The sequence below is a fragment of the Mirounga leonina genome, unplaced genomic scaffold, assembly GCF_011800145.1.
Source record: "Mirounga leonina isolate KUSES-001 unplaced genomic scaffold, KU_Mleo_1.0 Mir_115, whole genome shotgun sequence".
In the NCBI taxonomy this organism is placed as follows: Eukaryota; Metazoa; Chordata; class Mammalia; order Carnivora; family Phocidae; genus Mirounga; species Mirounga leonina.
The window spans coordinates 63,474,821-63,546,909 of NW_023270268.1; the positions used below are offsets into that span (position 1 = coordinate 63,474,821).

At 41.2% G+C, this 72,089-nt stretch overlaps 2 protein-coding genes and 1 pseudogene across 7 annotated transcripts in view; 2 read left to right on the top strand and 1 right to left on the bottom strand.

The window, feature by feature from the left end:
- Nucleotides 1-3,696, bottom strand: part of PLD1 (phospholipase D1) — a 191,977-nt gene extending 188,281 nt beyond the window's left edge. The window contains exon 1 of one of the 3 annotated variants that reach the window (XM_034998945.1): nt 2,796-3,139. In XM_034998945.1, the coding sequence (XP_034854836.1) occupies nt 2,796-2,863 (68 nt within the window). In that variant the 5' untranslated portion in view covers nt 2,864-3,139. Of the gene's footprint in view, nt 1-2,795; nt 3,140-3,602 lie in introns of those variants that run through there. The other 2 variants (XM_034998928.1, XM_034998938.1) reach the window with 2 other exon arrangements.
- An 11,078-nt stretch (nt 3,697-14,774) lies between these two features.
- Nucleotides 14,775-15,168, top strand: LOC118000285 (annotated as a pseudogene).
- Nucleotides 15,169-26,013: 10,845 nt separating this feature from the next.
- TMEM212 (transmembrane protein 212) lies at nt 26,014-54,819 on the top strand. Of its 4 annotated transcripts, XM_034998964.1 has the most exons (5): nt 34,539-34,733; nt 42,984-43,043; nt 44,015-44,338; nt 53,606-53,669; nt 54,654-54,734. In XM_034998964.1, exons 1-4 carry the CDS (start codon nt 34,575-34,577, stop codon nt 53,621-53,623), a joined length of 561 nt encoding a protein of 186 aa, XP_034854855.1. In that variant the 5' UTR covers nt 34,539-34,574; the 3' UTR covers nt 53,624-53,669; nt 54,654-54,734. The 4 variants fall into 4 exon arrangements, 2 of the variants coding, with proteins under 2 accessions (XP_034854855.1, XP_034854848.1); XM_034998957.1 differs by lacking the exon at nt 53,606-53,669 and having other exon boundaries at nt 54,654-54,819; XR_004678054.1 differs by lacking the exons at nt 34,539-34,733; nt 42,984-43,043; nt 44,015-44,338; nt 53,606-53,669; nt 54,654-54,734 and adding exons at nt 26,014-26,331; nt 27,508-27,629; nt 30,669-30,988.
- Nucleotides 54,820-72,089: the final 17,270 nt, after the last annotated feature.

Consider the following 72,089-nt stretch of genomic DNA (forward strand, 5'->3'; position numbering starts at 1 on the left):
TCAGTTTATGCCCTTAGTTGCATCTCTCTCTCTCTCTCTCTCAACAAAAGGACCAACCAAATGAAGTTATTTTTATTTCCATGTTGCTCTTGGCTGATTTTCCTTCGTGCGTCAGAGGTTTTCAAAAGGTTCCCAACTTGAGATCCAAAAAGCTCAAAAAACGATTGAGTACAGAATAAACCTATTCCCTTCGTGCCGAGGGGAGCCCAGGGCCACAAGCATCACCGACAACTGGGGAAGGAATCTGGGATTCGGAGCCCTAAGCAGCAAGCCTTCCCATGGCCCACAGTTGGCCATAAGCTTCTGCTCTGTGCACCCCTGACATCCCCTGGGACTTAATTTAGCAGATGAGCTCCAGGATGGTCAAAATGATTATTAAAATACTGAAGCATTTCCCCCCTGATTGGCAAATACTCCCCTCCTCCCCCCGCAAAAAAAGAACAAAACAAAACACACACCGTGGCCTTTCCAGACCTTCCCAGGATCCCTATCCCAACCTCCTCAATCAGGAGGTAAGGCTTCGTTAGCCCAATAGAAGGTTTCCAGGACCCTGCCCTGGAAATATTGGACATAACCAAACTCCCCCTTAAGTTCCTCTCCTGAAAAATAAGGGAGTCGAACTGATTTTCTGATTGCAATTATGTCAGATTATTTCTCCCTAAGGACAAGGACAAGCTAGGAATATCACAACCTGAAAAAAGTTTATTTGTTAGGAGGATGGAATCTCAGGTTCTACTGTACTGGTGATAGAGCCATGCCCAGATGCCCAGATTCTGGGTACAGGCTGCCGGAGATGGGACTCCGGCTCTGCCATACGCTAGCTGTATGATCTCTCTGTGCTTCCAATCACATCATCTATAAAACGGAGACGATATTATTATCTATTTCCCATGTAATTAAAGGAGGATTAAATGTGTTCACGTTTGTAAAATGCATAGAAATAGTGCCAGGCACGTAGTGAGAGCTATACAAATATTGGTTAAATAAACTGATCATTTTCTTCTGTCCCTGCAATGTGTGTTTAATAAATTCAAAAATTAAGAAAATTTCACAACAGAAAGAGAAAAAAAAAAAAAACCAAACCCTGTGACACTACGAAACACTTACATAACATACACTATTGTTGAATGACCCGGCACGAAACATCTGGGATCCAGATATTACACTGCACTGTGAATTTAAGGAAACCAACACACTGGAATGCATTCCCACTGCAGCAAAAGATATGATTTGTACAACTCTTTTTCTAATCAGGAAAGTCACGGGCTTATGGGAAATTTAGGTTATAAGTTTCTCATTTTCACTCTGCAACAACATTTATCCACAGCCCAGCTGGAGAATACATTTTATTGTGTGGTGCTAAGACTTAAAGGATTGTAAACATACAACCAGGACTGGCACGGGGACAGCTGTCTCCTGAACACAATGACTCAGACCAACTGTGAGTTTAAAGAGCCACATCTCATGTGCTGAGTCCTCTAGCATCAATGTTCAGTAAACACCTGGAGTGCAGAAGAAATAGCTATACCCAACAGCTAGCTTGGGCAAAACGGCTTCTAGTTACTAAAAAGGTGCCATGATTGGAGCTCAAGCATCATTTAGATACATGCTACTGCACAGCTAAAGGAGACAAAAGTATTTCAATGTTCTGTGAGATATCAAGGGGAGGAAACTATCAACAACAATAACTCCCTCCTGGATTCCTCCCTCTCCATCACTAAACCTCACAATACTTTTATATGCAAATTTAAATAGCTCACCAGCTTATCCTTCTATAGTAATGTCGCAGATCTTTCTTGATGGAGATAAGACTGACTAAACACAAACACTGGCCGTGGCTTTTCCCCTTTCCTCTTTAAAAGTGCATTTCTGTAAAGCTATGAGAAGGAACTCAAACTCTGCTTCATGAGAAAACTAAAGCCTGCAGCACAATCATTGTCATCAAAATGTTCTGAAAACCCTGTAAGAAAGAAGAACAGTGTTCTGTGGATGGACAGTGGAGATGGAAGCACAACAATGAGAAAGTACTTAATGCGACTGAACTGTATGCTTACAAATGGTGAAAGGGGCAAATTTTATGTGATGTATTTAGCACAATAAAAATAAAACAACTTAAAAAAACTCTAGAAGAGTTAAAGGTAAATGAATTTCATAATAAATTCTAATTAAGAAACCCACACTTGGTCATCAGACAACTTCCAAGGAGCAGGGTCTCCCACTAGCCAGTTTTAAGTGAATCAACAAACCTAAATGAGCACTTATCACTGTGATTAATAAATACTCTGACATCAGGGACAAACAGGGTAAAGACACATCTTCCTCAAATCCTTAACTACTCCTGCTTTTTATATGGATTGTGAGTTATCCTGGATCCTGAAAAGACACACTAGGAGCTCGCACAATTAGTTGGAAGATCCCCAAACAACCTTTAGAGGCTGTAGACAAATTCAAGCTAAAAGCCAGTGTACAAATTCACTGGTATGTACCTTACAAAACATTTAATACTGAAAGATCTTTATTCAAACAGGCAATATGTAAATGTGGTTCCTGCGAACAGTTCAAGCTGTAGATTCTTTTCATTCTTTACGCTTTCATTACACCACCATTAATTAGCCCTTTTAACGCATCACAAATGTCTCTGGGTACCTAGTCTCCCAAAAGCCCTCAGAAGGCCCACAAGGGGTTATCGCAACTGAAATTGGCAGACCCGGCAGATAAAGTTAATGGAACTCTCTATTCTGGTAAAAGACCTAGGGCTGATCAAACACAGAAATCCTGTGGTCTTAAGCATCTACCTGCGTCTAGTACTTCCCAGAGTAAGTAAAGGAGGCAATAAGCCGAGACTTGGAGAAGCAGCAAACATAGGCGTGGCGGTAGTTCCGGCAGTTCTGAAGGGCGTCACAAGATCCTATCCAACGCTGGGAGCACCCCGCTCCTGGATCTGAGACTTAGGTCCCAAACACCTCGAGTTGGAGTGAGAAAAACAAGCCCTTTAACACACGCCTCGCTCCTGGCCCCCTTGCCCTTGCCCGACTCCAGCGTCATCACCTCGTGGGCGCACAGAGCATTTGTGTGCCCGCACGCCCAGGACCGTGCATCGGGCAGGCTGGGCTCTAAGCCTCGGAGCGCAGCATTTCCTGGTTGGTCCGAGATGCTGGTCCCCTAGCGCCGCCATCCCCGCCATCCCGCAGCGCACGCGAACCCCCGGCGCGCGGGAGGACCCGGGGGCACCAGCCCCACTGCACAGGCGAGGCCCGCGGTGCACCCTGAGGGCACGCCCCCAGTCTCCCCTGGAGCCCGCGGGGCTCTGCGCTCCAGGCAGCGCCCGCCCTGGCAAAAGCGCGCGCCGAAGTTGGCCCGCGTCGACTCTGCGAGAACCGGGCCCGAAGGCGCGCACAGGAGGCCCCCGGGCCGCCAGGGAGGCTGGTCCCGCGGGGCCGCCCGGCGCTGGCGCCCGCCGCCCACGCCTCTGCCGAGGTCCCGTCCGAGCTGGGCGGGGAGCGGCCAGCGGCGCGGGGTCGGTGGGAGGGACGGAGGGCGAGGGCCGCGGAAATCAGACGCCCGCGGGAGCCTGGCGCGCCCGGCGGCGGCGCGGCTCCTACCTGTAGGACGAAGGCGGCCGCGGGCACCTGCGCGGCGACGGCGGATTCTCGGGGCTCGGGTGCAGCTGGCACGGCTGGAGGCGCCGGAGGAGGGGAGGGGGGAGACCGCGCTGCGCCGCCGCCCGGAACTCGCCGCCCGGATTCGCCCGGCCTGGCAGGGGTGGGGCGAGGCGGTGCCGGGTCCGGGTGCGTCGCGGCGCAGGTTGGCCGCCCGCGCGGGGACAAGGAGGGCTCTGCCGGCCGGGCCTCTATCCTCGTTCCGGTTTCTTCTTCTCTCTTCTCCCAGAGTGTCGTGACTCACCCGCATCAACCTACGGAATGTTCACTAGCATAATGTTATTAGTCTCAGGAACGCTTAAGCCACCAAGTGCCCAGGCACCGTTCCAGGAGCTTTGCCGGTGTTATCCTACCTCGTCTACTGCAAAGTGTAGGGAAGCACGGGTCGAAAAGGTGAAATAACTGGCTCGAGGTGACACAGTTAAGAAGTAGGAGCCTCGATACCATCGCCTATCAGCCTTCTTCCAACTTCCTAGACTGGTGTTGCTGCTAATTTATAGGTAAGGAAACTGAGGCCCAGGAAAGTGAAGTAACCAGCGTAAGGTCACACAATTTTGAGAACACTGGAATTTGTGCCTTGATGTCTTTAAAACGCAAGCTAATTCAGAAATCTTAGCATAAAACAATAAGTCGGGAGTAAAACATGGAAAATTCTCATTCTGCCCATGGAACTGTACAAATACAGCAATTTTTATGTTTTTAGTCCACCTAGAATAAAGTCTTAAAAGAAAGAGAACCTGTTATCTTGCGGTTTGACTAGCAGGCCATTTGGAATAAAGTTTTGAATATAAGCCAGCCCAGCCTCATTACACAATATTACATTGGGCCAAGGCCGAAGTAAGCAATCCCTCCACATACCCCAAACTGTTAATAATGATGGCCACTTTAAAGCACTTAGTGGATATTGCACAGCTGAGACTGGCCGAGTTACATAATGTCTTACTGCAAACATGGAACTACATGAAATGAAAAATATAATGTTCCAGTCCAGGGAAAGGAAGGGGGGTGAAATTGCAGTCTGGAACTCTTTTTCCTGTAACTTATAGTTGCTCATCCCTCCCAAGACTACATTTTTTTTCTCTTGAGCACATCTTTTCCTAATGATAGAGGAGTCACGCAGCCGTCACTCTTTCCTTGTTGACAGAAATGATTGATGTCTTTTAAATCCTAGAATACTGACAGACTTTTACAATTAAACACATGGCCCTCTGAGCAAACGGAGTATTGCCTAAGAAGAGTTTGGCCAGTGTAAGACAGGCATGTTACTGAAAGGCTGAATACTCTTTCCTCTTCTTCTTTCTCAAGTTTTATTAGTCACAGATGATTTGGTCAAGTATTCTACACACAATTAACTGCACTCTTACAAGCTTGTCTTTAGAAATTATAATGTTTTTGACTGAGAAGCAGCAGGCTATAAAACTGCATCCCAAATTCTTAAGTGTCATCATTAAAACATTTGGCACTAACCTACAACAGGTCTTTCTATTAACTATAATTAAAAATAAAATTATTTAAGTGCCTTCCCAATAATTGAATTTCTGCTTCCCTGTGCAGAGGAATCAAATAGTAAAAGGCCGTTGTGGACTGCCAAAGAGAAGTTTTAGATATAGTATGATTCTGTATGTAATTATTTGTTTTCCTGAGCGGTTTGCTGATTGTTTGTTGTTGCTGTTATTTTTCCCAAATCTTGCCTATCTTCAGAGATGTCAAGAAAAAAATGACAACAAAATCCTATTATATATCCATCTGGATACACATTTGACATTTTTATCAGACAAATGATATTCTAAATCCTCTTTAATTTTCATCTTTTCTTCTCAGTATAGAAGTGCCCATTTTTTATAATGTCCACATTTATATTTTACAAAAATACAGAGTTTTGGAGATAACAGAAAACAAATTTTTTAAATTAAAATTACCTATAACCCCCCCCAACATATTACCCCATTGTTAACATTTTGGTGTATTCCTTTCTTGTTCATGTTCTATACATAAACAAATGTTTATTACAAAATTAACACCATGCTGTACAAGTTAAAGTCCTGCTTGTCTCATTGCTTGAATATTTATAAGTTGAGTATTTTTTACTCTAATTTTTTAAACATAATTTTTTTTAAAGATTTTATTTATTTATTTGAGACAGAGAGAATGAGAGAGAGAGAGCACATGAGAGGGGGGAGGGTCAGAGGGAGAAGCAGGCTCCCTGCCGAGCAGGGAGCCCGATGCGGGACTCGATCCAGGGACTCCAGGATCATGACCTGAGCCGAAAGCAGTCGCTTAACCAACTGAGCCACCCAGGCGCCCTAAACATAATTTTTAATGGTTTAAAAATATTCCAACCATTTTTTAATCTATTTATCTATTGATGGCTTTGAGGATGTTCCCAGACCTTTGGGCGGTTTACAAACATGCTGGAATGAACACTGTAAATACCAATCTTTATTGAGATCTCTAAATTCCTAGGAGAGAGTCCCAAAAGTGGAACTATTGGGTCAACATTTATAAATATTTCAAAGCTCTGTGAGATGTTGCAAAGATCTTCCAATATTAAGTATCATTTGCTTATATTTGAAAATGTGATGGATCAAAATCATATCTTGTTTTAATCAGAACTATTCAATAACAATAATGATGAACACTATTTTTTCATGTTTACTATTTGTACTATTGACTGAGAATGATATATTAGTGTCTGTTGCCTGATTTTTTATGTAATATTATTGCTCTTTTTGTTAATTTGCATTAATACTTTTAATAGAAACATATTATTTATATATACATACACATTACTTATAGAACACTCTATAAAATATAATGAATACTAATACACATATTATTTATAGATTGCTCTATAAAATTTGCACACCAATGTGCTCCCCCAGATTTTCCCTCATGGTATTTTTTTTATATGTACAATGCTGTCCAAATCATCTAGGTCAGTTTGGGATGCCCAGCATCGATCATCTTTTATAATAGTCTCATTTTCTCTCTTTTTTCTTTTTTTCTTTTGTGGGGGGAGGTGGGGCAGAGAGAATCTCAAGCAGGCTCCACATCCAGCACCGAGCCGGACGCAGGGCTTGATGTCACCACCCTGAGATCATGACCTGAGCTGAAATCAAGAGTCAGGCATTTAACTGACTGAGCCACCCAGGCACCCCTGATAGTTCCATTTTCTAATAGAGCACCTCTCCCCAAATGTGTATAGTCTCAGCAAGAGAGCAATTTGGGGCAGTAGTCTCCAAGGCAAAGGGCAGATCCTTCCTCTGATTCCCACCACCACTCCATTTACCCCAAAAGCCAGGTGGACCGAATCTCAAGGAATGAGGGAACAGATGATGTTTGGGGTAGGACTCACTGAGCAGAGGCAGAAGCAGCTCCAGCAGCAGCTTTGCCCTGACCAGGGCAACCCAGTGAGACACAGTTTCCTACTTCCTGATTTTTTTGTTTTTAACCTTCTGCACTTCCTTAGTATTTGCTGTTCCCAGCCTTGCCTTAAGTCTGTGAGCCCCTGGTGCTCTTCTCTTTCAGATAGCAAGAGTCTGCATCCATTGTTTGCTTCACTGACATAACCTGTATGATTTCTCTGTCTTTCAGTCCACCTGATAGTCCCCTGATTAGCAACCATTCACTCCATTTATAAACATTTAATTATTAATGCTAATTAACTAACCACAGCACATACCTACTCTGAAAACACAGAGGACGGAGGAAGATATTTTATCCTTGATCACCTGCTGACATAAATCAATTCAGCCATCATAACAGTGACAGAAAGATGAGAACAGTGTGGTTATCAAGACTTAAAATTTTTAAAAATGTCTGACCATGGCTAAAACCAAAAATCTCACGAGAGAATGAGGAACAGAGTACATATTACCAAGGTATGTGAAAGCTCTGCATCTCTAGATCTTCATTTTAGCTTTCTGTGGATCATGCATGCTCTATAATTTCTCCCAACAATGTTCAGCTTGTGGGCTGTCTAGCACATGACTGTTGCAAAAGGGGCCACCCTTGACACCTCCAGCCCCAACTGAAACACCTGAGATGAATCTTCACCGTTGCCCTCAGCCAGTCCCTTTGAAGGGTTTTCTTATCCAACAGTCATTAAATCTAATAACTTGTTTAAAATATCTCTATATTTTCAATGTTTACTTGCTGTTTAAAATTGTACTCATTTTGGGGCCCCTAAGTGGCTCAGTCGGTTAAACGTCTGACTTAGTTTCAGATCACATGATCCCAGGGTCCTGGGATTGAGCCCCATGTCGGGCTCTCTGCTCAGCAGGGAGCAAGCTTCTCCCTCTGCTCCCCGATTGTGCTCTCTCTTGTTCTTTCTCTGTTGCTCTCTCTCAAATAAATAAATAAAATCTTTAAAAATAAATAGATAAATAAATAAAATTGTGCTCATTTTCATGGATTTGTACATATGTATAAGGTAGCATGATTATGAAATAAGAAAACTTACAAAATAAAAGAGTAAATATTTATTTAGAACAGTACAAGTGTATGTCAATTGATTGCTACAATTGTACTGAAGTAACTACAGAAGCAACTGTACTCAGTTTCCCAAAAATCCATAAATTGCACAGTAAAAAAATGATCCCAAGAAAGTAATGGCTCTAGGAACCCAAGAAAAACAACCTGTTTTTTTCTTTTCTTTTTTTTTTAAACGTTTTATTTATTTATTCATGAGAGTCAGAGAGAGAGAGAGAGGCAGACGCAGAGAGAGAAGCAGGCTCCCCGCCTAGCGGGGAGCCCGATGCGGGACTCGATCCCAGGACCCCGGGATCATGACCTGAGCCAAAGGCAGACGCTTAACCATCTGAGCCACCCAGGCGCCCAACAACCTATTTTTTTCAAAGCGACTTTATCCAAACATACTCGTGTGTTTTTGACTTTTAGATTTAACATCAAATACAAGTATTTATCTGTTCATTCATCCTGAAAACCTACTATATTGCAGGTACTGTTATAGGAGCTGAGGATACTGCATGAACAGAACTGAAGCCTCTGCTTTTCTGTAGGAAGACAGACCTGAAATACAGAGGAAATGCTGGGTACAGTGAAGAACTATAAACCAGGGTAAACAAAAAAGCTTCCCCAGTGGGGCTGGGGGAGATGGACAGGGAAGGCTTCTCTGATAAGATAACATTGGAGCAGAACAAAAGGAGCAAGCCTTGCAGATGCCTGAGGACAGATCATCTAGGCAGAGGGACTAGGAGGTACAAAGGCCATGAGGTGGAAGTTGTTTGGTGTTTTCAAGGAAGGGTAAGGAGGCAAAGGTGAATAGAGTGGTGTGAGCAAGGAGAAAAGTAACAGAGAATGGAATCAGAGGGACAACAGGGAGCCAGTTCCTAAAAGGAAGAAGTCTGAATTTAATGTCAATTGATGTAGAAAGCTGCGAGCCAACGAATGACATATCTGACTTTCGTTTCAGAAGGACCACACTGACTGCTGTATGGAGAATAGACTGCATGGGGGTGAGGGTAGAAGCTTGAAGACACAGCAACTGTTCAAGCAAGGGTGGACTCGAGCGGGAGTCGTGGAGGTGTTGGAAGTGGTCAGATTCTGTATCTTGGTAGGGTTAGGAAAGAAACCCATATTCAGAAAATCAAATATTCAGGATGAGCCTTAGTTGGCAAGGATATCTGTTACTATTTCCTGGTGATAAAAAGTTCATGGGGAGATGGATTAGTGAAGGCATCGGTGGGGCCAATTAGTTGTATTAGTGTTGCACTTTTTATCTTCAGCTAGGCAAATGTTCTATTTGTTTGTGAAATGTAAGTCTGAGCTCTTGTGGTTTTGCCCTGTAGAACTTAGTTCTACCACCTTCAGACCAGTTCCTGTACCATACATATTCCCATTTCAAAATTACAGACAGATTTCTTTCCCGTCAAGTTTTTGACTCAGCCTTCACCTAAATAAACATAGAACCAATTCAGCCTTTTAGTTCCTAACTGCAGTTCTGGTTGAAATCAGATATGACACCTTTAGCTTCAAAATCATCTAGCTTCAGACTCCCTTCTTCATTCTAATTAGCATTCTTTTCATTCTTTAAGAGAAATATTTCTACAAACACTTGTTTGGCTTTATACTTTCCTAGTCCAGTTTAGATTTAGAAAGTTATGTTTGTCATACCAGCAAATGTTTTTGCTTAGAATAGAAATAGAAGGACTTGTTATAAAAGGTTTCTTTAATGCTAGTAAGAAAGGCGAAACTTCCCAGGGTGAAAGCCACTTGGAACCCTGCCTGTGTGCCTTCTAATCTTTTAGAACCTCCAGAGAATTATGGAAGTGTTTTCTTGGCAAACATTTGCTAACAGCTAAGGGGTTTGGAAAACATTTTCATCTCCCTGCAACATTTTTCATTTTCTAGGAGAAATGCAATCCTGTGGATGGACACTCACTCTAAATTATTGCTGGTATAAGTTCTCACACCTGAACAGTCTGTAGAATCGGATAGGCACTTTCGAACTCATGCCTTTGGCTAATCTGTAACGCCAGTCAGGACTCCCCTATGCCCACACCCCAGATAGGTAAAAGCAGCTCTCAAAAACCTCTTAGCTTGCAGCTTCAGCTGAGTTCAAAGTGTTCCCAGGAATCAGAACTTCCCTGTAAGGACAAAGTGGAATGAATGAATGAATGGTTTCTTTATTAGGACAATTTATTTGGCTCACGTTTTAATTTTGACTTACAGACCCTCTGCCCAAAGATGTAACTGCACTATCCTTATAACAACAAAAAAATCAGGGAGCAAATTTCACAATTATAGACCCTTAATATAAAAATACAATGAAAAAGACCCCTGCATAACATCAAAAATACTTTCCAATTCTTTACTCATCTCCTGTTCACTGCTGGGAATCTGCACAGGCCCATAGGCTCCAAAACCCTTAGGACCAGAAAAAATTAGGATACTCAGAATTTTATAAATTTGGGAAAATTCATATAGCATATATGGTATTTTACCCCCAGGAAGGCCTGGGCTAGCACCCCATAATTGAACCCTTTATAGTTCTGCAGCAAAAGATGTAATAAGCACACTGCATGGAAAAATAAAGACTGTTAATAGCCTTAAATCAATGCAGGTCAGGTTTTGCTGTCAAGTGAGTTATGAACAAAACTTGATTTTCAGAGTTTTTTGAGTTTTAGAATTGCGGATAAGGCATCAGGGGGACCTGAATTAAAGCAGAATTGAATAGACTCTACAGTCAAAGAACACTTTAAAAGCCTTTTCCTACTCTCACCAGTTCATTCAGTATCTTAAGGAACAGTATTTTCTTGCCAACTAATCAGAGGTTAGTTTTTGTAGTTTTATAGTTTTTATAGTTTTAACAATTGTATTTAGCAAGGAGATCCAAGCCCCATTTGATAGTCATTTGGGGGAAGATTTCTAAAATGAATTAGTAATGTCTACCTCCGAGTTTTTTAAAGTGGACACATATGAGCATTTTTACAGATGACACATTTTTCTCAAGCCAGTCAGTTAGGAAGGAAGCACTTGCAAAGGTGTGTTACCATTATGTTCACACCACAGTCCAACTTTCCTTCAAAAGCAGAAATTAGGGGCACCTGGGTGACTCAGTTGGTTAGGCGTCTGCCTTCGGCTCAGGTCATGATCCCAGGGTCCTGGGATGGAGCCCCGCATCAGGCTCCCTGCTCTGCGGAAGCCTGCTTCTCCCTCTCCCACTCCCCTGCCTGTGTTCCCTCTCTCACTGTGTCTCTCTCTGTCAAATAAATAAATAAAAAATCTTAAAAAAAAAAAAAAAAAGGCAGAAACTCTCACTTGCGATCAAAGCAACTCTTTTATTTCGAAGGTATAAGGTATTTTAAAATTCTGCTGTCCTATCACAGAATTGCTAGGCACTTGTTATCCTAGAATAGACAGAATGTGGAACACTAGTGTTTTTAAAAATAAGAATATGTAATTCCTTTAAATTGGACTGTTCTGCAAGGTACTCAGCCATGATGAAATTGGAGACCTTGTCCATGATACAAAATGTTTTCAACATCACTCATCATCTACCAAGAACAGTGAATAGTTTACAATAGTTTAAAGACCTGAGTTTTGGACTGTTATCTCTATCAGCGACATCTTGTAGCAATTTGTACACTTCTAGCTTCACTTCCTTTGCTGCAAGAGCTTCTTACCACTGAATGACACAGTGAATAAACTTATTTTTGAAGCTATTTCTGTATCTTTATCCCAGAATACAAATTTTACTCCAGACAAAGCAGTTCTTCCATCAGTGGTGACATTGACACAGTTTTTCCAATAAACTTTGTTTTTGTTATGGAAATCATATATGTTGGGAATATATTTTTCTCTGTCAGTACATCTTCCTATTATCCAGCAGCTCTCAGCCCCTATCAGAGCAACACACCCTGTGTATTGTGGCAACATCCTCTTTATTATCTTTAAATGGAATTAATTCATAGTTTCAAAAACCACATATAATGTATTGGCAATAAAGGAGAGGTAAGAGAAAGTAAGTTATAGTAAAATAGACTATTTCTCAATACGTAAAATTTTCAGACAAACCACACTAGAAGACATGAATAAAAGGATCAGATGTCAGTATTACCTATAGTGAATACATTTTTATTTAAGATAGATTTCCATCTAACTGTTGTCTACAGAATTGCTCCTCAAATTTTGATGTGCATACAAGTCACCTGTGGTTCTTGTTAAAATATGGATTCAGATTTCACAAGTCTAGGACAGAGCATTTCCACTAGGTTCACAAGTGATTACTGGTCCCCTCAAACCTGGACATCTTGAATAGAGAGGGTCAACACAATTTCTTTATGTTGACATTTGAATGTGACACTTACAGCTGTTGACTGATAAAGGTGTTGCCGTGAGTGACATAATTTTCCAAATAGCCTCAAATCATTTCAGGTCAGATTTTGCTGCCAAGTGAGTTACAAACAAATCAGCTCATGATTGATGAATGGACAAGAGTTCTTGGTAGATAACTCTTAGCAAAGTTCCAAAGCACAGTTTTTCCTCAATTTGTACACTGGTTACATTCTCCAAAACTGCAATGTATATGAAAAGTGTGCAAACAATATTTTGAATTTATACATAAAACCATTCAGGTTCTAGGCTATTAGCAGGTTTTTCACTTGCACACATGTCCAGTAAGACCTTTGGAAGTTGTGTGGGACAAAGGACAACTTTTCATTGTACAAAACCATTCCACACATAGCAGACTTCTAGCATCCCTGGCTTCCACCCATTACATGCCAGCAAGTGGCCCCCAATCACTGTTGATCAAAAACACCCCCCATTTCCAGAATATTCCAGTGAGGCAGGCAGTATGACCTCTGCTGATTGATTGCCACTGCTTAAGTGAAACTCAAAAATTACTTTTAGCATTTAATTAAAGTGGAATCCAACAGAATCCCAGACATTATAGAAACATTCATTCTTTCCTCCAACTGTATAGCAAGCCTCCCACACTGTGTAATTTGTTCTAATACTTGTTTCTCAAATTCTTCCACAATTTGATTTATGCATCTTCCACAATTATTTGCTGATGTTTGGTTGCCGTATTGTTTTCCTCACATTATTTTAATTATTTTTATTTCAAGAAAAACTTGAGGAAGGATGCCTGCATCTACCAAAATATTTTATTGAAACAATTTGCTTCTTGGGGCACCTGGGTGGCTCAGTTGGTTAAGCATATGACTCTTGATTTCAACTCAGGTCATGATCTCAGGGTCATGACATCAAGCCCTGCATCAGCTTCTGCCCTGGGCATGAAGCCTGCTTGGGATTCTCTCTCTCCCTCTCCCTCAGCCCCGCCCCTTGCCCCTGTTCAAACATGCGCGCTCTCTCTCTCTCAAAAATAAACAAATAAATAAATAAATAAATAACAATTTTCTTTTTATTAATAAATAACAATTTAATCTTTTCTTCCTACTCTTCTGAAAATTGTAAGACAAGTTATCTCCTTTGGGTTGTACAGTTTATTTATTTATTTTTAAAGATTTTTTTCATTCAAGACACAGAGATACAGAGAGAGAGAGAGAGAGCATGAGCAGGGGGAGAAGCAGAGGAAGGGGGAGAAGCATGCTCCCCGCTGAGCAGGGAGCCCAATGCGGGGCTTGATCCCAAGACACTGGGATCATGACCCGAGCCGAAGGCAGACGCTTAACCATTTGAGCCACCCAGGCGCCCCATGGGTTGTACAGTTTAATGTTTGCTCTCAGAAATTCTGATTTTTAGGTAATAAATAAATTATAGAGTGTATTCTTATGTTAATCCTATTCTTACATAATCACTGTAAGAAAATTTCTATAGGCTTCAATCTTATGCAAATAGGTTGGTTAATATATAATATATACAAACCAAGGAATCTTTTCTCATCACTTTGTTTACAAAGCAAGAACTTTAAGAAGTCTGTTAGGCTAACACTTAACAGAGATTGATATTTGCAATAAATGTTAAAATGCAATTTAGGTTCAATAGTTAAAAATGAGGAATATATTAACTTCTTTTTTTTCTTCGAGGTTTGTGTTTATATAATTAAGCTAGCTGTACACCAATTATAGCATGTGGATAGTAAGCAATATAAATTTTTAATTTTACACAAATTACATATGGATCACCAAAATTTTGCATATAAATACTGAAGACAACAATGAATAAGTTAAAATCTGTTCAAAGAAATAAAACGAAGCAACTAGTTATGTACAAGGGAACACGCATAAGGCTATCAACTGATTTTTCAGTAGAAAGTCTGCAGGCTAGAAAGGAGTGGCACGATATAGTCAAAGTGAGGAAAGGAAAAAAACTTACAGCCAAGAATATTCTGCCTGGCAAGGTTATTATTCAGAATTGAAGGAGAGATAAAGAGTTTCCCAGGCAAACAAAAGTTAGAGGAATTTATCACAACTAAGCCATCCTTACTGGCTTAAGTGAAAAAGAAAAAGCCTAAGTAGAAGAAAAGTATGAAAGAGAAAATTTCATTGGTAAAAGCAAACATAGTAAAGGTAGTGGTTCAATCACTTGTAAAGCCTTAAAAAAAAATGATAAAAGCAGCTATATCTATAGAATTAGTGAAGGAGGTGACGCTACTTTCCTGCTCCCACAATACCTCTCACTCTTCCTTTCCAACCAGGGCCTGGCAGAATGGCTTCCACAAAGAAGGGTGGCAGGAAGAAGGGCCATTCTACCATCAACAAAGTACTGACCAGAGAATACACCATCCACATTCACAAGCACATCCATAGAGTGAATTTCAAGAAGTGTGCCCCTTGGGCACTCAAAGACATCCAGAAATTTGCTCTGAAGGAGGTGGGAACTCCAGATATGTGCATTGAGACCAGCCTCAACAAAGCTGTCTGGGCCAAAGGAATAAGGAATGTTCCATACCACATTCATACACTTGTCCAGAAAACATAACAAGGATGAAGATTCATCAAGCAAGCTCTATACATTGGTTACCTATGTACCTGTCACCATTTTCAAAAATCTACAGGCAGTTAATGTGGATGAAAACTAATCACTGATTGTCAATAAAGGTATAAAACTGCAAAAAAAAAAAAATTAGTTACGAATACAAAATAAAAAGATGTAAAATATGACATCAAATTCATAAATTGTGGTGGAGGGAGTAAAAATGTAGTGCTTTTAGAATATGTTTGAATTTAAGTGACTTAAACTTAAAATAGACTGCTATCTATAGGATATTATATGTGAACCTCATAGGAACCACAAACTAAAAACCTATAATAGATAAACAAAAAATAGGGGCACCTGGGCGGCTCAGTCAGGTAAGCGTCTGCCTATGGCTCAGGTCATGATCCCAGGGTCCTGGGATCAAGCCCCGCATCGGGCTCCCTGCTCCTTAGGGAGCCTGCTTCTCCCTCTCCCTCTGCCTGCTTCTTCCCCTGCTTGTGCTCTCTCTCTGTCAAATAAATAAATAAAATCTTTTTTAAAAATAAGCAAAAAATAAAAGGAGTCAGAATATCATTAAAGAAAGTCATCAAATCACAAGAATAGAGAGCAAGAGAAGAAGAAATAGGGAAAAACTACAAAATTAACCAGAAACAATTAACAAAATGGTAACAAGTACATACTTTTCAATAATTACTTTAAATGTAAATGGACTAAATGCTCTTATCATATGCTCTATATCAAAGATATAGAGTGACTAAGTGGTTAAAAAAACAAGACCCATCTATATGCTCCCTACAAGAGACTCACTTCAGAACTAAAGACACATATAGACTGAAAGTGAAAGGATAGAAAAAGATTTCATGCAATGGAAACAAATTAACAAGCTGGGGTAGCAATAGTTGTATCAGATAAAATAGACTTTAAAACAAACTAGCAAGAGATCAAGAAGGGCATTACATAATGATAAAGGGATCAATCCAACAAGAAGATATAACAATTATAAATATCTATGCACCTAATATTAGGAGAACCTAAATACATAAAGCAAATATTAACATAAAAAGAGAAACTAACAGTAATACAATAATAATAGGGGACTTTAAGACCCCACTTACATCAGTGGATAGATCATCCAGATGGAAAATTAATAAAGAAAGAGTGGTTTTGAACAATACATTAGAAGCAGATGAACTTAACAGATATATACAGAACATTCCATCCAAAAACAGCAGAATATACATTCTTTTCAAGTGCACATGGAATGTTCTCCAGAATAGATCGCATGTCAGGCTACAAAAGAGTCTCAATAAATTTAAGATTGAAATCATATTAAGCATCTTTTCTGACCACAACAGTATGAAACTAGAAATCATTTAAGAGAAAAAAAAAAAAACAAGAAAAACAAACACATAGAGGCTAAACAACATGCTACTAAACAATCAATGGGTCAATGAAGAAATTAAAGAGAAAATTTCTAAAATACCTGGAGACAAATGAAAATGGATACAGATCATTCCAAAATCTTTGGTACACACAAGTGCAGTCCTAAGAGGGAGTTTACAGTGATACTGACCTACCTCAAGAAACAAGAAAAATCTTAAATAAACAATCTAGCTTTACACCTAAATTAATTCAAAAAAGAATAAAGCCCAAAGTTAGTAAAGCACTGCCTTTTTTGTCTGGCTTATTTCACTTAGAGTAATGTCCTAAAGTATCATGCACACTGTGGCATATTACAGAATTTCCTTCCTTTTTAAGACTGAATAGTATTCTATCATATATGTTATAACATATATTATATATAATATAACATATATATGTTATAATATATCACACTTTGCATTTTGGTAGGTTTTGTGTTTCTAGTAATTTGTTCATTTCATCTAGGTTATCCAATTTTTTGATGCACATTGTTTAGTACTCTCTTATAATTCTGTTTCTGCAGAATTAATAGTATTGTCCCCACTTTCAACTCTGATTTTAGTAACTTGGGTTTCCCCTCTTTTTTGTTTTCCTACTCCATCTAGCTAAAGGTTGTCAACTTTGTTGATCTTTTCAAAGAACCAACTTTGGTTTCATTGATTTTCTCTGTTGTTTTTTTATCTCTATTTCACTTATCTCTGCTCTAAAATTTAGTATTTCCTTCCTTCTGCTAGCTTTGCATTTAGTTTGTTCTTCTTTTTCTAGTTCCCTAAGTTGTAAAGTCAGGTTGTCAATTTGAGATCAGAAAGTGTCTATTTTTTTTTCTTAGCATTTACAATAGCTCAAAATGGAAACCCTGAATATACTCACACACAAACTCTAAACATTAGAAAAGCAGATTTCAAGATACATTTAGAGAAATTCTGACATTATTGCATAGGAAGAGACTCTTCAAGAAATGTTCTTGGAGTTTCTTGGTCCTCCAAAGTAGAGATAGAAAAGATGGAAAGAGGGACCCAAAATTCAAGAGTAAGAATTTTATTAGAAAGGCTCAAGCCGTGAATAAGGGGACTCATGATAAAGACTAAGTTCAAATTTAAAAGACTATTTCCTAAAGTAATAGTTGGAGCAAGAAATAGGAAGAAGAAGAAATGAAATCATTGCTGGATCAAACCGGGCAAAGAGAAAGCAAAACAATTTTATTTCTATTTAAGCCTTGTCTTTATGAAAGGGAATAACTTTCAAGCTGAAAAATAGAGAACAGCCACAAGGGTTAAAGCTAAGATAAGTGAAGAATCAGATAAGAAGAGAACTCTTAACTCCTCTAAGTTCCAGTTTCTAAACAGAGATGTTTGACATTCCAGGATACTAAAAACATTGTAGTTGCAATTGCAGAGTCTGTGCTTGATAATGAGTCAGGAAGAAGATGAAGATCACTAGGAGACTGGAAAACGAAAACTTATGTCCAAGTGTTCAGCAAGAAAAAAAAAATGTGACTCTAGGTAATATCAACTAATTATTCAGCCATAATTTATTGAACACCTAACCTATGCTAAACACTGAGCATGGTTTGGGGACTACAAGAAGAAAATAGAATCCCTAGCCTACAGGTAGCTTACATTCTAGCAGGGGACCCAGATTGGAACATGAAAAGTTACAGTGCTGCAGTAGAGATCGGTGTTAGAGTGAAGTGGGTACTGTGCAAGTCAGGGAGGGACAGCCTAACCCTACCTCGAGAGAGGCAGACAAGGCTTGGGTGCAGATAGAGAGACTGACCTTCACCAGCTGATGGGTGGAAATGCTAGGGAAGAAGAATGAGGAAAAAGTAGGGAGAACGTGGGATGGAAGTTTCCTCTGATGGGTGAAGAAGAAAGACTATCTTCAGAGTGGGGGACGTTCTGGCAACAGTCACCTTAAGCTGGGCTTCTGGGTCATATGTCAGACTAAACATCTATATATTGGAGGGCAGATGACAATGGTTTCACTTGGGGGTCAAATTCATTTGACATAAGTAGGGCTTTAAACCAGTGAAAGTTGAGTTATCTGTTCCTCTGATATTATTCAGAGCCATTGGAGAGAGCGCTGTGTCAAGTGGGGCAAAGCCTTGGCCACAGAAGGGTACAACCTCGAGGCAGTTGACTGACCACTATTGGTTGGTGGTTTCCACTGGACATCACAAGAATACCTAGGCACTGACTTGGCACCCACACGGCTCCCTTGTGCAGATGACAGATTGAAGTGGGTTTCATGATGGTGATATCTCCAAGTCTACACCTCGGCCTTCCTTGACTTCCTCTGACTTGTTCAAGAATACTCTCTGCAAGTATGTATGCAGATGTTTCTATTTTACAGTTAGTCTTGCAGCTTTTGACCTTAAGGGTCAAAATTCTCTTCACTTTTTTCTGGTTTTGTTGCACTCATATCCCCTCAAAGCTCTCCGTTACTATTGTTTAATTCTTTGAGCTGGGGGAAGGGAAAGCAACAGGGGACTGAATAAGATGTGTGCATGGGAGAGGACAAGAGAGGGGAGTGGAGATAGGAAGCCAGCTGAAAGGAAATTAACCAACCTGTTTATGGGGCGAAGTAGTGAGATTTTGAGTGGCTTTTGTTTTCTTTTTTATGCAACTATTTAAAAAAAAAACCTGTTTGCAAAAAGCCACTTAGTACTTTTATAAACAGAAAACTACTCATGAATATTATTATTTTTCCCAGGTGAGGAAGAATCACAATGAGCTAGCAAGAGTTCCCCAGAAATTAGTTTAAGCCTGATATAATATTTGGATAGAGCTATTGGGTGGATAAATCAGGGGGATGCATGGTATTTCTAATTATTTTATTACATGGAACCAAAATTGATTGAATAATCATATCCAAAAAGTGTTTATTATAATGTGTGACTATCGACCTAAGCAATGCTTCTGGTGGGTTGCCACAAGACTCCACATAGCTTCATCTAATACCTTACATGAAAATAACTAATTTGTGTTTATGAAATTTGCAGATGGAAACTGAGGGAACATATCAGAATCGAGATTCACAATGACTTCAATAGAACGGGCAAGCAGGTCAAATTACTGAGATACCACACAGTGATAAGTGTCCAGTTTGACAAAGCAGCTCTCCACGTCTGGGATGGGACACAACTGGAGAGAGAGTGGGTACAAAACCCCAAGAGTTGACCCACCTGCAGGTTCAGGATGATCTGCAAGCACTTCCCTGGCCCAAAGCTACTGTGATGTTAAGCAGCGTTAATGGAAATGCCACACCTGGAACAAGGTGAAGAATATTCCTCCATTGTCTGATTAGATGACAACCTTCATTGCTTGTATATTTGTGTCCTACTGGCCCAATTGCATTGAGTGGAGGAGGAGGAAAAGGAGAGGTGTTCCTCACCACAGAGACTTTGGGAGACATTTTCCAGTGCCAGTGGACCAATATTATGGCTGCTGGTCTTCTTGAGGTTCACACATTTGTTTGGATCCAACACTTAGATCAGCTAAGGAACAGATACTTTTATGCAATTTCCCTAACTTGTAACTTCCTCCCCATTGAGAGTATTTGTGCAAAAATATTGCACAAGGATTTTCAAAAAGTGTTAAAGCTAAGCTTGTTTCTGAAGTTCAGGCCACAGCTGAATTTAAGATTCATGGATAGAGGATATTTTCTACCCTCCTGTGCTAAAACTATGAACCTGGATTTGATCCTAGGCAGAGATGTTCTTTGCAATGACATCTCTAAGAGGAGCTTCCTGGCTAGCTTGACTGGTATTGATTGTCTGTTTGCCAAAAGTCTTTAAGTTGGCATCTAGCAGGCCTGGGTGGCTCAGTCGGTTAAGCATCTGCCTTCTGCTCAGGTCATGATCCCATGGTCCAGGGATAGAGCTCTGCATGGGCTCCCTGCTCAACAGGAAGTCTGTTTCTCCCTCTGTCTGCCCCTCCCCCTGCTCGAGCACTCTCGCACAAGCTCTCTGTCCCTCTCTCTCAAATAAATAAATAAAATCTTTTTTTAAAAAAGTTGGCATCTAGATATGCTCTCTGATTTAATTATCTCCTGAAATCTGCAGTGTATTTAGATATGAATAATTATAACCAAGTAGAAAATAAACTTCTTACAGGCAGGAAACATGTACCTTTTAGGATTTTCATTTTTTAATCTTTTCATCTTTTTAAAATTAGCTTTCTTTCTTCCTGTCTTTCTTCCTGTCTTTCTTTCTTCCTGTCTTTCTTTCTTCTTTCTTTCTTCTTTCTTTCTTTCTTTCTTTCTTTCTTTCTTTCTTTCTTTCTTTCTTTCTTTCTTTCTTTCTTCTTTCTTTTTTCCTTCTTTCTTCTTTTCCTTCTTTTCTTCTGCCTTTCTTCCCACCCTTCTTCCTTCCTATCTTTCTATAGAGTCAAGCAGTACTAAACACAAAGCAGTTGATGACTGATAGTGACAGCCCCAATCTTTGTGTAACAGAGGACCCCCCAGGCTAGCCTAAATTGTTGCAAATTCAGACAAGCCTAGGGAGGTTCCAGGGCCAGCTATATTTGTGTGAGGCTGAGGAATCCCCTGGGAAAGAAAACTCACAAGGAAGGAGAGTCAAGGCCAGAGACCCTGTCGGAGATAATGGGCTAGAACATCTGCCAAGGACATGCAGCAGCAGAGCATCACATCAGCTCTTGGATGAAGGCCCAGGGCTCAGGGCCGCCTAGAGGCAGCTGGAGGAAATGAGTGTGGGAGCCCATGTGGAAGGAAGAGCAGACTCCCAGGAGACAGGAGACGTTCTACGGCTGAATTCTATAGGAGGGAGTAAAGTCAGAGGAAAATGGTATAGCCTAGGGAAATCAGAGTGTTTTGAAATATTTTAGAAAAAAATCTGAAGGGAAAACTGATGTACGTCAAAAAGCATATTCCCTTATCATTCATCATGAGAAAATGCTGATCAAAGGTAACTCACTTGTGGGGCACCTGAGTGGCTCAGTTGGTTAAGTGGCTGCCTTCGGCTCAGGTCATGATCCCAGGGTCCTGGGATCGAGTCCCATGTCAGGCTCCCCGCTCAGCGAGGAACCTGCTTCTCCCTCTGTCTCCTGGCTTGTGCTCTCACTCTCTCTCTCTCTCTGTCAAATAAATAAATAAATAAAATATTTTAAAATAAAAAAAAAAAAAGGTAACTCACTTGTGCTATAGAAGTAGGCCCTCTGTTTACAAACACCACACTTAGATTAAGGAGAACCTATGGATTGCTCATTCCAAAGTTACTCTAATGTGGGTATTCAAAAGGAAGACTTTTGCTCGCTTAAAAGTGCACCCAAAAAAGTTGCAAATCTCTCCTCTAAGGAAATAGAGCACTAAGTTTGCCTAACTGAAATTATTATACTTTACAAAACGTAACTAAATCTATGTTGTAAATACCTCTTTTATTCAACAAAAGTACAAGTGCTCTATGAAATGTCTTTTTTATAATTACTGTCTTTAACCCAGGATTAACAAGAAAAAAGTAAGTTGATTTGGGGAAATTTTTTATTGCTATTATTATAAACACATAAAATGTGTTCTCCACAGTGTGTGTGTTGTAAGCAAACATTTCTAGACTTCAATAATGCTAGACTTGCGTTCGCTTTTTAGTAGCACCATGCAATAATATGGTCTGCCGTCATCACTCCATTTTCTCACTTGTGGACCTCAGCAAGCACATCCCCAGGCTTCAGTGCAGGCTAGCTCCAACACTGCTGGGAGGGGTAGAAACTTATGCTTTCTCATGGGCCCCAAAAGGCATATAGTTGGGTTCTATAATGTTTTCCAGGGTTGTTGTTTTTTTTTCCTTTTTCTCTATCAAGAGAGGAGAAAACATATAAATTGCATGTGGCCTAAAATGGACGTCTTGTAGAGAGCGCAACTTGCGTTAACCACGTAACCATGCTTCCCGTCCATAGAACATGTGCCCATTTCTTATTTACAGAATGTATAATTAGGAAACATAGGATAATAAAACATGAAATGAGGCAAAAGCATAGGAATTTGCCTTTTATTTTGCTTTTGGTAGAGAGATTTTTGTCTCAATCTTGGAACGAACTTAAAAACTAGAGCTTGTTAAGCTAGGCTGGAAACAATCTTAAGCAAGAGCAGGAGCTCTATTCACCTTTTTGGAATTATGCAAGTGTAACCTGTTTGGAGAATAAAAAGCAATGGAAGAAATTAGCGGATGACACTAGAAGAGCTCATAAAGGGCATTAAAAAAAAAAAACAACTTTGGTCAGTTTAGCATTAAGAAAAAGCAAAGGGTAAGCATTTTGTGATTCGTGTATGCATGTCTGTGTGTGGAAATGACAAATCTATTTTAATAGCTCTTATGTTTCTTCCCCCTACACATGCCGGTAGACTTACCAAAAATGGTCCATATAAAAGTGGGTCTGACTAAAGATGGCAGAAACTTCCTCAGCGTCTACCACATGGTGCCTCTGCCTTCCTGCCACTCACTAAAAACATGATTTCCAAAATGGATGCTTTCAAAAATTCTTCTCTCCCTTCCTTTTATAGGAAATAGACCATTTTCCTAACACATAAACGCCTCTGACCCCACATTTACAAGAACATGAATCAGGAGTCTGACCTATCCCTTTTGAAAAGTTGCCCATCTTTAATACAGGGCATAACAAATGAAGTGCAAAGATCCTAGGGGATACTACTTTACATCATCATCGAGGCTATCAGGAGCGAGGAAAGGGGAACCTCTGTGAAGAGAAAACTGGAAGAAAAAGTGGAATTCACTCTGTTTTGAAATATCCTAAGTGAATGTGGTATAAAAACCACAATGCATAGTTTTATCCTCAAAGAATGTAAAGGAAATAGAATCTTCAGAAAAGAAAGGCTGGTTTGTGCTGGGGAGAAAGCTGAAAAGAACATTTTATAAGAAAGTCACACTTCAGCCAAGTACTTAGTTTTTTCAGCCTAAGGCCTGAACTATAAAAATTGGAAGGAACCCTCTCTTTAGGACTAGACTGAAGAGTTTATATTATGGATCCTAGCAGCTAACTTTGTGTGAGCTACATCTCTCCCTCTACGCTAAGCTTAGTAATGGGATTAGGATGCTTCCACTCTGGCTTCCTTCTTCCATTTTCCTTCCTGCTAAAAATCTAGGACTGTTATAAACATCATTGCCTGATTATTGGTATTACACATAGTTATTGGTAAATAACCAAAACTGGAAAAAAAAAAACAAACATGTTTAGCAACAATGTACTAGACATTGTTTTGTTACATGCATGATGATTTTAAACTAAGTATTAGATGATTATAACATTGGACTTGTAGAACTTGAACATTTATACTGAGTTTATGTCAAATTTATCCAAGTTGAGGGGCACCTGGTTGGCTCAGTTCGTTAAGCCTCCGACTCGTGGTTTCAGTTCAGGTCATGATCTCGCTGTTGTGGGATTGAGCTCCGTGTCGGGCTCTGTGCTCAGTGCGGAGTCTGCTCCAGATTCTCTCTTCCTCCTCCTCTGCCCTTCCCCCTGCTCACATGCACTCTCTCTTTGTCTCTTTCTCTCAAAAATAAATACATAAAACCTTTAAAAAAATATTTATCCAAGTTGAAACCACTGAGTAATAATGTTAAAGATTTATCTTTAATAGCTGAATTTCATTCCCTTTAAAACTTAAAGGTGGGGCGCCTGGGTGGCTCAGTTGGTTAGGCGACTGCCTTCGGCTCAGGTCATGATCCTGGAGTCCCGGGATCGGGTCCCGCATCGGGCTCCCCGCTCGGTGGGGAGTCTGCTTCTCCCTCTGACCCTCCTCCCTCTCATGTTCTCTGTCTCTCTCTGTCTCTCTCGCAAATAAATAAAAAAATCTTAAAAAAAAAAAAAAAACTTAAAGGTGAATTGAAAATTTGCCCTCTTCCTAAACAATGAAATTCTTAAAGCAGGACCTGTTTCTCCCTATGGCATTACCTTTCAAAATGAACAACTGAACTAATCTAAGTAATGATGCATCTGTCACTAGAGGGGGTTAAAGCATTTCTGTCCTTGGCTGCCATGGGGAAAGCAAGATTCTAGAAAGCTGTCCTTCCTCCCCTTTGGGATGTGTGGGAGTATTAAACCCCAAATAGAACAGTGCTAAACTTTCCTTTTTCATATTTTGTTTTTCTATAAACAAACTTTATCTGTGGCCTTGTAGCAGACAGTCAGTTCCAGGAAACACACAGCAACAATGTCATTCCCCTTGTGTTGCACATAATATAAAAACAGAGTTTAAGTAAATATTTGAATTAGGACAATTTGAAAACTGACTTTGGAGTCCCCTTTCCCTGGCATGTATCGATCCCCTTCTCTCCAGAGCGGCTGTTTCAGCGGATTCAGTATGCCACACCTGAGCCATTTAAATGAAGCTGCTTCCGGGAAACATACCAAATACTAGCAGGGTTTCATCTTAAAGACAGCATTTGCAGAATGGAACTCAGATTAGGAGGCTCAGCTTCTGTTGTGCAGCAAAGAAATCGGGTCTAGAAATAGCATAGAGCAACACCTAGTGCTAAACGTGGATATAGCAGAAAGATTGTCAGTCGCAGCGGGCTTATTGAACTATAGGTGAAGGTTGCAGTTAGACAGCTCTTTGTTTGGGTATTTTAACCATGGAATTAGTCTGTGAAATGACAGGCGTGGACTGGCTGATCTCTCAGGTCCCGTTCCATTCTCTGATTCTCCAGTTGGGTCGTTACTGTGTACTTTTCATTCTCATTGCCCCACATGCTTTTTAGTGAACTTGTCTGTTGGATCAAGGAGGCTTGCCTAGTAGCCTAGCTGTTAACTTTAATGTCAATTAGCTTTGGGTGGATCAAGAGAAAGTAACAGAAAGGCTATGTACTGGGACAAGGAGATGGGGAAGTATCAGGAAATGCCCTTTTCTCCCCCGCCCCTTTAAAATAAATATATAAATAAATAAAAACCAGGGCAGGACATCTGCATTGTTGAAAAGAGAAAGGAAAGTGCGGGCCTTTGTATACAAAAACGATACCATCATCTGGTAAAAGTAAGCAATGTTTGTCCTAGGCTACCCAATTCCTTATATCAGAACGATGCACTTAGTCAGTTGTCCTAGCTCAGAAAAGATCACAATATCATCTGTGTGGAAATATAATAGGAGTATTAGTTTGTATAATCAGATTCTTGTGAATAAAAATTTTATTTTATTATTTTTTAATTTTTTTAAAGATTTTATTTATTTGAGAGAGAGCTCCAGAGAGAAAGAGAGAGAGAGAGAACACAAGTGGGGGGAGGGGCAGAGGGAGAAGCAGACTCCCAGCTCAGCAGGGAGCCCGATGCGGGACTTGATCCCAGGGTCCTGGGATCATGACCTGAGCCGAAGGCAGAAGCTTACCGCTTACTGGACTGAGCCACCCAGGCGTCCCTCATGAATAAAAATTTTAATATCTTTGCTATCATTTTTCTAGAGAGTAGGGGGAAATACTTGTTATCTATGAAAAGTACTCAGACGAAGCAGTAGATAAAACTTTGAATATACAGAAATACGTAAAAGCCATTCTATTAGACAGATCACCAGTGAACATGAGCTGCTTTAAAAAAGTTGGCATCATCCTTAGAGCTTTCCCCCAGAGGCGGAAGTTCTGGCTAGACTCACGCGGTTGGTCTGTGACCTTGAGTCTTCCTCTATTTAACACAGAGTCATGTGGCGGTATGTCACATGCCCATATAGCAAGGCCAGAATAATCCCAGCATGGGCACGCCTCTCCCATATATTCACATACAACGCACGTGTATTTACAGTGCGGTCTCACAGCTGAGCGAGCTAACCTGGAAGATTTCCTTTGTGTTTTGGTGTGGATTTTGATGGAGAGGGGATGGAGAGATTTAAGGTACCAAAACATTAATTGTTTCTAAGTGAAGGCCTGAGGAGCTAGCTTTGTCAGCAAAATGGTCTAGATAAACTAGTGATAAGCAGCTTCATTCATCCATCCATCCATCCATCCATTCATTCATCAATGCTTCTTAAGCATCTACTATGGGCCAGGTATTGTTTGGGGCTCTGGAATGTAGCAGTGAACAAAACAAAGTCCTTACTTCATGGAGCTTTCATTCTAGTTGGGAAGACACACAGTAAACAGATGAGCCAAGAGCGATGAAGAATCAAGTCAGGTGGTAATGAGTAAGCTCAATTGAGGGAGGGGGAAAGAGATTGATGAGAAACGTCTGTGATGAGGGGATTTTGAGCAGAGACCTGGATGAATTGAGGGAGTGAATCAACTGTTGTACCTTTTTTAGCTCACCTTGCTTTCCTGCATTATAAATATACAGAAAACTGAGGTTCCTAATATTTTAACCATTGCTTGGAAAATAGAGTAAGGACTTTGTTTCCTGGCCAATCAGAAGTTGATTTAGAGGGGTGCCTGGGTGGCTCAGTCAGTTAAGCATCTGACTCTTGATTTCGGCTCAGATCATGATCTCAGGGTCGTGAGATCAAGCCCCAGTGGGGCTTCCGCACCAGGTGTGGAGCCTACTTAAGATTCTCTCTCCCTCTCCCCCTGCCCCTACCCCCTCCTGTGCTTTCTCTCTCTCAAAAAAAACAAACAAACAAAAAAAAAAACCTGATTTAGAGACGTTAACCCTACTGGTCACTCTCAACCTGTGGATGGGGATTGGTCTTTGAGTTCTGTGCATGCCCAGATCCTCACTGAATTCTCACCTCTCCATCCACCTACACTAGTCACTCCATGACTTCAGATGTTAGCAGTTCCCTCCCAGTTTTGCATCCCTTTTCAAGGAGCTAGAAAAGAGTGATTTAGCTCTATGCTCCTTCAGTCCTTGCCCTTCCAGGCCTCTGCTGTGTTGGCTGACAAGTTCTAATTATCTTATGACACAGTCACCAGAGCTGGGCTGAGATCACCAATTTGTGACTCAAAGGCTGTTGACTAAGCAGCTGGTGGACACCGGCTCCCAGCTGGTGGATGCTGGCCTTCTGGCTGCCTATTTGTGTGCCAGGAGGGCAGAGGGAGGCCTCCGTGGAGGAACTCTACATGAAATCTCTCCCGCAGGAATCCGGTTGGCCAAGAGACCATGTACAGCGCCGGCTTAGTTTCCATTGCTTCTACCAGCCAGCGGTGGATCCAGATGGTGGTTCCCAGTCCTCCAGGAGATAACACTTTCACTGATAAAGGTTTCTGGGGGACAGGCATTTTGGCCACGCAGGCACTTTAGCTCCTTGGGGATTTATTTCAAGGCATGGAATCTGAGATATGGAAGGAATCTGAGAAATTATCTAGTCTAACCTCCACATGTCGCTGAGAAGGACACCAAGATTACGAGAGGTTTTGATTTACTCGAGGTCACACAGCCAGAGTCTCTTCCTACTGCATTACACTGCTCCTCATCTTACTTATTTGTTTTAGCCTATGCCCCCTCGGCCAGCCATACAGGAACAATGCATGCAACAACCAGCATAGTCCATCTCCACACGAAGGTCAAGAGCACACACATGGAGCACTGAGAAATGGAAAACTAGACCAGCAATGCTCTAGATAGAAAGTCCAGAGTTTTCCTTCAATACATAGGAATGAAACTTTGGTTGTGGTTCTCCCATTTGTCCTAATTTTATAAAAAGAAAGGGCGAGGAATATCTCTCTGTCTCTGTCTCTCTCTGTCTCTGTCTCTGTAACTGGGAGTAGAATCAGCAGTTCTAAAAAATGTTTCCTTTGTGCACATGCAGCATCATCTCCATTCCTATTATGTCCTGGGTGAGTACAGCCCTATTTGGTATATGTCATGGATCAATTTTCATCTATGCATACATGTTTTAAAAGGTGTAGTACACCTATGTCCTGATCTGATAGTGGAAAACAAAAATTACAGACTTCGGAGTCAAGCATTGTAGGTTCAAAACCAGGATTCAACACTGATTAGCTGTTATCACCTTCACTATTTACGCCTTAGAACCTCAGCTTTGTCATTTGTAAAATGGAAAAAATAATGACAACTGTAGAGGGCTTTAGTGAACCCATCCTCACCATTCCTGCCTCTCTTGTGCCTTTTACGTGGATATATTTGGATCCAAAAGTATGTTTAGTTTCTCACTGAACAGTTTGGTTCTTTCCTTTTCAAAAATGCCAAGAGAAGGAACTAAATGAATATACATTTCCTATTTAAGAGGATTTAAAGGTTGTCCCTAAAAGCAACTTAAAAACAAGCATAACCTGAGAACATTTCAGGATACTTAGACCTCCTTCTTTCTCATCCCCTTTTGTTTTGTTTTGCTTTGTTTTTTGCCCTTTCCCTCTACTCATTTCCCTTTAGTCCGCCCTACAAGTATCTTTTGTAAAATGCACACGAGTGGCCCGTGGCTTCCATTGCTCCTCTGTCCCGGAATCAACTCTGTCCAGACCCAGGCTTTGGATCTGTGAGTGACGCAAGAAGCTGTTTTTGGCTTCAGGAATGTTTTCCTCTATGTTCTGACTCCTCTCTTGTTGTTCTTCTTTCCTCTCCATCTTCTCTCCACCTCTCTTCCCCAGACACCCCCACTGTTTCTCTCTTCCTGTTTTCTTAGTGTCTTCCCCCGCTCCTTGGTGGCCAGAGCACCGATCAGTCATAGCTGCTGTCACGATCTCACTTCTATCTGCAGCCCTTCTAGTCCGTGATTAAACAAGATAGGAGCAGCCTTCCCAAAAGACAGACAATCCCCACAGTAGCCTGTGGGAGGCTGCCTGGTGAGGTCAAGTCTGCCAATAAGAGCATTTCCTTGCAGCTGCAGGGCTTGGGAGAGCAAACTGACAGCGAGCTGCACACGTTTGCTGGTGACACACTTAAGTTGTTTTGCTTTGCAAAAACATGGGAAAATTCTGATAAATTCCAGATGATTGCAAAACACATCCGAGGGTCAGATATACAAAAGGCAGATAACGTCTAAACTAGGTAAGTACAAGCTGATGCACAAATCTCTATTTGGGTCCAAACATCTTGCAGATTGGAAGGCTTTAAATTTGACAATTCCCAGTTCGGGATGATAAAAATTGAACTTTGCTCTCCTTAAACCCCAAGCCATTATGAGAAGAGAGGGTTCACTCAAAGTTGAAGTCGAACAGCTAGTAAAAAGCAGAAGGAAATGTGCATTATGAAGGAGCGTTAGAAAGGTTTTTAAACCAGTAAAGAAATTGGAATAGCTGGAAAGACAAGAGTATATAAACAATACCCATCAATGTGTCTGCAAGAGTGGTTCACCTTCACAGTGTAACCTAACATACCTGTTGCATCATCCCTATTCGAGAAAGACAGGTGTCATGTTGATGCTGATGGGGGGCCAGAGCAGCTTTTCCTTACACTCCTTACACTGTGACCCACAGGCGTCAATATTCTCGGGGATTATTGAGCCAGCGTGGCTGTATGTCTGTGTAAAAGTTAGACCCTTCGTTTTATGCAGTTCACAAAACTATTGTTTTTCCTTTTGTTCTCCAACATTTTAATTTAAAAATTTCAGACCAATAGAAAAGTTGAAAAAAGCATAAAGAACGCTAACTTAACTAGTTTCACCAATAGGACATTCTCTTATATAATTATCATGTCATTCATACTCCCAAGATACTCAGCATTGATGCACGATTATCTACTATAAAATCCATATTTATTTTTATTTTATTATTTTTTAAAAGACTTATTGAGAGAGAGAGAGCAGGGGGAGGGGCAGAGGAGGAGACTCTCCAGCAGACTCTGAGCTGAGCGCAGAACCCGATGCGCGGCTCCATCCCACAGCCCTAAGATCATGACCTGAGCTGAAATCAAGGGTCGGATGATCAACCGACTGAGGCACTCAGGTGCCCCATAAAACCCATATTTAAATTTCCCCAAATATCTCAGCAATATTTATTATCTTTCGTGACATGGACAATTTTTGAAGAGTCCAGGCTAGTGCTTTTTAAAGTGTCCCTGTAATCTGAATTTGTCTGATTGTTTCTTTGTGATTAGATTCAGGCTAAACATGTTTGCCAAAAACACTATGCACATGATGGTGTGTGCTCTCCTTATATCCTATCAGGAGGCAGTGATGTCCCTTTGTCCTGGTGTTGGTGATATCAAGTCTGATCACTTGGTTCAGGTGGTGACTTCCATATTTTCCATTGTAGAGCTATCATTTTCCATTGTGCTTGAAACGGTTACTGCACTGGGGTTAGCAGAGTGTTAATATTCTAATTTTTCATTCCTTTTTTAGGTCTTAGATGGAATCCTTAGTCCTAAACCCAGGTCTTTCTGATGTCAAAGTTCATGCTCTTTCTGCTACAGGAGCTACGTCTCTATACTACGTAAACAAATGAAGCGAGTCACCTGAAGCTGCTAGGACAATAAAGCATTTTCATTTCATCTCTTGTTTAGAGCTCCATTCTCTTTCATCTTGGCAAAGATAGACCCCTTCTGGAACTTTGAAACCTACTTAAAAAAGAAAAAAAACAAAAAACCTGAGACTGTAACACATGCAGAGCTATTTCCAGGGCTCACATGTAAAGGAACATATCTAAAGAGGTACAGAGGGTCACCTGGGTGGCTCAGTCAGTTAAACGTCTGCCTTTAGCTCAGGTCATGATCTCAGGGTCCTGGGATGGAGCCCCACATCGGGCTCCCTGCTCAGCGGGGAGTCTGCCTCTCCCTCTCCCTCTGCCTGCCGCTCTGCTTACTTGTGATCTCTCTCTCTCTGTCAAATAAATAAATAAAATCTTTTAAAAATAAATAAATAAATAAAATAAAGAGGTAGAGAGTGTCCAAATCAGCTTCTCTCCCTCAGTCAGCATCACTGACATATCCCATCTCTTTTGATTACATTTCTTTCTTTTCTTTCTTTCTTTTCTTTCTTTCTTTCTTTCTTTCTTTTTCTTTCTTTCTTTCCTTTCTTTCCTTCCTTCCTTCCTTCTTCTCTTTCTTTCTTTCTTTCTTTTTTCTTCTTTCTTTCTTTCTTTCTTTTTTCTTCTTTCTTTCTTTCTTTCTTCTGTGGCAAAGATGGATTGAAGAGTTTGGTGCAATTTCTGCCATTCTTTCCTGAGCAAAGATTGCTGGACCCCCTTGGATAAGAAGGAAGGTAGGGTCTGCAAAGCAGCCAGCAAAGATCTTGACTCCACCACCTTCACAGAGGATTGCAGACGTACCTTCCAGCAGTGCCGAAGGGGAAGCAGAGAGCCCTGGAGGGGCCAGGGGCCCTGGAGGGGGGCAGGGGCTCTGTGAGCCTTGCTGGCTGCAGACACTGGGGAACACAGATGACATGGCCGAGCTGAGAGGAAGCCCTGGTCAGAAGCAGAATTATATTTTCTTCTTTCCCAGTAGCTGCCCTCCCTGAAAATCTCTATGCTTTAAGGAAATGAGTGCGGACAGATTCCTGTGGGAAGGGGTGGCTGGGAAAACACCCATGGAGAAATCCCTAGCTCTACCTCTGTCCCTTCTCTTCGTTACATTAAGGGGCAAGGACGCTTCTAATCATGAGTACACTCCGGTTCGTAAGTCACCCCGGCAATGTCAGGGTTAGCCTGTCAGTGTTACAAACACTAAAAGAGCCCCCCCAGATTAGAGCAAAAAAATATTCTCTTATGTTTGCCATCTTTGTACTGTTTAACATGAGTATTTCAACAGTCTTTATTTTCCAAACATGCAAACAGAGGAGAGTGATCTGACCCACAGTATATTGACATGTCCCGTAGCTATAACCTTGAGATAAAAAGTGAAGGAAAAAGTCAAAACAGCCCAAACCAAATGCTAACACAAACAAGTCTTTCTGCAGCCCAGACCCTTTCCCTCTGTCACGAGGGGACCCACTAACATTGGCACGCAGCAGCGTGCTGGACACACATAGCTCTGGGTGGGGGCACACCCTCGGGGCCACAGTGCCCAGCTGGAAAGTCTGGAGCAGTCATTCATGAGTTGAACAAATGTGTGTTAAGTACCTACTCTGGGCAGGCGCCTGGGTGGCTCAGTTGGTTAAGCGACTGCCTTCGGCTCAGGTCATGATCCCGGAGTCCCGGGATCGAGTCCCGCATCGGGCTCCCTGCTCAGTGGGGAGTCTGCTTCTCCCTCTGATCCTCCTCCCTCTCATGCTCTCTGTCTCTCATTCTCTCTGTCTCAAATAAATAAATAAAATCTTAAAAAAAAAAAAAAAAAGTACCTACTCTGGGCCAGACCCGAGTCTAGGTGTTGGCAACAACGTCTTACACATCTAGGGGATGCATAAGGCTTGCAAGGCCTCTCCCCTCGTGGAACCTACCTAGTGGCATGAGGAAGAAAGAGAGAGAGAATATACTCCCACAGTGTTGAGAGCAGATGGGAAAAAATGGCTGTAGCAGAAAGCCTGAGCTGCTTTCCTGGGTCCTGTATACCCAGCAAAGCAATGGCTTCAAAGTCGGGGTCACACGGTGGAATGGCTATTAAAGGCAGAAAGACAGAAAGAAAAAAAAGCAGAGGTTCCGAGAGCAGCTTCCCTCCTCGTGGGACATGGAAGGGTCCTTTGGGAGCTGCGTAAGAGACAGTAAGATGCGATAAGATGATGCATAAAAGCAGTAGTAACCACAGTGCCTCTGTCCTTTGCTGAAAGAACTTCAAAGATGGGCCGCCCAGTGTAACAATAGGGAAAGGACGAAGCTTCTTTGCTATGCAGAGCTTGGTGCTGAGCATTTTACATGGATTGCCTCATTTCGTTTTCTCAATCACCACCTGGTGAGATAAACACTAATTTTATTCCCATAAGAAGAAACAGACCTAGAAAGGTAAGTAACTTGCCCTTGCCCAAGGACACATACCTGGCAGATAATGGATCCTAGCTCTGTCTCATGCCAAAATCCATGTTCTAAACCACTGCATTTCTATCCAAAAAATTATTTTTATCATCTCATTTAAGGGAAAAGGCATTAATATTGAACAGGAAAATTATTCCGGTAGCTTCAGAAAGTGGTCTGTGTTTTCAAGATGTTATCTTAGTAGAGGAAAACATGTCCTAATAGTCAAAAGCAAATAGGTACCACTTTCTCAAATGCGTGAGGAATTAAGAAATAAACTTTGACAGTTGCTTAAATGTACATAAGCCCAATATCTAAAATTTGAATTATGGGGCACCTGGGTGGCTCAGTTGGTTAAGCGACTGCCTTCGGCTCAGGTCATGATCCTGGAGTCCCGGGATCGAGTCCCACATCGGGCTCCCTGCTCGGCAGGGAGTCTGCTTCTCCCTCTGACCCTCCTCCCTCTCATGTGCTCTCTCTCTCTCATTCTCTCTGTCTCAAATAAATAAATAAAATCTTTAAAAATAAATAAATAAATAATAAAATAAAATAAAATTTGAATTATGATTCAAGAATGATTAGAGATCTGTATTTTATTCAACTAATAAATTACTCCTCGAAGTTTATTTTACAACTGCATACACTTCCATCTTTGTCCTCTACTTGATAATTGAATTAATAGTAAAATAAGGTAAAGCTGGTCTCATGAAAACAAGACAGAACTCCATAATGAAGCCTATGCTTCTTTGGGAATGAAACCATGTCAAAAATCTTTACCAAAAATTTTTTAAAAATTGTAGTAGAATTGAACTTTGAAAGATGGGGAGAGGTCTTGTTTTTGCTCTAAATCATTTAAATTAGATGTAATGAAAAGTGATCAGAGTGCTTATTTTTACTTTGTTTTGTGGGAAATTGTGCTGGGAATGTGGATCTATTGTGCACAAAGGATGTTGGCTTTATGCTGGAACCACTAGGCAGGTTGAGTTGAGAAACAATTAGCTCAGTCAGCAAGCCTTTGAATCTGATTAAGCCAGGAAGTGGGCACTCCCCACGTCAGGGCAGAATGAAGGGAATGGAGGCGGTAATCCAAAACAAGGAACGATTTCTCTCTCTCTCTCTCACTCACTCACTCTCTCTCTTAGTAAACTAGTACTAGAATTTATTGTATCAGATTTATGTCAGGGATTATTTCATTACATGTTATTATCTTTGGTGAAACAAATAGAAGCTTGTTTCCAAGTAGATCAACAGTCCACATGTGTCATGGCTACTGTCTCTAAGAAACTTCTGTTTACTGAGGCCTGACATACCCTCATGTTTTGGTAACAAAACATCTTTGAGATCGAGGACCCAGGTCACAGAGGAAAATGCAGAGCCTATACAAGGCTGCTGGCCGAATTCTCATTTCCCTGGGGGCTCTCAGTGTATTCTCTGGAGTTATCGCTTTCTTCCCTGTCTTTTCTTACAAGCTTTGGTTCACCGGATGGAGTGTCTGGATTGCTTGTCCCATCTGGAATGGAGCTTTGGTAGGAAAATATTTTATTACATATATTGAGAGAATAAGGAAAGGTGGGAGGGAAAGAAGAAAAAGAATACATGTCCTTTTTAGGTTTTCCAACAATACAGAGAAGTCTTAAAAAGCTATTTTACTCTTGTCACCTTGGTATTCTGAGAAATTGGAACCTCTCTTGTGAGATCTGAATTTAGAAAAAAAATGTAAACCATAAAAAATAATGTAAAAATGGGGAACAAAAATAATTTTCAGACTAACGCTTTCACTAGAAACACTGAGGTGTGTCGACGTGATCCAAGATTTGCAAGCCCCAAATCTTAGTTCTCCCACATTTGTCCTCACATGCAACTGTGTGAACTGAAGGTCATTCAAGAAGTTGGGTGATGTACCTCTCGAACGTCGCAGTTCATGAGGAAAGGGTGTGCAGGCCAAGTACAAGTCGGCACCAAGTAGGTGTTCTGTGTCTGCTGACTGAATGACTGCACAAATGAAGGGTTGGGCTGGTACCCCAGCTCTCTGGGTCAAAGAAATGAACACATCTAGCCTTGCAAATTGATGTCTTCTATGGTGGTATGGTTTAAGGGGAGTTACAGAGGCTTGCAACAAATCCTTCTCTCATTGCTTCCTGTGATGCCTTACATTCACCATTGGACTCTAGAGAATTTCAAATTTAAAGGCCTTTTGATCTTTAGGAGTTTTCTATTAAAATGTAGCCACTCTTGAGAGAGGCTGTCACGAGGGGACACACTAACATTTAAGTCTTAAAAAAAACACAGCTTTTACTGGGATATCACCTAAAAGTAAGACCTTAGAACATATAATTTTAATCTACTTATTAAATAAATATGTACTGATAGTCTACTGCGTGCTTCAGTTACAATGGTAAACAGACAAACAAACAAGGTCTCAATTTTTAAAAAACTTTATCTAGTGGGGTTCAAGGATGGTGAGTAGATGGGAGAAAACAGAATGGTGGGAATGTGGAACTGAATGAGGAAAGTGTGGGATGGTGTTTTTCTTTTTTTTTTCTTTTCTAATACATTCTTTTACATCTGCCTCCCCAGTCTTGCTCATCTGCTCTTTACCCCATCTCCCGCCTGAAGCCATACGTTCATTCAAAGAAATATTTATTACACATCTACTGGAATGCAAAGATTAGGAAAAACATTTTATATCAGGACCTAGAATGTACATAAATACATCCCTAAAATTCTCTCTAGGTAAATAGATAGATTTTGATATATACATATAACTAAATCTATATAACAAAAGTTTCACAAAACAATATTTAGCCTTCTGTGTGAAACGACGTCTGATATTTTCTTTTCTATTAATTTTTTTTAGTTCTGACTTCAGAACTGACCCAAAGTTTAACAAAACCACAATTCTAGTCCAACTCTGTATCCCTTTTTCTAAATTCTTTGTCTATCCCTGCTGTCTATCATAGAACATTCAACAGATACTGAGATTTGATTAGGATCAAAAATTATTGAATATAGGTTTGTTCTATACCAAGATCTGTTTTATCGGTTAGACCCAGAGAAATGACAAGATCTGTGTCCGGCACAGATACTTGGTGGCTGTTTGATTCCGAGATTGACAGCATGGGGAATTGGAATCCAAAAGGTAAGACTGAGGAGATGGAGCCTATGTTCAAGTCCTGATTCTGACATTCTTGGCATATGGCCAAGAGCAGGACCTTCACTCAGCTAGTTCTTCTTTGCTTTTACCTAGAACATGAGGGATTTTGCAGGTAAGAGAGTCCGTGTGACACTATCTGACCCTAAGATGCTCAGTGAGAATGACCAAATTTGAACAAAGCTTGTATAATAAAGGGCTTCACCAGTGTTAAAGCTCTACACACATGCTAGTTAATACCTTGCCTTTCGTTTGTGCTGTGAGGGAGGAAAACTTCTACCCTCCAGTGCAGGGAGGGTACCCTTCACATGGGGAATTCATTTCCTGCTTTCAGGGGGAGAGAGGAGAGTCAGTGTTCTTCTTGCACCTGTTGTTTCCTAAATAACTTTAATTCAAAATAATCAATATGCCAAAGTCACATACTTGGGGGCCACTTGTCCTGAATCCCATCAGTGCCCAGCCCTTCCTTCCTAATCTCTTGCCATCCGCTCACTTTCCCATTCCATTTCCTGATGAACAGCTGAGTTTCCCCATCCTGTTACCTCCCAGGACCTCATCTCTACCACCCTTCCCCTCACTCATTCCATTTCCTTAGCCATCACACGGCTCCTTGGTGTGTTCAAATATTCCAAGGTTTGTTATTTGCCTCAGGGCCTTTGCACTGTCTGTTCTCTGCCTGAAGCCTCTTCCCACACATGGCATGTTCCCTAACTTCCTTTAATTCTTTGAAGATATGTCACTTTCTCCTTGATGCCGTCCTTCATTACCCTCATTACCCTATTTAAAATTGTAAATCTCCCCCACACCTGGCATCCCCAATTTCTCATTCCCTGTTCTATTCTTTCCCCCATGGCCCTTATTACCATCTAATATACTATATAATGTACTTATTCATTGTTTGTTTATACCCCTCCCAAAAAGTGTATATTATACAACGGTGGGGATTTTTTTTTCTTTTTGTTTACTGCTATACCTGCAGCACTTGGAACAGAGTGAGTCACATACTAAGTGTTCAATAAATATTGTTCAATAAATATGGTTGAATAAGTGAATGAGTCCCATGCTCTGGTGGTACAAAATTTTTCACACCATTGAACTCTGATTAGGTTGCAAGGACTAAAAGTCAAGCTGGTATTTATACTAAAGTAGTAAAAAAAAATCCTCAGGAGAAGGAAAGCAATAAGAATGCTCACTCTTTTAATGATGTCTAAGTTTGGAACAATGTGATTTTTTTCTTTTTCTGGTGAGTTTCCTAGTGAACCACAGTTCTATCTGATCAGGGTCAACTTCAAAAGGTCTCTGACTCATTCCACAACCTTCTCTACCACTTTTGTTTGTTTGTTTGTTTTGTTTTTAAAGATTTATTTATTTGTTTGAGAGAGGGAGAGGGGCATGGAGGGCAGGGCAGAGGGAGAGAGAGAGAATCCCAAGCAGACACCCCACTGAGCTCAGGGCCGATGCTCCATCTCACAGCCCTGAGATCATAACCTGAGCCAAAATCAAGAGTCAGACGCTTAACCAACTGAGCGACCCACGTGCCCCTACCAGTCACTTCTTAAGTTGCCTGCAGAGTGAATCTTCCTCTGGCGGAAAGACGATTTGTACATTTCAATCATATTGATATTTCCTTTTGCAAAAGGCTCCATATCTCTTTTGAGACTTCAAAAGATTTTAGAAGTGATACAGTATTTTGTATTTGTTCAGTGCTCTCATTCCTGACTTTCTAAATTCTTCGCAAATATTGGTCCTCAGACTCTCCTAGCTCTCTTCTGACAGCGACATGATAAGCAGATTTCCTACAATTTCTGAACTAGGTTATTTAAAGGCATCAGCTGCTAGAAAGTATGCAGCAAGGAGAGTCAGTGCCTTAAGGACTGGGCTCCACTTGAATCCTGGAGAACGTGGCTTGGCAACTCCAGGGACTTAGTTAATGGCAGACAGCTGTGCTACACCCAGAATCCTGCCTGGAGACAGGAACTTGGGAGAAAGGCCCCAGTGCCCTGCTCAGTCACAGAAGGGACTTGCTTATACCAACACTTGAGCCTCTTACAGCTTCAACAGTCCTGTGATTCCAAACACCTGATGGCCAATTTTCCACTTGGATAGCCTAAATTTCTTTTTTTAATTATTTGTAAAGATTTTTATTTATTTACTTGAGAGAGAGAGGTGGGGGGCAGAGGGAGAGGGAGAAGCAGACTCCCCGCCGAGCAGGGAGCCTGACACGGGGCTCGATCCCAGGATCCCGAGATCATGACCTGAGCTGAAGGCAGACGCTTAACCGACTGAGCCACCCAGGTGCCCCTAGATAGCCTAAGCTTCTTTAAGCTCGGCTTCTCCCCCCAAAATCATATCACCACCAAAAGCAATGATTTCTTCTCCTGACTTTCCTGGTTCTGAACCCAATTTCAAACCCTAGGGTGACTTTTGACTCAATCCTTCCCTCCAAACTGGTGCTTCTCAAACTGTAATGTGCATATGAATCACCTGGGGATCTTGTCAGAATGTATACTCCGATTCAGTAAATCTGGACTGAGGCCTGAGACTCTGCCTGTCTCACAAGTTTCCAAGGGATGCCAATGCTGCTGGTCCTAGGACTGTGCTCTGGGCAACAGTGCCCTAAACCAACCTACCCTCAGCCCCACTCCTACCCCACCGCATCCAGTCCATTGCCAGCTAACTTTTATTTTTCCTGTGAAGCATATCCCTGTGCATGCTTTCCTCTCATTCTCACTGTGAACCACCTCCCCCCTAACTCCTTATCACTTCTCACCCCCATCCAGGTCTTATGCCTAGATAACCTCAATAGCCAAACTGTGGGAACCCATTCATTAATGAGTTATAAAATCAATCTATTGGGTAACTAGCAGCATTTATAAAACATGGATAGGATAGAACAGAAGAGAAGACAAGAGAAGAGAAGAGAAGAGAATCAGAGTGTATCACACATAATAACGGTATTATGATTTTGGTTAGATATAAAATTTAACTTGGCCATGATGCAAAATATATTTCTTGCTATGGACAGAGGTTTAAAAAAAAATTGGCGGGGGGGAGGGGGGGGTGTGCGCCTGGCTGGCTCAGTCGGTGGAGTGAGCGACTCTTGATCTCGGGTTGTAGGTTTGAGTCCCACACTGGGTATAGAGATTACTTAAAAAAAGGTAAAATCTTGAAAAAAATAATAGTAAAAAAAAAAATTTGTTTCCAGTTTGAAGACCAAGTTCCTACAGAGACACCTAGGCCTCCCTGCATCCCCACCTAACATGCACATGACGACAGGCTCATCTTTCTAAACCTCTGCTGCGTCAGTAAGGCTCCTTCTTCAAGAACCTTCAATATTGCTTCATTGTCCAAGCAAAGTTCAGATATGTTAGCCTGAATTTCCAGGCCCTTCTTGACCTGGCCTCATGTGGCTTTCAAGCCTGATTTCCTACTCGTTTGTGCCCAGAACCAGCCCTGCCTCCCATCTGGGCGCCTGTCTCACTGTCTGCCCAAGCTTGGCTGCTATGTTCCCACGTTTGCACGTGTTACTTGAGCTGCCCAGACTGCTCTTCCCTCTGCCATCATCTCCCGCTGAAATCACATCCACCCTCTAAACCTGCTTCGGCTCCTGTTTCCCCCATGGTGCTTTCATCAGCGATCCTTCCCCCAGAAGTGGTATCTTGTCACTGGACTCTTGTTGCACGGAAAGCACTCACTCTTCTTGCCGCATTTGGTGGACGTTCTTCTAAGTGCATTACTTTCACATCTGGACTGTAAATTCCTGTGGAAGTTGGAACCATTATATCTATAATTATTATTTGGTGAGCTTGCTCATCCAATTTAGCCTCTCTGTGCCTCGTTTAAAAAGTAGGAGGAAATCTCCATCATTGTAAGGATTAAATGAGTTAACACATGTCAAGTGTTTAGTGTCGTGCTTGGCATACAGTAAGCGCTCAGTAAACGTTAATTGTTACGACGCTGTCTGCACAGTGCCTATCACATCCCTTGATCGTAGTAGACCCACAATAGATGTTTGTAAGTTAATAAATTAGGGCATATTAAAATTATTCCTCTACAAGTTTCTATTTCTGTTGTGACTGCTCCCCACTTCCTTCAATTCATCTGCTTCTGGGAACTGCGTTCTTTACATGGGCAATTTAAAGATTCAGTGGGAGGGCTCACAATTATCCCATGCAATTAGAGTGTTAGCAGCTTCTCTTGCAAAACCCAAGTCGCAGGAACTGCCCCGTGGAGCAGAAAGCTAGCCTGTCAGAAAGAGCTGAGGGAGGAGAGTGCAGGAGGGGGGCCTTCCTTCCAAGCACCTCCTCCTGGCCCTTCCTGAAACCTGAGTGCCCCGCTGTACCCAGCTCTTGTCTCTCAGACACTGCCTCTCCCATTTCCTTTTCCCACTTGACTTTTCTTCCCTACCCACAAAACTCTTCCTTTACATTCTTTTCCCTCTCCCTCTCCAAGTAATAATGTTTTTAAAAAGAAAAGAGGGTGTCTGGGTGGCTCAGTCAGTTGAGTGTCACACTCTTGGTTCTGGGCTCAGGTCATGATCTCAGGGTGGTGATATGGAGCCCAGCATCGGGGCTACGCGCTCAGCGGGGAGTCTGCTGGAGACTCTCTCTCCCTCTGTCCACCCTACCCCCACCCCTGCTCACATGTATGTGTGCTCTCTCTCTCTCAAATAAATACATAAATACATAAATATTTTTAGAAAAAGAAAAGAAAGCAAGAAGAGGGAGACTGTGACTCAGGGGACACCTCGCCCTCTGGCTCACAGGCACCGGACGGGGGTGTTGGTGGGGGGAGCACCAGGAAAGATCGGTGTGCTTGCTCCTGAGCCACCACCGTCCACGGGGTGGATTTCACAAGTTACTGAATGGCATTCATACACCAGCCTACTCCATGAAAGATCTTTTCGAAGTTTTGTATAAACAAAGCAAAATTCAAGCTGGCAGCTACAACAGAAATAACAGACCACTGCAATCCTGCAGCATTTTTCAACTTTTGAAAGGAAAGCAACGGTTCGTGCTGAAGTAGTTAAGGCAACCTGGAATCTAAGCATCTAATAATGCCAGCTATCTGCTTGGAGTTACACCAGCAGAGGAGCGTCTCTTTTGCTTTTCTCTTGTTTGATCCAGGGTTTCTCTCTCAGAGGAGTGACGTGTCAGTCGAGAGGGCCTTGCCTCTGAAGGCAAAGGCCGGCCCCAGGCTCAGCATCAGTGCTCAGTTGCTCTTAATAATTCCCCTGTTTTGTTGTGCTGTTGATGCTGGCTCAACCTCCACAGGGTCCCTTGGAAACTTTCCTCTTGCAGAATCAAGCCAACCTCCTTTGACTACAGATGGTTCTGTTTTTATCCACTGGAGTTTTACGGTATGGCAATGCCACGTCTGGAATTTCAGACTTAGCTGCACGAGAAGTTCTGTGTGAGCGTACATGTGTGGGCTTCTCCCCGCCCCCCCCCCAATTCTCTAAGTCGGACATTCAAAATAAAATATGCCAGGAAAATGAAAAGCTGAATCTCAAAAAAAACAAAACAAACAAAACAAAAATACCAAATACCACCTCCAACAACAACAACAACCCAGGCTGGACACAGAAGCTACAAAAACAACATACCACAAAACCGTATTAGTAGAAACTGATTTTTTTCCCCTTAAATTTATTGATACTATACATACAGTCATATTTATTTATCTGTTAAAAACCTAATTTGTAACTACTTTTAGTCCTGCCCTCATTCTATATCTTGTTTCAGGCATATCTCTTTCTAGTTTTCTCTCTTAACTTCAAAACATTCCTTGACCAGGAACAAATGATTTATGGGGAGGGAATAAGTGGTTTCCAGGCTCAGTGACCACAAAGGTCTCCTTCATCAGACTCGGAGCTGAGTTAAAGATGAGCCCAGAATTTTTTTTTTTTTTCATTATATATTGCTCAGTTCTGGTGACACCATTCCCTCTTTAACTATTTTCATTCTGCACTTTGGGTCTCTTTCCCTCAGAGGAGACTTTAAAAAAAAAAAAAAAAAAAAAAAAAAAAACCTCTTGAAAAGCTGGACACCACCGCACCCAGAACGATTAATGTCCCACCATGCATTCACTCTAATTATACTCTTTATTACTTGAGAAACAGGAATCGCATATTTGCATCCCACCAGCAGGCTGAGGCTGCAGAATCTCAAAAGAAAAGCAGAAAGTAAAAGATAACGCTGTTGCTGGGCAGGATTTCAGGGTTCTATGACATGTTTCCTTTCCGGTTCCTCCCATTTGTAATTTTAGCAATTTGTGAGAAAGATGAACGGTAGACAATGAATCAAAATAAAACATAAGGCAAGGGTTATAAAGCCAAGCTTTTATGCCAGCGACACCTTACCTTACTAGTGAAGGTTATAATTGTGACGGCAAAGGCAGCACAGAAAATCAAAAAATGAGCTTGTATGAATCATGTCTGTTGGACACTGATGGCTTCTTGGCCTCATTGTCATCCCAGATGAGGAGGAGATCTGAGTCATAAACTCATTTAGCCATTTGCTGCTCTTTCTAGTTCATAATAAAGTTGTCAACCAGATTGACAGATTGAACTCTTTCCAGAGGTACATTCTATCACGGATGTTATTTTTCCATTTCCCTCTCACAGGCCATCATGACTGGTATACTTCTGCTGTTGGCTCACAAAGAGTGGACCAAGAGATACCTGGTAAATATATAGACATCGAGTGGGATGGTTGAATAGGTTTGAAGGTCAAATCTCTACAAGTTCAGGATGGAACATAGAGAACTTGACTTCCAATTATCATTGAATTCTGTCTGACTGATGCCTTACTCTGATGGATTTCAGTAATAAACTAGGTTTTAAATGAATAATTTTAATCTGATTTCTTCTCCAAACATTTTCTACAAGCTCCTGTGATTATTGTAAATAAGTGTTCCAGTTTGGAGACAACACAACATTAATGCTCCTGAATTTCATTTTGAATAAATGGATCTATAGGCTCTTCTGTTTTTAAGCATGTATTTTAAAGGTTCAACTGCTCAGTTTGGGATCTCCTTCCAGTGTCTCTGTTACTTCTCCCCGCCACCCCAAAAAAGGGTGAAAAGTCTATGATATCTTGCATATCAATAGCGTGAGCCAAGGAATCCCATGGTATAGAAAGACTACCTTGATCTGATCATAGGTCTTCCCATGGCTCGAACTTTAATGTACGTGTGAATCACCTGGGAATCTAGTTAAAACGCGAAGTCTGATTCAGTAGACCTGGGTGACCTGTGAGATTCTACATTTCTAACAAACTTCCAGGGATGTCAATGCTGCTGGAACATAGACCATGCCCTGATTAGCAAGGTGCTAGGATAAGGCAAGGATTCTGTGCACTCATGTTTGTTTTTCCCACCCCAGACTGGCTGTCAACATATGATAGAAGAAAAACAAACACATGTTTGCTGAATGGAATTCATTTCAATTTTGGCCCAGTTGGCTGATATGTTATTCCCCCATATTGTAGATTCAAGAGGAGAACAAAATGGCCTAAAAGAGAAAGTTGCAATGCATTTCTCCTTAGCTTCCCAGTAAAAGAGATTAATACCTGACATCTTCTTTCTTCATATTGCTGAGAAGCTTTTGAAGAATTCAGTTCCCAAAGTAACAATTTGTTTTTGCTTTATTTTCAGTGGGAAACTAGTTTCACCTTTGTGATTCTGAGTATGATGGGATGTCCACTTCATTTTGCAGTAGCCTTGGAATCTGCTCTCCTTGGCCCATATTGCTTCTACTCATTTTCAGGGATAGCAGGGACCGATTACCTTGGTTATGCAGTTGCCTTTCCTTTTCCATATGCAAACTTCCCATCAGCTTGTGTGGACCCACCACACTATGAAGAGTACCACCTGACACTTCAAGTCTTCGACCTATGCCTGAGCTTTGCCATGCTCTGTGTGTCCCTGACAGTGTTCATCAAGCTTTCTGCAGGACTTATCTGGAAGAGACACTTACATGTAAGTTTCCAGAAAGGGGGAACCCATTCTTATTCCATCCTGAATGCTAAAATTGGAAGTCTGCCATATTAGTACTTAATCTGCCTCTCTTATTTATCACTGTGTCTTCTATAACCAAAATTTTCCCACCCTTTTTACTTCTGCCCCAGCAGAGAGGCTGATATATACCAACATCAAATTTAGCTTTCTAACTTTTTCCCAGATGGCTAAGAATAATATTGGTAATATGATAGTAATAGAAATATGAACTGGATGTTTACTCTCAGTGTTCTTCCCATTTTACAGACTGAAGCTAAAGAGTTTATGAAACTTGCCCAAGGTCACACAGTTAATGAGCAGTAGGGCCAGATTCAGAACCCAGAGCTATTTCTCTTAACAGACCAGATATATCCTGGGCCCTCTTGTCACCCACCTTGTACCCTCTCTCTTCTGCTAGATCATCAAGATGCATTGTTCTGACCTCAAGGAGGGTTAGAACAGAACCACTGGGAGTGATTTCTGATTCCAAATTCCTATGTCTGATACTGGGTCACTCCATTGTGAGTTGCACAGCCTCCTCCTGGAAAGAGATATTTTCCACAACAAACTCTTATACTGGCTTTACGATTCAAGTTAGTATTATATTAAGGTCAGGTGAATTTGGGTTATGTTAGCCAATTTTTTTTTCCAGTTTGATCCTATCAACACAAATCAGCAAAGCTAGAAGACAAGAACTTGGCACTCTCGATACCTTTTGTGGTCAGTCTTGTCCTCTTCAACTTCTACATAAGTCTGCAAAGGAAATCCTGTACATTCTTAGGAACAGAGTTGATTTTGCAAGGAGGCCTCCTGAGAATTGAGGCTAGTGGACTGACGTACTGCCAGTGCATTTAGAGGTTTAGAATGTGATTTCCCCCTGTAGGGACCATCCCAACTTCCTAGAGCCCTTTGTTAAAAGGAATATAAACCCAGGAAAACCACACATTAAAGCATCGGCTACCCATAACCCCTTGGCATGGATAGCGAATCAGACATCCAGCTGCCATCTTGGGCATGACACCCAAGATTTAACATTGGATGGAAGTCAGAGAGAAAAGAATGAAAAAGTATCTGCAGAGCTTGGTAAGTCAGCCTCTTGGAAACCCAATAGTGAGGCCATTTAAAGTGCCCGGAAAGAGAAAATATTAATTGAAAACAGAGCAAAGTTCTCCAAGTTCAGAATTTTGCCTTTGTCCATCTTGCTCAGGGTAGTTTCTTGGTGTGTGATTTCTAAATTAGGTATAGGACCCAACACAACTACAACATGTTTCTCAAAGTGGATCAATGACATCAGAATCACCCATGGTTCTTGTTAAACCATATGTCTGGCTTCTGTCCTGGCCCATTCTTATGGCAGAAACTCTGGGTTGAAGGCAGGGAATATGCATTTTTAACACATGCCCCAAGAGATTCTGGTGAAAATTCTCTTCCTAGCACAGGATTCTCTTAGTGTAACTTCTGGACAGAATTTCCATTTTCCCACCTGCATAAAATGCAACAGTAGTTTGGGTGAGAGTTCTCGATAAATTTAATAAACAGCAAATCTTCGGTGAGCATTTTTGGATGACTTGAAACCATGTAATCCATGATGGTGGCAGATCATGTTTCATTAGCAAGGATGAGTAGCTGACATAATGGGATATGAATTTTTGTATTAATAAATACACCACTGCCCCCAAGGAGCACATGTAGCTTGCACAAACCTTTGTTACTATGTGGGGCACCTTGGTGGTTCAGTCGGTTAAGTGTCTAACTCTTGATTTCGGCTCAGTTCATGATCTCATGGGTGTGGGAGAGAACACCACATCAGGCTCCACACTCAACATGGAGTCTGCTTAAGATTCTCTCTCCCCCTCTGCCTCTGCCCCTCTCCCCACTTGTGCTCCCTCTCTCTCTCTCTTTCTCTCTTTCTCAAAATAAATAAGTAAAATCTTAAAAAAAAAAAAAAACCTTTGTTACCATGTTACCATGTAGAAATAGCTACATGAGGCACGATTTCCGGCAGTGAAATAATGTATTGTTTGTCAAAATTCTAGAAAACACACAACTTTCTTAGAAGAAATGGCAGATCACTTGTTAAGATATAGAATTCTACATGGTGATTCTGCATTTAATGAGCCTCCATATTGTTATATTGTTAGGTTCCCTTCAGGCTGAAAGAGATAAGTAATATTTTTATTTTTTATTTATTTTTTAAATGTTTTATTTAAATTCAATTTAGTTAACATATACTGTATCATTAGTTTCAGAGGTAGAATTCAGTGATTCATCAGTTGCATGCAACACCCAGTGCTCATTACTTCAAGTGCCCTCCTTAATGCCCATCACCTATCAGGAAACTCAAGAGCTATGAAAATTTGTAAAAAAGAAAAAAGTGATAGTTTGATGGAAGATTTGGAGGAAATTGTAATTGTATTGCATTATAGAACAAAATCATTTTTTCCTCAGCTCTGTAATAGTCTATATTATGATCGAAAATATTCACTTCTAAGAATTTTCCTGTAAGTTCAAAAACATGTTTCCAGAAACAAATCAAACACTCCCTTAGGAATCACCATTCATTTTGTCTCTGCTCTCTGTGTCTTTTCATTTTAGGAAAATTAAAGTCATCTTGCATCCCAGTCAGCTCAAGCAGTTATAACAAAATACCATAGACGTGGCGGCTTAACCAACACATTTATTTCTCTCAGTGCTGGAGGCTGGAAGCCCAAGATCAAGGTACCAGTAGGGTCGGTCTTTGGTGAGGCCTCTCTTCCTGGCTTGTGGACAGTCCCCTCACTGTGTGCTCACTTGGCCCTTCCCGTGCCTGTTCTTGGACAGAGAAGATCTCTGTGCTCTTCTTAGAAGGGCACTTATCCCATCATGGGGGTCTCATCCTCATGACATCATTTAACCCTAATTATCTCCCAAATGACTCACCTCCAAAGACCATCCCAGTGGGGATTGGGGCTTTAACATATGGATTTGGGAGGGAGACACTAACAGCTGATAGCATCTCATTGAAGGTCACACAGTGTTGGTGTGTGAGCATGCAGTCAGCTGGTACCCAACCAAAACCACAGTGAGAAATGCTTGAAAGAGGCATAAAGGATGTGATGATTTTGATAAAATATTTATATGCATGCTACAGACTGAATGTCTGTGTCTCTGCAAAATTCCTTAACCCCCACTGTGATAGTATTAGGAGGTAGGGCCTTTGGGAGAGAATTAGGTTTAGTGAGGTCAGGAGGGCAGAGCTCCCATGATGGGATTAGCTTCCATGAGGCCCTTATAAGAAGATGAGGAGGACAGAGTTGTCTCTCTCCACCATGTAAGGAGACAGCAAGAAGGTGGCCATCTGCCAAATAGGAAGAGGGCTCTCACCAGACGCTGAATCTGCAGACACCTTGATCTTGGCCTTCCAGCCTCTAGAACTGTGAGAAATGTTCACTGGTTAAGCCGTCCAGCCTATGGTAGTTGGTGATAGCAGCCCCGGCTAAGACCGCAAGCCCTTCCAAGTTTCCAAACTGACCCAGGACGGAAAGAGAGGGAACTGGAAAAGGAATACGAGCCCCCCACGCGAGGCTCCACGCAACACGCTGAAGTGACCTTGTCAGCTCAGGACTCAGTGCAGGGGGCAAAGAGCACCGCATAGGATTAAGTTGAGAAAGCAAAATGCACAACAACCATAGCCAAAATTGTCTACATTCTTGGTCCAGTAAGTAATAAAGTGATGGGAAAGGAAAGAATTGGGACACCAGACGCACCACAGCTGTCCCCTGCAGCTACTCTGTCCCTCCTCCACGGAATGGAACAACTCTGGCTCTGTCTGTTTTCCTTTCATTATTCATCGTTATGTCTGGGGTTTGCTTTTTTTTTTTGATGAAAGGGGAAAGAAAATATTTTCCCCCTTATCATGTGATACAGTGGTTTTCTTCTTTTTTTTTCAATGAATTGAGAAATATTTACTTCCCATAAAAGATAGAGGTAAACACTTTAAACAGTTCAAAAACATATGAGGACAGAATATGTATCAGCGGATGAGACTCTTCCTCCAAACAAGAGACTAATTTGCAGAAATGCACTGGCTCCATATCTTCTAGCTGATATACCCTGTATCATTAGCGATACAAAGGTGTTTTGAAACAGATTCATCTATGACTGTCATCCTAAAGGTCTGAAACCTCATGTGGGGCTTTAGCAAGTTCTCTCCGGTGCTTCTGGGAACTAAATCCCCTCGGGGAGATTCAAGTAAACCTCAAGCAGGACCACACAACAGTCAGAATCCACTGTATTTCCTTTATGTGGTCTTTTCGAAGTGGTCAACAGGAAACTCGGAATCTAGGAAAATAATTGCAATTCAGGGCATTAGCATTCCCTTTATCTCATTAGGTCATCTGGAATAATAATGGTGGTGACATGAGCCTGGGTAGGAGCAGGGTAATTGTAGGTGCTATTTATTGGGCAGTTACTACTTGTCACGTGCTTTACCTCCTTCCTTCCTCACAACCTAGCAAAGCTCATCAGCCCCGTTTCACAGATGACGACATTGAGTTGGTCAGACGGAGTTAGGATTAGCTCCCAGTCTCAAAGGGTCTGGAGGCCAGGCTCCTCACTGCTCGCCCACACCTCATAGTGTTTCTTCAGCTTTACAGACTCCAAGTGGTTTTGCATAGCATGCATTTTGTGGACAGCCTTTCTTATGTTTCTCACAGACAAAAATTAACTCATATATTAGAAATGGAAGCTATTTTTTCCCAGGATATTTTCATTTCATTTAATCAGTGAGACCACACCACGGGTGATAGCAACTTACGAAGAGAGGAAATGAGACCAAAGTGTCTATTGTGATGCATGAAAATAAGCTTGATATTTTGTCAGAGCAGAAGCAATAGATGAGGAGGTAACTGAGCAACTGCTTTTTGTCAGTTTTTACTTTATAATCATTGTGAACATCAACATATTTTCCTTTTGACGTTCAGTCAGTTTAATCTTTTAATATAAAATGCCCTACTGGGTTTTTTTTCCCCTTGCTTCTTACTTTTAATCTAAAATGGTATTATTATGGGGCACCTGGGTAGCTCAGTGGGTTAAGCATCTGCCTTCAGCTCAGGTCGTGATCTCAGGGTCGTTGGATCGAGTCCCGCATCGGGCTCTCCGCTCAACGAGGAGTCTGCTTCTCTCTCTCTCTCTCTCAAATAAATAAATAAAATCTTAAAAAAAAAAAAAAAACTACACACACAAGAAATTTTGGCTTTATAAAAGGGCAGAAACTTGAGTAGAAATCAGAAGCCTCCATTCTCTATAATCATATAAATTCAGTTCCAACAAAGAAAACTGAATTAATACTAGTGAATATTTCAGAATGGCCATAATGGTGCTAATATGTGAACACAAAACCATTTAGGAAAGTAAATGTTGGTTGGACAGTTTGCACTGTATTAATTAACCAGGAGAATATGCGGTGGTTGTTACTGGGTGTTACTGGGTTCATTCCCCCAGGAAAGAAGAGATAGACACAGACGAAGTAATTAGGGTAAAACACAATGAAGGCCATGAGGGGTGAGGAATGACACAAGGTCACTTCCCCTCCCAGACTGGCCCTACAAGCCAGGGACTGTGGACAAGGCAGAGGTTCACCCCTGCACGTATCGGTAGTTGTGGATTTGAGCTTCCTCATCTCAAAGACCACGGGGCTTGGCCAGGCACATCCAAAGACCTTTCCATCTCTGTCTCAGTCTGTGATTTTCTTTCTTTCTTCCTTCTTTCCTCCCTTTCTTTCTTTCTTTTACATTTTATTTATTTGAGAGAGAGCACAAGCAGGGGGAAGGGCAAAGGGTGAGGGAGAAGCAGATGCCTCACTGAGCAGGGAGCCCAATGCAGGGCTCAATCCCAGGATCCTGAGATCATGACCTGAGCCCAAGTCAGATGCTTAACCAACTGAGCCACCCAGGGGCTTCTCCGTCTGTGATTTTCAAATAAAGCTTTATTCCACTGGAGAAGATTAACATTTAGAAGAGAGGACTGTTTGTAGCAAGGAGTGGCTCTTTTCTTGTCCTAAGCCATGCCCATGTGTCACTGGAGTACACCACACTGCCTTTACTCTGCTAGCTCAAGAAGTAATATATGCCAATTGTGTTACTCAAGCAAGACGGGTATGAGAGCTGTTACACAGATCACTTTTATCACTTTAGAAAAACAACTTTCTTTGCTCAATATTCAATCTGTCGGCACACCTGGGTGACTCAGTTGGTTAACCATCCCACTTTTGATTCTGGCTCAGGTCATGATCTCAGGGTCTTGGGATCAAGCCCCACAAAGAGCTCTGCATTGGGCGTGGAACCTGCTTAAGATCCTCTCTCTCCTCCTTCTCCCTTTGCCCTTCCCCACTTGCACTCTCTCTAAAAAAAAGAAAAAAATTCAATCTCATATCAAACCAACCAGAATTGTCTTGTTGGTTGTCTTTCTTTTTTAATTATTCAAGTATAATTAACATACAGTTATATTAATTTTAGGTGTATGATATAATGATTCAATAATTCTATACATTTCTCAGTGCTCAGCAAGAAAGTGTACTCTTTGTACTCTTGATCCCCTTTATCTACTTCACCCATTCCCCCACCCATCTCCCCTCTGGCAGCCACCAGTTTGTTCTGTGTTTAAGGGTCTGTTTTTTTCATTTGTCTCTTTTTTTGTTTGTTTCTTCTGTTTCTTAAATCCAACTTATGAGTTATATTGAATGGTATTTGTCTTTCTCTGACTGACTTATTTCCCTTAGCATTATACCCTCTAGATCCATCTGTGTTGTTGCAGAACTTACCATTATATTTCTAAATAAGTATGGAGCTTAAAACTCCAATTTATTTGCAAAAACATTGTTCCAAATTTTTTTTCTCTTATTTCATATAACTAACCTAGTGTCATGGATGAAAAAGAAAGCTGCTGGGGCTCCTGAGTGGCTCAGTCAGTTAAGCGTCTGCCTTTGGCTCAGCTCATGATCCAGGGTCCTGAGTTTGAGTCTTGCATCATGCTCCCTGCTCAGCGGAGAGCCTGCTTCTCCCTCTGCCTGCCATTCCCAGTGCTTGTGCTCTCTCTGTCAAATAAATTAATAAAATCTTTAAAAAAAGAAAAAGAAAGCTGCTTCTTAAAGCAATAGAATTACTACGTACTGGATGGTAATTAGTACTTATTTGACAAGAGGAGTATCTTGTGTTCACTAGTATGTGACTTTCTCCTTGTCATGGGTTGAGGAATATGACTCCAAAGCCCTAAATACAACATTCATTATTTATACTTGCCTCTCAACATTTATTGAGCATATATTATGTGCCAGATACTGTGCTAAGGGCTAAAGGTAGAGACAGAAGGATGAACAAGACATAGTCTGGTCCTCCATTGACTTATAGGAATTGAGGGAAATGTCACCTGGGCCAGGAGGACCAAGAGCCCAGATGAGGAATAATGAAATTTGAATTAGATAGTGTTAGTGAGCATGGAGAAGAGGTGGTACATTTGAGAGATATTTAGAAGGTTGAATCAGCGGCACCTGGGTGGCTTAATTGTTAAGCGTCTGCCTTTGGCTCAGGTCATGATCCCAGGGTCCTAGGATTGAGTCCCACATCGGGCTCCCTGCTCAGCGGGGAGTCTGCTTCTCCCTCTGCCCCTCCGCCCTACTCATGCTCTCTCTCATGCGTGCTCTTTCTCTCTCTCGCAAAAATAAATAAATAAAATCTTTAAAAAAAAAGAAAATAGAAGGTAGAATCACCAAGATTTAGTATCAGTTAGCATGTGGGACAAGGAAGGAGCCCAGGGAGATATAAAGGGTTTTCTTGACTATGAGAGACAAGACAGAGTGATTGGATTTAATCTGTGACTCCCACTCTTGTCACTCAGGGTTAATTCAGTTTCACATCTCATCATTAATAAAAAGCCATTTTAAGAATCTAATAGAAGGCATCAAGAGGATTCCTGCCTGGGATTCTAGCCAGTGAGGTACTGAAGCTTGCCACAGGACACTTTATGGCTTTAGCTGGTCATGCATCAGATATAAATGAAGCCTTGCTTTGAGTTCATAATAAACCTTGTGCTGAAGAGCATGGGCTATAAGACAGTTTCAATCAAGGCCATATTTAACAACTTATCTCTTCTTTTCTTCTACTGATGTTCCCATGGCAAAGATTGCCAATCAATGACCTGTACATAGCCAAGCCCAGTGGAATCTTTTCAATCTGTGTTTTCCTTGACCTCTCCACAGCCTTTGAAACTATTGACCGCTTTCTTCATGAAATCCTCTCCCCTTTGACTTCCACACACCATTTTCTTTGGTTTTCTTCCTTCTCCAAGGCTTTTCCTCCTCAGTCTATCTGAAGACTCCTTTGCTCTGCTCACTCCTTAAAGTCTGGTGGCCTCGGTTATCACCTTTGCTCTGCTCACTCCTTAAAGTCTGGTGGCCTCGCTTATCACCTTTGGGCTGATACCTCACACTTCCATAGCCCAGTCCATTCTCCTGCTCTATTGAGCTCTACATCAGACTATTTTCTGGACACTCTCCTGGGTGTCCCACAGACACATCAAACTCAAGTTGTTTATAATGGAGCTGATCATCTCCTTGTCCCTAACACCTGCTCGTCTTCCTGTGCCTCCAGCTCAGTTGCCAGCACTCATGACACTCAGGACAAGCTCATGACCCTAAGACCTAGAGTCATCCTTGACTCCTCACACCTGAGTTGATCACCATATCCTGGCAACTGCACCTCTTAAATATTTATTCACTGTGTCCCCCTTTCTCTGTACTGACCAGGGTGGCCCTGATTCAGCCCTCCATCTTCTCTCACTCATACATCTTTGCTTCCAATCTTGTCTTTCTTTTTTGTTTTTTTAAAGATTTTATTTATTTATTTGACAGAGAGAGAGACACAGTGAGAGAGGGAACACAAGCAGGGGGAGTGGGTGAGGGAGAAGCAGGCTTCCTGCTGAGCAGGGAGTCTGATGTGGGGCTCCATCCCAGGACGCTGGGATCATGACCTGAGCCAAAGGCAGACGCTTAACGACTGAGCCATCCAGGCGCCCCTCCAATCTTGTCTTTCTTAAGAAGTATCCTCCACAGAAGCTCTAGAATGAGCTCTCTCAAGTTCAAATCTGCTCTTATTACTCCCCTGCAGAGTGATAGTAATAGTATAAGGAATAACTATTATCTTATGTTAATAGTATAAGTAATAAATATTATCTTATTACATGCTTCTGTGGCTCCCCTTAACACACAAAATACAGCCAAGCTCCTTTACGTGACATTCATGTGGGTGCAGCTCCTCTCCAAGAATATGGACTGACTAAGGTGAGCAGAAAAGGTGGGACTGGGAGTGTGGGGGTCAAAAGACTAGCAGAGTGGCAGGTTGCAATACTAAATGTCACTTTTATGGCTTCCTAGCCATAGCTAAAATCTTACCTAAATGTATATGTCAGGAATATTTCAAATTTAAGAACAATTCACACATCATGAGGGAATTTACTGTGGTTATGGAATCTCGAGGAAGGAAAACAGAGAAAAGGTTGATTTGAATTTCCATACTGAGGAACGGTGCTTATTGAAGAAGCATTGCGTTCAGCATTATTTATGACACATGGAGAACTTGATATGCCATGGTACGTTTGAAGTCAGACAGTTTAAGGTATAATTGTTTCCTCCATCACCTACCATCTGAGCAGCCTTGAGCAAATCAATATTGAACCTCTTTGCACCTAAGAGACAACACGTACCTCACATGTTGCCAAATGAAATGGCGTACTGACTAGTAAGAGCCTTACATGGGCTTGGCACTTGATAGTTGCTCAAGAAATGCTTGCTTTCTTCCCCTTCTAATCAAATTTAAATTCTTGGCTCTCATTTGAAGATTTTAGAAAGTACACTTTAACCTTCTGTTAATTTTCAAAAAACCCCAAACCAACCCAAACGAGACAAAACAAAATAGCAAATGACCAAAAAAGATATGCAACAGAGAAATCCCTCACTTCCTTAGACAGTCCCTGCCTACAAAAGTAATGGTTCTTCTGAATTGTTTTATGCTCATGCCAGATATTTTATTACACATCTATTTCTTTTTTATATCTTTCTGCCATCCCCCTCCACCAATATCACCAATATTTTTCTCTCTGGTGATTCCTCTTAAATCCTTAAGTGGTACCATGGTGCTGTTACTTGAATCATCCTTCATTGGGTTCCTGTGACATAAAAAAGGCTAAATTAAATGTCAGAAGTGACACTCTATTTTCTTTGATAAATTGTAGAAATAAACACTACTTTATTTTTTTTTGTTCCTAGGGTCAAAAGAATGAACAATAAATTTGAAGCAGTGATCCTCTTAAATTTGTTATATTTGTGGCCATTATTTTGAAATATTTGCAAAATAATTTTTATCTTCAAACTTGTCCCTCTATATTCTTATGAAATAAAAATTGAGATAATTGTACATTGTAGCCCTTTTAGATTGTTAACCCCATCTTTTCTGGTTTACCTGTTATGATTTTTAAAATGGAAATTTTATCATCATTGTCATAGAAATTATAAAATCTGAAATATAAATTTGCAGTGAGTGAATGTTTTCTTTAAATTCCTCTTGTCCCTGTGTGGTGTTCCATTAAACTATAATTCTATACTACCTAAACTAAGGAACCATTTTTCTCAGCATTTCTTCATTGCCATTACTAAGGCAACTGTAGATCTTCAAATACAATTAAAACATGGAATAGTAGCCATGATGAGAAGGGCCTCCTACAGGGGGAGAATGACCCTCCCTCCTGGCCTCTCCATAACTTGTCTATGGCACTCATGACAGTTTAATAGTTAGAAGGGACCTTAGCTGTCCTCTAGGCCAACTTCTCATCAAATGTCCCAAGATCTAAATGCCCCTGGCTGTTGAACCATTCCCAATAGGCAACCTCATTCAGCTGTTGTGTGGCTTTAAATGTAAAGCTGGGGTGCCCAACTGGCTCAGCCAGTAGAACATGCGACTCTTGATCTCGGGGTTGTGAGTTCAAGCCCCACATTGAGTGTAGAGATTACTCATAAATCTTAAAAAAAAAAAAAAAAAAAAGTAAGAGGTCTTTCTTAACCTGTCCAGAGATTTGCTTCTTATATCTCAATGTCATATATTCCTTTTTTTTTTTTAAGATTTATTAATTTATTTGAGAGAGAAAGAGCATGAGGGAAGGAGAGGCAGAGGGAAAGGGAGAGGGAATCCTCAAGCAGATTCCCTGCTGAGCTCAGAGCCCCACGCAGGGCTCCATCTCACGACCCTGAGATCATGACCTGAGTGGAAATCAAGAGTCATCTGCCCAACTGCCTAAGCCACCCAGGCGTCCCTCTATGGCATATATTCTTACATGTCTCTATGTCTCTATGCCTGCAAATACAGCACAGGGGTTCTCACATGTGAATCCCATGCCAGCAGCATCAACATCACCAGGAACTTGTATGACCCGGAAACTTGGGGGTCGGGTCCCAACAGCCTGTGTCAGGAAGCCCTCCTCCCTGTGATTCGGATGCATGTCTGAGAAGCAGTCGTGGAGGGTAGCAGAAAGTGGGTGGGACTTCAGGATGAGAAATACCTGGTTTCAAATCCCGGCCCTCTGGTGGGTTTAGGCAATAGCTTCAGTCCCTCCCTGGTCCAGTGGAACTTATGAGGATAGCTAACTCCCAGGCTTGCTGAGAGAATTCCGTGGCACTCTAGAGGTAAACCACACAGCAGAAAATCTAACACTACTTAAGCACAAAAATAGTGTCTAGTGTTATTGATTCAATTCAGTACATTTATTAGATGCCTTTGAATATCAGTCTCTACAGAGTCCATTCATTTGAGACATACCATGAAAACTATGATATGTAGAGAAGCTAAATGACATGTTCCAGGAACACAGCTCAATCACTGGTGTCTGAAAGTCCTTAGGGGCCACCCAGACCTCAGCTCTTCAATCAACGCATATTCATCTGCCACTTAATGAAGCTACAAGACGTCTGGTTCTGCGCCTGGTGATTACACGAGTAGGGATTTAAATTTTATCAGTATACTGTCTGAATTCATTTTCACCTTATTGGAGCATTTCCACCCAGTACTGAGTGCCCTGGCAATTTATTTATTTACTTCCATTTTGCTTTCTGATTTGTATCCCTCTCGGTTATGAAAGCGTTTCAGGTGACCGTTGGACATTCTATCAAGAGTTGGCATTCCCAGCTGCCATGGCACCGACTGTGGGACCAGTGAGGGGCAGTGATTGCTTCCCAGAACTTCCGTGCTCAGCACAGTGTGCACAGTTCTGCAGATCCCAAGCTGCTACATAAGTGAAGTGGTCTAAGACCAAGTGCTAGGTTAACTGGGATCCCATATATAACATGTTAAAAATTATATTCAGTTGTCAAGAAATATGTGTGGTTATTTCTTGCCCTTGCTTTCACAAAGAAATGAGCAGACGTTTTACTATGCCCTTGCCGGGGAGAACTAAAGTGTTACCGTTCACCATCACATGCCAAAAAAAGTCTGTTTTACAGGCCTTCCGGAAGGAATAAGGCACCTTTACTTTCGAACAGACTGTTTCCAGTTTTGTGTGGCTGATGATATTACTGGACCAGTGACAGAGGCCAAGGCAGGAAAATAGACTGGGTTACTTATAACTCTTTGAATGTGGACACATCAGCTTGTGGGAAGGAAACAATTTAAAATGGGGCTTAGGGAAAGGGGGGAAAAAATCCCCTTTCTCCATATGAGATTCTTCCACGGTGTTGTCATGCAATCTTGAAAACCTCCATAGAACAGTGGATCACTCTCATTGGATATATGCAAATTATCTGAGACCCAGTGGTTTCCTGCCAGGCAAAAACTTATAATAACAGAGCAAGAATGCAATCCGAGCCCTTGCTCTCTGAAATCCCTGAAAGAACAGAGTCGTTCTTGACAGGGCAAATTCAGCCCTTGACATTCCAGGAAATAGCTTAATAATGTCATTTAGGCTGGGGTTGTAACCAATCCTAAGATGTGGAGACAAAAATGCCGTATGTAAGATTTAAAATATCAGTTCAGGAACCATTTTTCATTTTCACAGAGAGTTTAACAACAAAAACACCACCACCACAAAAACTAAGCAATGCATCTTAATTAAATTTAGCCTTGTCCCCACTAATTAAACCCAATCTAGGAAAAAGGAAGGGTTTCTGCCAAGAAATTACAGACACATCCTGACTACTATTTCTTTTCCATTTACTTTCCTAGGTATGAGGTCCGTGTCATATCCAGGATGTGATACCCAAACAAAACTGTTTTTTGATGATTAATATAGGTGCAGAAGTGAACCCCACCCTGGGGCCTCGAAGGCCTTTATGAGACACGCTGGCCTTTACATTTCGATGTGTTTCATTTTCTCTGGGTGCAGGACAGCTGAAAAAGGTTACAAGACTCAGGTTAAAAGTCAGGAAGTGGGATCAGGGCCCCACACTATGACATCACTCTCTTACAATGCAATGATGCAATGACATTTCCTACAGGAAAATGATTCGAACTGACAGGCAGCCTTGGTTCCCTGCAGTGGAAGGTGTCAGGCCTCCCTCCCTCCTGCCCCTTGGTTGGGGCTTCTCAGAGGTCAGAGAGAGAGAGAGACCCAAGCCACTTACATTTTACGGCAGTCCTGGTATATTTAAAATGAAGGTGTGCTAGAATTTAGTTAAAAAAACTGTGGAATGTTTTAACTGTTAAGGCAATTAATGCTTTTAAACAAAACTCATACAATTTTGCCATTCACAAGACAGTTTCTAGATCTATTATTAAAAGCGACATATAGGCAGAGCCACAAGGGATGGTTGTACATGTTGGCCAAAGGGAAGAGCAGGGATTAAAATCTGGCTCACTCTCTGATTGCCAAACCATGCTTGCTGGTCCAGTCCTAGATCTGCCTTCTTCTGATTCACACAAATGTCCCACGTCGGTGATAGATGATGGTCTTGTAACAGACCCAAGTTTAAGTTGAATCTTAAGTTAAACCTTAAGTTTAAGATGAATCAGTCTTCTGCTTTCAGCCCTGGGTGTCTCTTCAGAGGAGTCTCCAGAGGTGCACATTTGAGGACCTGGCTGATTCTGAATTCTGGGCAAATGAGTCTCCTGGGAGCCTTCTCGGGGGGGACTGCCAATGAGCCCCCATAGGCTGTGTGAGGGACATGGCTTGGTGAGTAGAAGCTCTGAGCTAGGTTTCAGCCTGGCCAAGTAATTGCATGCTCCAACTGTAATACTGTAATGGAACCCCTCACCCCCAATATGTAGACACTGCTCTGGACTCCACATGCAGACACAACTCCTCCAGCAGTTAAGACCAATTTAGAAACCTCTGTCAAGGCAAGACGAATTTAAGGGCTCGCGCCAGTCCTGGGACTCCACATCAAACTGTCCTTGCGTTTCCACCCGTGGCCTTGTAACTCTGTTCCTGGGTTTCTGCCTCTATGTGAGCTAGCGGCTGGGTGCCTGGTGAGTGCCGCCTGGGACTAAGCGTTGATTGCCTTGATTTACCTTACCATGCCTCTTCTAGAGACCTCAAGTCTGTCCCAGAAACAACGGAAGGAGGAGTCCAGACTTAGAACCTTCTGTCATTTTTCTTCTGCTCGTCACCCTGCTTGGATCCTCTCGGGAGTTCGTGGAATCTGCCAAGCCATGACTGCAGACAGGACGAGAGAACAAGCTTCCTGATGCTTCTTTTGTCCATTTCAAAACAACATTCATACCAAGTTCCTTTTATGTCGGAGGAGAGTCAACGGGAGAAGTTTCGACCACAAAAGAATCAAACAGTTATGACTTCAGAAATGTAAAGTCTTGGTATCCATGATAGCTTATACGCCTGAAGCAATGTTTCTAAATACTGCGCTAAGTTTGCCAGACAGATTTAAGCTCTCTATGGCAGCTGAGTGGCTAGTGTCAGGGATGCTTTGAGGCCCAGTTTATGCGGCGCCCCCAAATTGGGAGTGCTTCTATGAATCATCACACTGTAAGCGGATGGAGCTTGCCGTGACAGATAGACTATCTTCGGAAAAATTCGCAAATATCTGAAGGCCTAATACATTTCTCTAGGATGAGTCAAAACACAAGCATGGTTGTCACACCTTTTCTCCGTTACCCTCTGGGTGTTCTCTCAGAGGTGTGGGGTCTTCATAAGTGAGTAACTGTTTCCAAAGTCTGTCAAAGTACCAGTGGTTACAATCTGGGAAGCATAACATGCCTAGAAAGGAGTATAGAATGTAAAATGTCCGAAATTACTGGGGTTTTATTACTCTGCCAAATTTGCATTCTTATACTATCTAATCACTCCCTTTTAAGGACTCATTATTTCCAATAGTTAAACTTAACGAGGAAAACAAGGAATTTATTTTACATTCTGTACATTTGTAGAGTCACGAGATCTAGGGCCTGTATTCTTCACCATTTGAGTAAACTTCTGCTTGCCCATACATGTTGAAAGTGTCATTTCACCTGAATACACAGATCAGACTCGCTGAAGACTCTACCCTTTCACCTTGCTCGAGGCGAGGAGAAAGATCAAAGCTTCCTGTATTTTTTAGGGATGACCCCTTCTTTGTTCTGAACACTTCTCACATCTCCTGTTTGTGGAAGCTTCTGCAAAGACGGAATTGTTTTTCTATTCCATAAATCTGCTTCGTATAAGCAGGACTGTCATTGCCCATTTGGCCTCCTAGAAGAGGGAACTTACCCATGTGGATAGAGCCTTTAGTGTATAATGGCTCTTGAAAATCATAGTAGTTAAAACACATGTTTTAGGAGAAAGAATTGTCGGAATTAGGTTTTTTTTTAAAAAAGGTATTTGTGATCAATATGCTATAAGGATAAGAAGGATATAGAAAAAGGGAAAAACTCATCTGTTATCAAGTCTGCTGTGAGCGAACCAAATGACTGAACAGCTTTCTGTATTTATTTGTTAATTTCATTAGTTCTTTTGGGCTTGAAGTAGAATATAAAATAAACCATGATATGTTATTTCATTTAGTTCATTCACTTATTATTGATTAAGAACATGTGGAGTGACCGCTAGTGGACAAGGTGCAATGACTCGGGAAATGAAATCTCCTAGCTCACAAAACAGAGATGATATGGAGACAAACATCATAAAGACTACACGGGCTCAATACTTCCCAGGCTAAGGACTGAGAAGCAAATCATTTCACCTTTTTTGGTCTTAGTTTTCTCATCTATAAAACAGAAGAGCCAAAATTAATTGTACAGTCCTTCAGCTCTAAAATTCTGGGACTATGGGGCGCCTGGGTGGCTCAGTTGGTTAAGGGACTGCCTTCAGTTCTGGTCATGATCCTGGAGGCCCGGAATCGAGTCCCGCATCGGGCTTCCTGCCCAGCAGCGAGTCTGCTTCTCCCTCTGACCCTCCCCCCTCTCATGTGCTCTCTCTCTTTCTCTCGCTCTCTCTCATTCTCTCTCTTTCAAATAAATAAATAAATAAATCTTTAAAAAAATAAATAAAATAAAATTCTGGGACTAAAAGAAATACAGGCTAGTGTTAAAAGCAAATTTAAAAAGCGCAAACCCTCACAGGCTTTGTTCGGCAAATATCATGAGGGAGATAAGCTCAAATCTGACTTAATGACCACTGATAGCGAGATGAACGCTATTACAGACACAGTGAACAACAGGAGGAGAAATATGGAGCTTGGCCATAAGTGGGAGAAAATATCTAAATGGCACAGACAGACTGGCCAGGAGGGAGCCAGAGCAGAGAGTTGTAAAGCAGGATGGGGCTGAGTGCACTGCAGGTCTCAGATCAATCAATCAACAAGGATTTTATTCTACTCTGGTTACTCTATTTGTTAAGGGATTCTTAAGGGGGCGCCTGAGATAACATGGCCGAGGATTATTAACCATACTAAGTATAGAAGACTGCGAAAATATCCTAGCATCCAGCTCTATAAGACTAGAGGAGGAAGGGCATCTGTAAGTAAAGAGGGCTTAGAAAATATTTTAAGAATGCTCTTAGGTTCAGCTTCAAACAGAGGGTTCTGGCTAAGGATTGTGAAGAAACAGCAGTTACAGGAAGCCAGGGGACAGTAACCAAAATGGAGCTACTCTCTTTAAGCAAAGACTTTGGACACCCACCGTTTGGGAAGGGTATTACCAAACTGTTGCAAGCAATTAGTCTGGCTGCCAACCAAGGAAGAATCTTCACATGTCCTCAAGACACAAACAACACTCTGGTGTCGTAGAAAGTTTTCCCACAGGACTCATTTCTCTCAGATACAGAAAAATACGTGATGCCCTGTAATGCTGTGTTCTCTTCCACAAAGAGAACTAGGTGAAGCCCACCACATTGCCCTTTTTGCTCTGCTTGCTAGGAAGCTGGAGACAGAATTTGGATTCAGTCTCAGGACTTAACACTTCAGTATCTAACCTACTGTTTTAAAATTTGTAACTTCTCACCTGTTCTTTTGCGCTTAACGATTTTGCGATATTTGTATGTTTAATTACATGCCACCTCCTTCATTCATTTATTTCACAGATTATTTATAAAATATTTATTATGTGCCAGGCACATCCAGTCATTTAGGAGGGCAGGTGGAATGTGGCTCTGGCCTGGCAGGCAGGAGACTATGTCTCTGGCTTGTGCTGTGTTTAGGTCTTAGGGCTTGGTGTTTATATTTGGGATACAGTTCAAGCATTTTCCAGATGAACAAGGGTTCTGGGACATATAGCTAGTTTTCCTAATAACTCACTCCATTTCATCTCAGTTAGGAGTGGATTTTTCCCCTGAGGGTCTTTGATCCTGCAGCTGCAGACATTCTGGCACCAGGGAGCCTTAGAGGTCAAGGCTCCAGGACACACAGAGGTCAATGAAATCAGGGGACATCTTAGAAACTGCTGACAACCAACGGGGGTGAGCACTGTGGCTTCCAAGATGGATGGATGATGTCATTTGTGGTATAAATAAGTGTGTGCTTACTAAGCTCTGACTGGGAGCCAACAGGTGTGTCCCAGAACAGCACTCTTTGGAAGACACCCTCTGAGGAAAAAATAGTCAATAAACTTTGTGCTTCCCTTAATCCAGGAAGTCTCCTTTTTCATGTCAGAGTCCCCAGAATTGAGCATTGTGAAGTACAAAGGCAAGAGTATGAACTTGAGTTTCAGTTTCCCCATCTGTTGAATAAAGGAGCTGGACTTACCTGTCTTCTAGCGCCTTCTAGCTCTAATCATCTGGCACTTTATGACCCAGTTCTCCTTCCAGCCCTTTGGCCATGCCACTCTACACAGATAGTCATCATTATCATCCTCTTCAAAACTAATAAAAAGCAATATGCAAACAAGTCCAGTGGTAACACCTGTCTAATGGCAACCCTGAAGGACAAGCTTGAGACCTACTGAAAGATTACTGAATTATAGCAAAGACTTACTCGATATGGTTGCTTTTCAGGATAGAGCATTTCCTTCGTAGCATATCCAAATCTATGGCAAACTGTTTACACAACGTCTTAATGTACACCTATATTTGTACCCACATTCACATGTTAGCACAGCAATGTGTATATAATACATGTGAGGAGAATCCGAATAACTTGTGAACTTAGGAAGTGGTTTATCAACACTTTTATTTCATATCAGTGATTTATATATAAAACAAACATCTGGGAGTATAACAGACACAAATAAAGGGAAGACACAATTTCTGTCCCAAAGAATTTATGATTCAGCTGAAGTGCTTAAAAATGTAGCCAGCATTGTGTGCAAAACATTTTAATAGGTTCAGTGATATTTGAAATACGTACATAGGAAAGTGACACATTCATTTATAGTGAAATATCGAGTTGCCAAAAATGGCAACAGAGGTCTCTGCACTTTATACCCTCATCATCTGATTAAAAGGGTACCTATTCATTCATTCATTCATTCATTCATTCATTCATTCTGCAAACAATTACTGAGTGCTTACAGTGGCAAAGGCATGGTGATAGGCACTTTGGAGGACAGAGGCATGATCTCTTAATGATTCCTGTCTTCAAGGATCTTAAAATTTAGTGGCAGTGAGGAAATGGCTTCCAAAGCAGAATGGAGAAGAAGTATCAGTAAAGGGCTAGAGAACACTTCGTGGATGGAGTAATTATGCCCAGAGGTTAGGAAAGCCTCCTAGTGGAGATGGCCCTGGAGCAAGAAAAATGAAAAACATTTTAATGGTGGAGACAAAGGGGAAGGTCATCTCAGAAAGAGAGTTCAGTGAGAACAGAGGCAGAGAGGCATGAAAATTAATGCATGCCCTGGGAATAGCAAGTAGCCTGGGATGGCTGGAGCATGGTATCCAAAGAGAACAGGGCAAGAGGAGGCCAGGAACTTAGGATGGAGCCAGCACATGAAACACGTCCAATGCCACATTAAACCTACTGATTCTACTCAGCTAACAGTAGGGAGTCAGTAGAGGTTCGTAAGGATATGAACAGAGAGGAGGCTGGACCCATCCTCAATATTGAACATGGAACTTCCATAATGAACTACTGCTCAAGAGTAATTAAGTAGGGTAGAAAAAAAAGGGGGGTCTTCTAAATTAGGAGATTTAGGGGCTACAGGGCAACAAGAGGAAGTCTTGTGTGTTATGTATTGATGCTCTTGACCTAGCCAACTCCAACACATTCTTTAGATATCAAAACATTTCTTCCTCTGCGCCCTGATTGAATCGGGTCTCTCTACTGTGGAACCACAGAGATCCTTGTACCTTTCCTTCACAGTACTTCACAGTTTGTAATTACATACTTACCTGCATTTGATTAATGTATGTGTCCCTCATTGGACTGTAAGCTCCACAAAGGCAGGGATCATGTGTTTGTTTTGCCCTTCAATTTTACTATAGGCTACTCAGTATGTCTGACTCAGAGTTGGGACTGAAATATTTGATGAATGAACGAATGAATGAATGGATGGAAAGAAGGATGGAAGGAGGACAGAAGGAAAAAAAGAAAGGAAGGAGGAAAGAAAGGGAAAGAAAGAAATATGGGATTGGACACATTGTTGGAGAAGAATAATGAGAAATAATATTTGGGAACTTATAAGTAGGTGTGGTGGTTTTAAAATACGGCTGCAAAATTCTTTGACATTGCTCTCATTGAAAGGTGGGATCTATAGCCTTTGCCCTTGAACCTGAGCAGTCTTGTGATGAACAGAATGCAGCGGAGAAGATGGAGTGTGATTTCCAAGGCTAGGTTGAACGGACTTGGTTCTCTTAATATGCTCACTCTGGGGTAGAAGCCCGTTACCATGTAAAAAGTTTGACCACCTTGAGACCACCAGGCTGAAGAAGCCACCTTGCTGTACGTTCCAGTCAACAGACTGAGCTCATCTCTGCCAAAAAAAAAAAAATGTGAATCAAGTTGTCTTGAACCCTTGAGACCATCTCATCTGCCAGCTGAATGCCTTTGAGTGACCTTAGTAATTGCCTCGAGAAGCAAAAAGAATTGTCCAGCTGAGCCCAGCCTGAATATCTAACCCATGGAATCTTTTGCACAATAAAATGGTTTTTGTTTTATGCCAGCCAATTTGGGATAATTTGTTAATAGCAATAGTAACTGGCACATCAACCAAAGTCTCGATAGAATCCTCCCCAATCACCGCCCACCCATAGCAATTGAGGAAACTGAGATCCAGAGAGATTAGCTTGTTTAACCATGTTTCTAAATTGACAGCAGTAAAGCAAGGCCTACGAACTAATCTTCTGACCCCCCAGGACATTGCCTTTTTCTTTCTAATATATGATAATGCATTAAGAAAAATTTCGGTTTAATTATATGCAGGGTCCAGAGAACAACTCTTTGTCATGCCACAATTTTATCCTCATTGATGCTTTCTTCCCATTGATGATTAAATGGATTAGTCAAACTCCTTGATGTATATACAAAAAGTGAACTGTGGGCTCCCGTGTGTGGAGCTTACAAATGCTGTCGATGATTTGGACATTTGAATGCAACTACCTCCCAATTAGAGGAAGAAGCATGTTCAAGTATATAGAACACAATAACATTTCTTCTCAAGTTTGTGGCATTCGAATTCTTAGCTGACTAGGTTTTTCAAGGCCGTCAGTTCCAAATTCACTGAAAGATCTCTTCTGCTGAAAGAAAAGTGCCACCTCTATTAATACCCACCTTTTCCTCTGCAGAACACTTGCTTGCTGGTGATTTATTATGGACAAGCGGCTTCCTGTTCCTTTTGAAAGTTAGATACTTTTTTTTTTTAATTCTGCAAGTAGAGGAAGAATTCCTCATCTCTTGTCCCCAGGGCGATTTAGTTAAGGCTAATCTTCAGGACAGAGTTTGGGTATTTACAGCTCTCAAACTGATACTGCCTGATACCACACAAAAGAGAGAGGGTCTTGCTGCTATATCTGATGTCAATAGGGAACTAATCTGAAAAACAAATAAGGAAGACCAGCTCTCGCAACAGCAACATGTATGGGAGAAGATTCTTTGAGATTTTGGAACTTTGCAATTACATTATAAAGATGGAAACATTTTCCCTTAAAAAGATCAAAGATATTAATTATCCTTTTGGTTGGTGATAATGTCATTATTTTTGAGACTCTATCTGAGGAAAACAACCGAATAATCTGATGCCTATGCTCTCCATGAACTGTATCTCAAAGAAAACCATGTACACTGATGACTCAAAAGTTAATGTTTATCTTATTACATTTTTCCTATTCCTACAGTGAAACCCATGAAAAATCTAAGGAAAGATAATGTCAAATTCAATTTTATTCAGAGTTTCTCATAATCACAGCTTCTCAGATTTTAACAAATGTTAATCTCTTTAAAATCCCACTCGTGATGTAGAAAGTACTTGAGTAGAGTGTGTGTACATGGCTTTAGGTGATGTTAGGTATTAGGACTCTCTCTCTCACCCACTCAGAGCAGTTTAACAAAAAGCTGAATTGATTTGCTTACAGAACAGAAAAGTACAGACTTAGAATGTGCCTCAGGCACAGCTAGAAGAGGGGGCACATGGGGCGAGGCTTCTACCTCCAGACTCTGTCTCTCTCGCTCTGTTTTCCTCAGTGTTGGTTGGCACCTTTCTCAGGCTGAACCCGTGTAATGGAAAAGTTGACCACTGGCAGCTCCCAGCTCATTCGGCCAGGCTCCAAACTTAGCAGAAGAATTCTGGGTCACTTCAGACACAGGCCTAGGGCCGATCCTCTCTGGGCCCTCTTGAGTCACGTGCCCACCCTTGTGGAATTCTCCTTGGCCACCCCTGTAAGGTACTTGAGGATGTATTTTAGAACTTACCAAGAGTTGTAGTTAGATTTTTGGCATAATTTATAAATAAAATCTTTGCCTTCAAGACTGTGTAAAATGGCATGCCAAGTTTTACAGCTAAGCTTTCCAGAAACTCTGCCTTTCTCTTAAGCTGTCTTCCCATACATACCTCACCTTCTTTTCAATACCAAACTTACCAAAAGCTTAATCTATATTTGCTTATTCCCCTTTCCCACCACAATCCTCCCGCCATCTAATCTCTGCTAAAGTGGTTTTCCCAAACATCACTCGTCACCTCTCCACAGTCAAATCCAATGGCATCTTCCTGGTCTCCTCCTGCTTGTTCTCTTGGCAGCCTTAGACACTCTGAGCCACTCCCCTTTTTCTTGGCTCACTCTATTCCTGCAGCTTGTGCTCCTTCTTTTTCTCTAATAGATTCTTCTTGGTTTTCTTTACTAGCTTCTGCTAATGTTCACCAAGCTCCCTAAGCATACATGTTCTCTAAAGTTTGGTCTTCAGTCTTCTTTTCTTCTAACTTTATAGTCTCTCACTGGGGACACCTTCATTCAGGTCCATGGCCTCAAGCTTCTTCTATCTGATGTTGACTTTAGGATCTCCAAGTTTAGTCTTCTGTCTGTTATTAGGTGTTAGGCAATAATTTTGGTGTGTTCCTCTACACTTTGATGTCTGTCTTCATCTGTTCGGGCTACTGTAACAGAATACCATAGACATGGTGGCTATAAACAATAGTTGTGGAGGCTGGGAAGTCCAAGATCAAGGCACCAGCAGATTCAGTGTCTAGCAAAGACCCGCTTCCTGGTTCATAGCTGTCTTTTCGCTGTGTCCTCACATAGCTGAAGGGGTGAAGGCACTCTCTGAGGTCCCTTTGATAAGGGTGTTGATCTTATTCATGAAGGCTCCACTCTCATGACCTAATCACCTCCCAAAGATCCCCACCTCCTAATATCATCACCTTGGGCATTAGAATTTCAGTGTCTGAATTTGGGAGAGGACACAAACATTCAGCCTATAGCAATGTTCTTCCATCATCAGAAACTCAGTATTTTCAGAAGCAAATTTATTAATTTACCCCACGCTGTCCTCTGTACCCTATGAAATGTTACCACCATTCTTCCAGTCATTCAGGGCATTAGAAAATGGAATAATTTCTGCTGTTCATTTTTGCCTCATATCCAGTTGGACCTCCAAAGACCCCAACCCGCACTTACCTATTCCAACTGCCACTGTTCTGGTTCAGGGCTTCATCCACTCTTCCCGGGCTGTTACAATAACATCGGAATTTCCTATTTATTTTATCTAAGCCATCTTACTAAGAAGTACATGTTCACTACTCTCAAAATTGTTCATTCCATCCCATGCTCTAAGTCCAAAATACTTCATTTTCAAGACTTTCTATTACAGAACTCAACCCTTCTTTCTAACCTCATCTCCCATATGTTCATTTCAGACATTCTCTGGTTGAGCCACACCACCCACCCCTCCACATCTCTGCTCATCTTATTCCTTGAGTTTCAGCAGTATTCTTTCGTCACCTGTCAATACTCTGCTCATCCTTCAAGATCCACTTGTGGTAGACAACAGAGTGGTTCATCAAATATTTTTGGTTCTTCCCCTTCCAAACATATGGTAGATTGCACTCTTCTTACCCTTTGCATTTGGCAGAGTCATGTGACTCAATTTGGCCTGTGAAATATAAGTACAATGACACATGACACTTCTGGACAGAAGCTATATAATTTAGTGTGAGATGGGCTATTTTTTCTTTCTTTCTTCTTCTTTTTTTTTCTTTTTGTTCGCTAAAGTAATGGGCAATGTCCCAGATAACTGTTGCTCAGACAGTCTAAAGATGTCATGGACCAAAGCTCCCACTCGAACCGTGATGGACAAATAACATGAGCAAGAAATAAATGTAGGTTGTCTTCACATAATAAAAAGTCTGACTCCATATTTTGATGTTGGACTGCTGACATCTTTTAAGCCTCACCCCTCCCTCTTCCCTTTTGTCCCACATCTGCAGTAGCTGATACAAAATCCCTGGGTGCTCCTTTCTTTGATGGGAAGTTCAGACCATGCAAGCCTCTTCTCAAATGAAAGAACACTCCCCTGGCCCACCTTCTATTATTAAAATCTCAGGCTAGTCTCCTTTTCTTGTTCTCTCAAGCCATTTTTATACCAGTTTGGGAGAACTTCCCTACTCCCCCCCAGAGAGCCTCACTATGTGATAAAACTTCTCATATCATCTTGCTTATGTGTGGCATTATTAGTCTTGACTTCTGAACCAAATTTGGTTTGGGAGGCCCCATCCTGCTTTTGAGAAATGACCATAATAGTTTGTGATTTAGGCTTTGGTTTCCTTTGCAGAGGTCATAACTAGGCTGCTAAAAAAGTGCTATTTCTTGATCTATGTGTTCATTATATGGGATTGCTCACTTTGTGAAAATTAAGTGGTCTGTATGTTTATGATTAGTGCACTTTTTATATGCATGTTATACTACCATAAAAGATTATTTTTAAACATTTATTGGGAGTAACCTTAAATAATCTCAACCTTGTTTTCTTTATCACTATCTGAGTATATTTATTGAAACGAGGTAGTGTATATATATGTATAAGATGAAAAAGTAGTTGATGATAGAAGAAGAAAGCAGACATTTAACAAAAAAGCTGATTATTAAGAAAGGCAGAATGAGATAAACTTTAAATCAAAACACAAGCAATATTCCTTTGTCATTGCAGAAGGAGAATCTCAGGTAAAGCTTCAGAGAGAAGGTGGCATTTTTGGTAGTGTATCAGTCAGGGTGGGAGAGATTATGCTGCATAGTCACTATTTTTATTTCTATTACCATGACCATCAGTGAATCTTGCCTGTCTGTGAACTTCATATAAATATAATCTTGTGGTATATTTTCTTTTGTGTCTAGCTTCTCCTGCTTAGCATTACATTTATGAGATTCATTCATTTTGTTGCATGTATCAGTAATACATTCCTTTTTGTTGCTCTGTAATATACATTGTATGAATATACCCACAATTCATTTCTCCATTTTCATGTTGATGGTCAGTTTTTGGCTGTTATAAATAATGCTGCTGTGAACAAGTCTTTTGTACACATATGAATGCATTTCTATTATGTTTATATGCAGGAGTGAAATCATTTGGCATATGATACACGTATGTCCTGTTTTAGGAGATACTGCCAAACTGTTGTCTAGAGTGATTATACCAACTTACATTTCTACCAGCAGTGTGTGTTATCCTGTATCTTTGTAAGCTCTTTGTATTGTCAGTCCTCTTAATTTTAGCCATTTTAGTTAAAGTGTAGTAAAATCACGTATGTGTTTCCTTGATGGATAGTAATATTTACCGGCTTTTGAGTATCCTTTATTGTACATGTCAGTTCCAGTCTTTTGTGCATTTTTTTCTACTGGATTGTCTGCTTTATTTCTTACTGATTTTTAGAAGTTCTTCAAAAATTCTGGCTCTGGGTCATTTTTGAGTTCTATGCATTGCAAATATATGCTTCTGTTTTGTGGCTTGCCTTTTTATTCTCTTCATGGTGACTTTTGAATGACAGGAGCTCTTATTTTTATCAATATCTAATACACCAATATTTTCCTTTATTGTTAGCATTTTCTATACCCTGTTTAAGAGATAATTTTCTACTTCAAAGTCACAAAGATATTTTCCTGTTATTTTCTAGAAACTTTATTGTTTTTCCTTTTACATTTAGTTCAACAATCCATCTGGAATGGCTTTTTCAGCATGGTGTGAGGTCAAGGGTCAAGATTCATTTTTCACACACACACACACACACACACACACACATATCCAATATATGTATGCACATGGATTCTTGGTGTAATTTAATCCATTAAACACATCACTTATTTCTCAAATCTCAATTTCCCTAAAGTTATTATATTATTCTTGAGGTCCCAGAACCACTGACTATAAAGTGGTAGCCTCTGTTGAAAACTCCTCATGGTTTCCTGAAATCATTTTATTGATCAGGAGTAGGGAGAAACAGTTATGCCTCCTTATCACTAGTCCTAGAGATTGGAGGGCTCGTCCTTCCTCCCAAACCAGCAATTTCAAGGCTTTGAGGAGATAACAATAATTTTTGTGCACCAAAATAAAGACCCTCTGTCCTTCTTTCTTGGTCCTTTTAGCCCACCAGCAAATATATATTCTTTATCATAAATTAGGTTCCATTCTCTTCCACAGTATTTTGTGAAAATATTTTTTCTCTTGAGTTTATGAGTTCTACTAGTCTACATAGAGGGAGTACTCAGCAAATAGTGGACCACAGCCTCTTACCTATGGGAAAATGTTCTCTTACCTCCCAAATGATGACCCATAAGGAGCAGCTAGATGCAGCTATGGAAGGGCCAAGGCCCATCTCTGGATAAAACTGCCCAAGTTCTGGGGCGCCTGGGTGGCTCAGTCGTTAAGCGTCTGCCTTCGGCTCAGGTCATGATCTCAGGGTCCTGGGATCGAGTCCCGTATCGGGCTCCCTGCTCAGGGGGAAGTCTGCTTCTCCCTCTCCCACTCCCCCTGCTTGTGTTCCCTCTCTCGCTGTCTCTCTCTCTGTCAAATAAATAAATAAAATCTTTAAAAAAAAAAAACTGCCCAAGTTCTGATTCCAATTCTATTTCCCATGAGCAGTGCCACCATATGCAATTCCCTTAACCATCCAAAGCTCAGTCTCATTCATCTGCTCACTCAGGACACTACCCTAGTATTATCATGGGCTCTGTATTAGTATTATCATAGGGTTGTTGTACAGAATAGTACATGTAAAGTGGTGGTCTCACTGCCTCTCATATAGTTTTCACCTAATAAATGTCAACTATTATTATTTTCTGCTATTAATGCAGAAGCCCAACCAATCTTCATCCTAGGGGCCCTTCACAAAAGGAAGTGAAAAAAAAACTGTTACAAGGTGGTGAAATACTAGTTTTTATTAGTGTACACATAGCCAAATGCCCCACGACAGGTTCTCAGGTTTCTTCCTCACAACCCAATGACATACTTTGAAAAAAAGAAAAACATCTTTAAAGTCAAGCTTTTTCCAGAGATAGAGTGAAATAAATAGGTAATAAACATGCCAGCAGTGAGATGAAAAAGAAACGTGTTCTTTGGTTACATTCTCCTTGGATTATCACAGTGACATTGCTTTAGGATGTCACTTCCAAAGTGACTTTTTCATTTGACTCTAAATCTCCAGGAAAAGGAAAGTCCTCTCTAATTGAGTAGGCCCTTAATGGTATGGGTGGGGGGGGATAATTATAGTTATCAAAAGTAAGTCCATATTAAGATTATGAAGTTTCTTAAACTTTAATTGATATAGTAATAGGGATTGAAGGCCATATTTCCAAAGATGGGGTTTTATGCAGGCAGAAGATAAATGTAGCTATCAGAAGGGCTAAAGACAACTTTTTTTTTTCTTCCACATAAATCCTA

Coding starts and splice junctions, on each gene's coding strand:
- TMEM212 (XM_034998957.1), top strand. CDS start 34,575: ATGCAGAGCCTATACAAGGCTGCTGGCCGAATTCTCATTTCCCTGGGG. Junction 43,044..44,014: donor AGTGGACCAAGAGATACCTG/GTAAATATATAG, acceptor CTTTATTTTCAG/TGGGAAACTAGTTTCACCTT. Junction 44,339..54,653: donor TCTGGAAGAGACACTTACAT/GTAAGTTTCCAG, acceptor TTTTGTTCCTAG/GGTCAAAAGAATGAACAATA.